The sequence below is a fragment of the Mercurialis annua genome, linkage group LG2 (genome assembly GCF_937616625.2).
Source record: "Mercurialis annua linkage group LG2, ddMerAnnu1.2, whole genome shotgun sequence".
Taxonomy (NCBI): Eukaryota; Viridiplantae; Streptophyta; class Magnoliopsida; order Malpighiales; family Euphorbiaceae; genus Mercurialis; species Mercurialis annua.
In genome coordinates this window covers 10,229,695-10,290,642 of record NC_065571.1, presented here as the reverse complement: position 1 = coordinate 10,290,642, position 60,948 = coordinate 10,229,695, and the positions used below count along the sequence as shown (strand labels likewise).

The 60,948-nt window shown below is 32.5% G+C and overlaps 6 protein-coding genes and 1 pseudogene across 7 annotated transcripts in view; 3 read left to right on the top strand and 4 right to left on the bottom strand.

Moving 5' to 3' along the window:
* The first annotated feature begins 5,457 nt into the window (after positions 1–5,457).
* Positions 5,458–13,933, top strand: LOC126668796 (autophagy-related protein 18f). 2 transcript variants are annotated; one of them, XM_050361973.2, is made up of 8 exons: positions 5,458–6,207; positions 8,778–9,242; positions 9,321–9,749; positions 9,936–10,163; positions 10,331–11,158; positions 11,245–11,396; positions 12,984–13,349; positions 13,662–13,933. In XM_050361973.2, the coding sequence occupies exons 1-7, from the start codon at positions 6,037–6,039 to the stop codon at positions 13,345–13,347; spliced, it is 2,637 nt and encodes an 878-aa protein (XP_050217930.1). In that variant the 5' UTR covers positions 5,458–6,036; the 3' UTR covers positions 13,348–13,349; positions 13,662–13,933. The 2 variants fall into 2 exon arrangements, with proteins under 2 accessions (XP_050217930.1, XP_050217931.1); XM_050361974.2 differs by having other exon boundaries at positions 13,542–13,668.
* Positions 13,934–14,462: 529 nt separating this feature from the next.
* On the bottom strand, positions 14,463–16,163 carry LOC126667677 (uncharacterized). The gene is made up of 2 exons (XM_050360720.2): positions 15,888–16,163; positions 14,463–15,194 (listed from the first exon to the last, which is right to left on the bottom strand). The coding sequence occupies exons 1-2, from the start codon at positions 16,035–16,037 to the stop codon at positions 14,568–14,570; spliced, it is 777 nt and encodes a 258-aa protein (XP_050216677.1). The 5' UTR covers positions 16,038–16,163; the 3' UTR covers positions 14,463–14,567.
* A 794-nt stretch (positions 16,164–16,957) lies between these two features.
* Positions 16,958–20,362, bottom strand: LOC126667678 (MDIS1-interacting receptor like kinase 2-like). Its single transcript, XM_050360721.2, has 2 exons — positions 17,575–20,362; positions 16,958–17,479 (listed from the first exon to the last, which is right to left on the bottom strand). Exons 1-2 carry the CDS (start codon positions 20,360–20,362, stop codon positions 17,100–17,102), a joined length of 3,168 nt encoding a protein of 1,055 aa, XP_050216678.2. The 3' UTR covers positions 16,958–17,099.
* A 1,597-nt stretch (positions 20,363–21,959) lies between these two features.
* Positions 21,960–35,066, bottom strand: LOC126667675 (probable leucine-rich repeat receptor-like protein kinase At1g35710; annotated as a pseudogene).
* LOC126667676 (probable leucine-rich repeat receptor-like protein kinase At1g35710) lies at positions 31,148–34,765 on the bottom strand. The gene is made up of 2 exons (XM_050360719.2): positions 31,901–34,765; positions 31,148–31,805 (listed from the first exon to the last, which is right to left on the bottom strand). Exons 1-2 carry the CDS (start codon positions 34,599–34,601, stop codon positions 31,426–31,428), a joined length of 3,081 nt encoding a protein of 1,026 aa, XP_050216676.2. The 5' UTR covers positions 34,602–34,765; the 3' UTR covers positions 31,148–31,425.
* A 6,503-nt stretch (positions 35,067–41,569) lies between the features above and the next one.
* On the top strand, positions 41,570–45,953 carry LOC126666653 (probable galacturonosyltransferase 12). The gene is made up of 6 exons (XM_050359488.2): positions 41,570–41,942; positions 43,761–43,816; positions 43,914–44,069; positions 44,289–44,879; positions 44,989–45,291; positions 45,390–45,953. The coding sequence occupies exons 1-6, from the start codon at positions 41,732–41,734 to the stop codon at positions 45,672–45,674; spliced, it is 1,602 nt and encodes a 533-aa protein (XP_050215445.1). The 5' UTR covers positions 41,570–41,731; the 3' UTR covers positions 45,675–45,953.
* Positions 45,954–54,166: 8,213 nt separating this feature from the next.
* LOC126667701 (uncharacterized) overlaps positions 54,167–60,948 on the top strand; it is a 9,773-nt gene continuing 2,991 nt past the window's right edge. The window contains exons 1-17 of the mRNA XM_050360751.2: positions 54,167–54,581; positions 54,668–54,756; positions 55,018–55,127; positions 55,223–55,277; positions 55,814–55,902; positions 56,259–56,325; positions 56,399–56,461; positions 56,621–56,791; positions 56,912–57,005; positions 57,109–57,188; positions 57,320–57,395; positions 57,762–57,805; positions 58,279–58,346; positions 58,999–59,081; positions 59,171–59,328; positions 59,451–60,756; positions 60,867–60,948. The exon at positions 60,867–60,948 is cut by the window's right edge and continues 205 nt beyond it. Coding sequence (XP_050216708.1) covers positions 54,470–54,581; positions 54,668–54,756; positions 55,018–55,127; positions 55,223–55,277; positions 55,814–55,902; positions 56,259–56,325; positions 56,399–56,461; positions 56,621–56,791; positions 56,912–57,005; positions 57,109–57,188; positions 57,320–57,395; positions 57,762–57,805; positions 58,279–58,346; positions 58,999–59,081; positions 59,171–59,328; positions 59,451–60,756; positions 60,867–60,948 — 2,747 coding nt within the window. The 5' untranslated portion in view covers positions 54,167–54,469. The remainder of the gene's footprint in view (positions 54,582–54,667; positions 54,757–55,017; positions 55,128–55,222; positions 55,278–55,813; positions 55,903–56,258; positions 56,326–56,398; positions 56,462–56,620; positions 56,792–56,911; positions 57,006–57,108; positions 57,189–57,319; positions 57,396–57,761; positions 57,806–58,278; positions 58,347–58,998; positions 59,082–59,170; positions 59,329–59,450; positions 60,757–60,866) is intronic.

The following is a 60,948-nucleotide window of genomic DNA, read 5'->3' as shown; positions in this document are numbered from 1 at the left end:
GTGGGAGGAATTAAACCCACGACCTAACAGTTTTCTGCTTAGCGCTTATACCATTTGAGTTGGCAATTATTTGTTTGTTCTTTGAGGAACAACATTTCATGTCTGTTTTGTATACGGGTGAATTTTTTTTAAGTTTTCTAGTGAAAATTTCTATAAACTCTTCCCAGGGCTCTTTATGGACCATCTATGTAGAAATAGGATTTTTTAATTTAGATCATTTAATCTTTCATCTATAGAAACTTTTTAATATTTGTCTTCCTTTCCTCTTCTTTTTTTGTTGAACTCTCAATTGGTTTTTTTTATTTCTCTATTTCATTTGCTCTTTAGTGTGTGATTTTTTCTTCCTGCTTTCCTTTTTACAATCTTGATAGTATGGCTCAAGAGCTAGAAGGCATATGAAAAAAAATCATTGACAGAGGATGAACAATGTAAATTGGATCTGGCCGTCAGGTGACGATACAATGGTGGCAGATACCAAATCAAAAGAAATGTCGTGGAGTTTATTCTAATGACAAAAGCTTTTAACATTAAAGCATTTAATAGTGTCATGTCTGCAATTTAGAAATTAAATAAGGATTTTGTGATGACTGACGTGAGAAAGGGTGTGTTTTTCGGCAAATTCTCATCAAAAAAAGATACGTTAAAAATCTTTTGAGACAATTTGCGGCATTTCAAAAGACACTTGATATCCTCGAGAACATCAAAAGGGAAGAACAATTACAGATGTTCAATCTAAACCAAGAGAAATAAGAAAAGCGCGATTAAAATTTAAAAACGAATTGGTGAGGTGTTATAGGCGAACATTGATGACTTGGATACTTAGGGAAAATGTGTTTGGTTGAGGGTTAATATGGATATAACAAAATCTTTTGGACGTGGTGTGATAATAAAGAACAACATAGAGGAAAACATATGGGTTAATTTTTGATTTGATAGACTATCGAACTTTTGTTACTGGTGTGGAGTGGTGAGAGATATCCATGATGATTGTGAGCCAATGTTGAAAGATGTAGAACTAAATAAATGACTTTATAATCCGACATTACACGCATCGCCATATAAATAAACGGTAGTCTCAAGTAGAGCAGAAAAAATGCCAAGGACTCATATAGTCCTCAAATGGAAATGTGGTGCAATTTGCCAATTGTAAGACAAAATTTAGACATGGAAGAATGTGAATCGGGCAATACAAGCGCTTCCATAGACATCTTTTTTTTTTAATTATCAAAAATAAAATAATAATAATTTTTTCAATAAATTCATTTTAAAGTTAAGAATTTATCATTGTAAAATGAAACAAAAATTATTGCTTTGGTGGAAAAGAGACAACAATTCAGAATTTTTGGTGAAAATATCCCTAAGTTGGTCAACTATCAACAAGATCGCAAGTCATAAAGACTTGTGTTTAATCGTGCAAGCAAAATACTTCTGGCCAATACTAATCTATTTTAGTAGATGGAAATCTTTTTATTCAAGAATTTATTAATAGCTATTCAATTTATTAGTATGTTGTCAATACCGGAATTATTCTCAGATTAGTGCAGACTTCAAATAAAATATATAATTTTTAGATTTAAATGCTTCAAAAATCACCAACTTTCGCGTGTTTTTAGTATTTGACACAAATTTTTAATTTTGGCATATAAATACATATCAATTTTTTGCATATATAACACGGGCACCGTTTTTGACATAAAACGATACCGTTTTTGATCTAAAACGGCAACAATTTTTTTTACCTAAAACAGCACCGTTTTTGACCTAAAATAAAAATTTGGTCATATATGCAAAAAATAGTTCGTGTATTTATATACCAAAATTAAAAGTTCGTGTCAAATACCAAGAACACGCGAAAGTTGGTGATTTTTCGGACATTTAAGCCTAGTTTTTATAAATAAAGATAAAATTTTAAAAGGTAAATAAATTTATTGGAATTTTTTTATTGCATCTCTAATATAAAGCATTACAATCCAAACATTTAGCTTATTGCGAATACATTTACATACAAATAAATAATCAATAGCTGCAATCTTCTTTATACGAATGAATGAGATAAGAATTTCCGATGATAGTATTATAAATCAAAAATACAGTTTGTTGATCAAGTATCACAATATCTTTTACAAGTGACTAATATGGATTTTGTCAATTCGACATTAAATTAAAAGTACACTTTATCAAGAGAACAATAATCAGCAGTGGCAGCTTCATTGAATTGCTCAGCTGGACTATGAAAAATTGTATTGTTATTTTCAGCTGTTTTAACGAAGTTCTTTGTTGAATTTTTTTATTTTTTTAATATTTTTATTGTTTTACAATATTAATTTTAATTACAATTATAAAATTTATAGATAGTTTATTATTTGTTCATGTAATTTAATTTTCATAAATATATTTTTATATCTTTATTTTTTACACGATTTTTCTCATTTGTGTCCTTTATTTAAAAAACAATTAGATTTTCGTATCCGTTTAATATCCTTTATGTTTTCCGAATCAGTTTCCTTGCTACCTAATAAATAAATTAAACATAAAAAACCGTTAAAAACCATCTCAACTAATAAATATCAAATTAATTTTTTTTCCTCATGAGCTATTTAAATAATTGTATCGATCCTTTTTATATTAAAATTCACAATTTCTAGTTTTTATTCTATTATTTCTTTAAAATCTTTACTCTATATGATTTTAGTCATTCAAGTTAAAACACGTAAACAATAAATACAATTTATCTTCATTTTTACTTATTTTTTCAAAAACAAAAACAATAATATTTTTTGTTAAATTAGACCTATATTTTTTGCTCCATATAATTTGTTTATAATAATTAATTAGAAAATTAATAGAATGTAATATAATTTATGTTTAAAATTTCCTAAAATATATTTTTGTAGTTAACATAACGCATATATATTATTTTTAATAATTTTTCAGTAATTATTATTAATTATGTATATTTATTGTATATTAATCCTTAAAATTGGAAATTGTGGGCTTAATAATTAATCCTTAAAAATAAAAGAGTTTTAAATTGAATTAAAAAATTACTAGAACTTTTATGAATTTAGTTAAAATTATCTTCTTTAGTATTTTATAAATTTATTATTCTCTTTTGATATTTTAATTTTAAAATTTAAATTATTTCAATATATAATTTAATTTTAAATTATTTAAGAATATTTTTTGTATAACTTTATATGATGTGTAAGAAAGATGAACAGAAAAGAGGTGAAAAAAAATTGGTTTTCTTTCAAAGAAACAAAACAAAATTCATGACAAAATCTAAAAACTCCTAAAATAATAATTATTAATATTTAACTCTTTTATATTTATCAATTCAATATTTAAATTCTTTTTTCAAAATAAATTATTTATTAAATTTTCAAAAATTATACAATTTTGTCACTTTGACTAATTTAACTTGCCATTAAATACCGATTATATTAAAGGATTTTTTCCAAATACCTGTTTTGAGTAAAGTATATACACAATTTTGGCCAATCTTTTCCTCGTATCCTACGTTACCTAATAAGCTAACTTATTTACCAAAAAATCCACTATATAAAGAAGCCTTATTTCATTTTGGGTTAAACTTTTACATAACCACTTTTTTCTCTCTCTCTTCTCTCTGTTCTTCTCTCTTCTTTTCTTCATCTTTTTTTTTTATTTTTCATTTGATTTTCAGTTTATCTCCTCCGACTACTTTTCCGTTCGTCTTTTCGGTCGCGCTTCCGTTCGTCTACTTCCGATGGATTTCTCGTCGTTTCCGGTTGTTTTTCCGTTCGTCTTTCCGTTCGCGCTAGTCCGTTCGTCTCTTCCGTTCGCGCTATGGATTTCTCGACTCGTTTTTAGATTTGTATATTTTTTTTAGATTTTTTGTAATGATTTAAATATTTTGGAAATAAATTAGTGTAGATCTATAATTTTTTTGCTTACAAAATTGTTATATTATTCATATAATTATTTATTTTGTCTTCTCTTATTCATAGATTTGTTTATTGCTACTGATTTTGTAAAGAAAAAATTGATTTATGGTGCATTTGTAGTAATTTTATAATATATTTACGTTTTAGTGTATTTATAGTGTATTTCTGCCGTTTTTACTATATTTATGGTACATTTACAGTGTTTATGGTGTATTTGCAGTGTTTATGGTGTATTTGCAGTGTTTCATGGTGTAAACTAGGGGTGAGCATGGTTCGGTTCGGTTCGGTTTGGTTTAGTAAACTCCAAAACCAAACCATATTTTAAGAGAAAATATAAAAACCAAACCACGCCAAATATTTATGTAAAATTTCGTTCGGTTAACCAAACTTTAGCATCGGTTTCGGTTCGGTTTGATTCGGTTTGGTTAATATAGATTAAGATAAAAATTATATATAATTATACGTAATAATTAAAATTATGCATAATAATTTTTACTTATATGTGTGTATTAGTTTATATGTTTTATTTTCATATATGTATCTATACACACATATTATTTTTTTATATAAATATTTCAATAAATAAATTTTATATTTATTTAAACATATATAAATATTAAAAAAAATAACATTATTATAAATTTCGGTTTTTCGGTCGGTTCGGTTAACCACTAGTTAAAACCAAACCAAAACCAAAAACCATACTTTTTTATAATTTGAAACCAAACAAATCCATTTTAACCATTTTAACCAAACCAAAATTAATTTCGGATTGGTTTGGATCGGATTAATGGTTTGGTTCGGTTTTTGCTCACCCCTAGTGTAAACCACAAAAAACACCATAAAAAACACTACAAAATACACTACTTATACACTATATATACACTACTTATACACTAATCTTACACTATCTAAACACCATAAAAACACTATATATACACTACTGTTACACTATAAAAAATAAAATAAAAATTTCAGAAAAAAAAATCTATAAAAAATAAAATTAACACTATATATACACTAATCTTACACTATATAAAAAAACTGTCGGTCGGTTCGGTCGACCGAACCGAAAAAACCGAAAACCAAAATTGGAAATCGAAAAAAGGTATTTTTGAAATTAAAAAAACAAAAAGGTATTTTTCGTAAATAAAAAAAGATAAAAAAAAAATCAAAACTTAACAGGTAAAGGTGTAAATAAGTTACTAAAACATTTATTTCAAGAAATTACCACTTATATTAATCTGCATCACCAAATAATATAATTAATTTTTCTTGCATGCAAAATTAAATCTTTCATAAATTAAATTTGAAATCAACTTAATATAATTAATATTTCGATTAACCGCTTTAAAATTTATTATTGTACAGTAATATAAACCAATTCAAAATACTAATATAATTTTGTAGATTTAATAATTATTCAATCAAAATAAATTAAACATTAAATTAATAGTTTAAATTTTTTGTGAGCTAGTAATGAAAAAACTGAGCCTAACTACTAAAACTACATATAAACTCTTGAAAAACAGATGTAGAGAGACGTAAACGAAGAGACTCTTTTTTTCCCTTCCTCATCAATTCTTACCTACAAAAACTAAATCCCAAAAACAAAACAAATAAAATACAAAGTTTCAATCTTTTTTCTATCTCATCATTATCCAATTCCTTCTTTTTTTTTTTTTTTTTGCTAAATCCAAATTCAATCTTGTACCATATTTAATTTTGTATAAATATATGTTCATTTGTAAAAATACCCAATTTTTTTGTAATTCTTTAAATTTTTCGTATTCTATTTTTGAAAAGGAAATCCCTATTTTATCTGGGTTTGTTTTTGGAAAGTTTTAAACTTTACTGTGTTTTTGTCTTAGATTTCAACTGGGTGTGTGTTTTTTTGTATCAAATCCCATAATAAATACTTCAAATTTATAAAATTTAATCTGGTGGGTAGTTGTAGTTTGTTTTCAATTAGGACTTGGTGTTAGAGTTCTTGGTTTCTTTTAGAAATTTGAAGAGTTTGATGGATATGTTTGTGACTTAAAAATTTGTATTATTTTTATATGATTTGGGTATTGTTTGGGTTTGTATTTGGTGGGGGATTGGGAGTATTATGAGGAATAGTAGTGATGGACAGCAACATAAGAATTTGCAGGGGAGAGCTTTTAGGGCAATTTCTAGCTATTTGAGGATTGTTTCTTCTGGGGCATCTACTGTTGCTAGGTCTGCTGCCTCTGTTGCTCAATCCATTGTTGATAGAGATGATGATGGTGGCAGTGATCAGGTATATTTTTCAACTTCGTTCTCTTTGTAATTTGGTTATGAAGTTGGAGCATTTTATTATGTATAATCAGTTTTTTCTTGTGTTTGGATAGCTATGAATGATAGCTTTGTATCTCATTCTAGTTTTTATTCTTGTTCCTTTTGGTTCATTTGATAGGCTGTGTTGAATTTTTGAGTTGTAATGCTAAATATTGCTCGATGAAGTTGTACGTACTGTGTTTGTCAAATTCTTGATAACTTGAACTCGTGAGGAGTTCCGAAGAGGTTATTAGCTCATATTTTGAGTTAATGGGTGGCTACAAACATGAGAAATTACACGCAAGCTATGGACAGTACTACATCGATACAACTTCTTTAAGTGCTTTGGAATATTAGATTAAGTGAAGCCCTAATTTTTGGAGGAGCTTAGGTTCATTAGTTTTACGCTTTACACTTAGATTGTCCAGGGCTATCCTTTGTTCTTGTTCTGATACTCGTTAAGTAGGTTATTGTCGAGCTTTATAAATTTTAAATGTGAGTGGTTTCCTGAATCCTGATGTGGATGCACATACGCTGGCTTATGTGGTAATACAGTAGAGAAATGTGAGTTTTTGAATGATTTCTCATTTGGAATCATTTACATATAGATATTTTTTGTGGAAATTGGTTAAATGTTCCATAATTGTGGGAAGTAGATTTTTGGATTTTGTATGACTGATAATTTGGTGCTATCTCAAGGTCTGTTTGTGACTGTTTTTCAAATTGAAAACTTTTGGTTTTCTTTTATACTCTAGAGTAGAACAGGCATGATTAGCTTCGTTGCTAATCCAAAAGTTTGGGTTTTGTTTGCTGCCTTCATGACTTATCTAAGTAAATCAAGAGAGTGCATTAAGAAATGATAGATAAATCTGGATGTGTGGAGGATGATATATTAGGGTTCAAAGTCTAATTTCCACAATGGGAATAAAAGCATTGTTGAATATAGATATTGTGTGACAAGGAGTGGTGTATGCTTTTTTTTATGCGTAGATTTTCCACTCTCTTTAAAGTCTTAAACGAACTATAATATCATACGACTCTTGCATTTCATGCCTTCTTGTTTAATTCCGGACTTGTACTTTGGAGTTGAACCTCAATATAATCTTAGTGAAATGTAATTTGGAGCTAAAGTATTTTACCTCTGAATTTGTATTATTCCCAGTCAATGGTTGAGAAAAGCTGTTCTTGGAATGCATCTATTTTATCAATAGAATGTACAGAGAGAAGGCTAAATTGAGTACAAGAAGGATCTGATGGATTTCTGCTAGATTTGTTTAATCGAAAACCTGTGTACTACGCCATGAAGAAGGATGAAAGTTATTAAGTTAATCTAAAACTGATTGTCACTTCATAGGCTCATAGTGATCCTTGATTTTTTCTAAGTAAATTGTTAAAGCATTTATTAATAACTAAGTTCCTATTTCGTGGTATTAGTAAGGATTAATGTATGTAGAAATTGAGGAATAAGCCTTACCAACTCCACACCTATCCACTCGAAACTATTAAAAAGTTAATGAAATAGTTACATGCTAATGTGTGATAATTCATTTTGATTTCAGTTTGGCTATGCCAAATTTCGGATCGTCACATGTGCATGTCTCTATGGTTATCAATGAGTTATGTACTTGTCTACCTATTTTTTTGTGTACGAGTATATTACTGTTGCCAAGTTGAAGTAATTCATGCGAGGTTATAAAGCGATCAACTTAATTTTAGAATCGAAGTATATACAATCATTTGGGTGGAAATATGCCAAGCAAAATCAATAATTACAAGCATTCAACAGTTACAAGTGTTTTAATGGCTTGAAGTTCTTTTGAGCTATTGAATTTTGTTAAGAACTGAACAGATTTATTTATTTAACATTTTTATATATGCTGTACTTTCTTGTGTCTGCTATTCTTCTGCGAATAGGTGCACATAAATTGAAGTTATTATTCATTGTGTTCTCTACAGTTTTATTTATTTAACATTTTTATGTATGCTGTACTTCTTGTGTCTGCCATTCTTCTGCGAATTGGTTCATTCTCTACAATTGCATTTTGGTATAGAGTTTTGAATGGGCATTAATGATATCTAATATTCATTGAATTAGAACTTAAGGAGGGTCTTAATGTCACATCCTTTGTGAATTATAAACCGAACTGGAGCCTGGGTGGTTAATCAGACTGGAATGAATTGGAATGTCAGAAAGGATGGTTTGTCTCTTATGTGGGTTAAAACACATGGAAAAAATGATGAGGTGGTTGGAAAAATGTGGACAGATAAAACACTAAATTTTAGAGCTTCATGCCCATTAAGAGGTTAATGGGCATGCAAGGTTAACTTTCATCAATTTCTCTACACACGTTAGTCACTTTATTTTCCTCTAATCCACTCCTATGCTCAGTGTCATGTTTTATCTGCTCTTTAGTTGTCGATTTCATTTGATTTATCTCCCTTCTGCTGCCTAGAATAAGATTATGCCTACAGTTCATCGTTTATCCGGAGCTTGTTAATTTCTGTTCTGTTAGTGCACATATAGCTCTCCCTCATTTTTCCTACGGTATGTAGGTACACTGGGCTGGTTTTGACAAGTTAGAAGATGATGGTGGTGTCTTTCGGCGAGTTCTGTTGTTAGGTTATCGGTCTGGTTTCCAGGTTTGGGATGTTGAAGAAGCAGATAATGTCCGTGATCTAGTTTCCAGACATGATGGCCCTGCTTCGTTCATGCAATTGTTGCCAAAGCCTATAGCATCAAAGAGGTCAGAGGACAACTTTGCAGAAAGCCGACCTCTTCTGGTAGTTTGCACTAATGGGGCTGTCACTGGAGTCAATGATTTTCCAGATAGGTTACTTAGTCAATGCAACGGGAGCACTCCTAACGTCCATGAGTCTGGTAATGGAAACTTTGTGCCAACTGTAGTGCGGTTTTATTCACTCAGATCACAATCTTATGTACATATGGTTAAGTTTAGATCAGTTGTTTATTCTGTGAGGTGCAGTTCTCGTATAGTTGCCATTTCTCAAGCAGCTCAGGTTGGTGGTTTGTGCAATGTGATTTCAAGCTTGTTGATACTTGCTTTATCAGGAACAATAATTTAGTTTGTGTTGCAGATACACTGTTTTGATGCTGCAACATTGGAGAGAGAGTACACCATTCTTACAAATCCTATAGTTACAAATCCTGGTTCCGGAGGGATGGGCTATGGTCCTCTTGCCGTTGGTCCCAGGTGGCTGGCTTACAGTGGAAGTCCAGTTGCAATCTCTAATTCTGGACGTGTTAGCCCTCAACATTTAACTCCTTCATCAAGTTTTCCTGGTTTCAATTCAAATGGGAGTTTGGTCGCCCATTATGCAAAAGAATCGAGCAAACAACTTGCTGCTGGAATTGTGACTCTTGGGGACATGGGATATAAGAAATTGTCCAGGTATTGCTCAGAGCTCCTACCTGATCCCCACAGTTCCTTACAATCAGGGAGTCCTGGCTGGAAAGGAAATGGTACTCTTAATGGCCATTTACCAGATGCAGATAACATAGGCATGGTAAATTTACTAGTTCTTCGTTGTTTCTTTTCACATTAAACTCATTTTCTTTTTGTCACTTCTCTCGGGAACGACAAAATTATTTTTAAATTCACTCTCTTTCTGAAATTAAATGGTACTACTATGCGAGCATGAGTTTTTTGTGCATTATTCTTACTTTTCTCTTTCTTTTGTCTTGTTGGTCAGGTTGTTGTGAGGGATATTGTTGGTAAAGTTGTTATTGCCCAGTTTAAAGCGCACAGGAGTCCCATTTCAGCATTATGCTTTGATCCTAGTGGCACCCTTTTAGTTACTGCCTCGGTTCACGGTCATAACATAAATGTGTTTAAAATAATGCCTGGAAGCTCTTCCTCAGGTGACGCTGGAGCATCCTACACACATCTTTACCGGCTGCAACGTGGGTTTACCAATGCAGTAAGAGGAGCATAATCATTTCTACTTTTTCATCATGTAATTTTTTAAATCATGGGGAAGTGGAAGTGAAGACTTGATCTGGAGTCTCGCTTTTTCATCATATTTCATTAGTATGTTTTGATGTCTTAATTTTTTTTCTAATTATATCTTTTGGACTCTTTTCTCAGGTTATACAGGATATAAGTTTCAGTGATGACAGCAACTGGATTATGATAAGTTCTTCAAGGGGAACAAGTCATTTATTTGCTATTAATCCCATTGGAGGGTCAGTTAACTTGCAGACTTCGGATGCTTGTTATTCTGCTAAAAATTGTGGATCTGGTGTAACGACTAAGTCAGCTGTTCGTTGGCCGCCTAGTTTAGGTGCACAAATGCATAATCAGCAGAGCTTTTGTGCATCTGGTCCTCCAGTGACGCTCTCTGTTGTCAGCAGAATAAGAAATGGAAACAATGGTTGGAAAGGTACTGTAACTGGTGCTGCCGCAGCTGCAACAGGCAAGTTGATTTCCCTCTCGGGGGCTATTGCTTCATCTTTCCATAACTGTAAAGGGAACAATGACTTATATGCGGATGGCGCCATTTCGAAAACTAAGTACCACCTTCTTGTTTTCTCTCCGTCTGGTTGTATGATACAATACATGTTGCGTGCGTCAGCTGACATTGATTCAAAAGCTTTCGTGCCTGGGTTAGGCGTGTCTTTTGAATCAGTTCCTGAAAGTGATGGGAGGTTAGTTGTTGAGGCAATTCAGAAGTGGAATTTCTGTCATAAATTAAGCCGAAGAGAGCGAGAGGATAATGTTGACATATACGGTGACAATGGAAATTCAGATAGTAAGAGATATCCTGAAGGCAGGAAAAAGGGAAATAGTGTTCACCCTGAAGACATGGCTACAGCTACAAAAGCAAAGAACCTTGATGAAAAGCATCATTTGTACATTTCAGAAGCTGAACTACAAATGCATCAACCTTGTAATGCATTATGGTCAAAGCCTGAGGTATATTGATCATCTCCGTTTCACCTGATATTAGTCCATCAATAGAATCATACTTTTCTTATTTGCCCTTTGTCATTTGCTTTCAGGTATGTTTCCAACCAATGATGACTGAGGGGACAAAATTGGATGGAGAAAATGCAATGTTGGGGGAAATTGAGATAGAAAGGATTTTAACTCGCACAATTGAAGCAAGGTCAGCGAATTTAGTTCCTGTTTTTGACCGTCGCCGATATGCGAGGTTTGTTGAAGTCATCTGATTCCATTTTCCCATTTTGGTTATTTGACATTAACTCTTATCTTCCTTCATATGTAGTTTCTTTTGAATTTATATTGTTACTTGATGTTAGAAATATTTGCTAATCATAATTCATAAGACAAAAATGATGCTACATTATGATATACTGCGCTCTATTCTGCGGCAATGATATAATTTCTTAAGATAGTTTAGTTGATTGATTTTAGAATAAAGAACACATTACATATGGGCTGTGGGTGGATTGATGATGCGCCGAAGGGTGTTTACGTATTCATTTTTGGCTAATCCTCTGAAAAGCCCCCCACCTTTCAATCCCCCTTCGTTTGCACCCCCACCTTTCAAAATCCCCAATTTTACCCAAATTATCACCTTTCATTTTCAATTGCACCCTAGAAGTATTAAATTAGCCTTTTTTCACTGGAAAAAAGTTCAAATCGATACTTTATATTTTAATTCATATTCTAAATAGTCCTTAATGTTTAAATTTCAACAATAAAACTATATTTCCTAAAATGTTAAAAGTTAATTTTTTTAACATTAAATATAAATCAATTAAAAATATCATTAAATAATTATACAACCAAAAACCGCCACTCACATTTTTCGATCACCGCCATCCATCCATCGTCGAAAATTAAATAGATATTTAACATATCTTTTTATATATATATTATATAATTAATTTTTTTTTCCAAAAAAATATATATATTCTTTTAAATGGAGAAGACGACCGTTCGGTCGTCTTCTCCGACCCGTACAACAGACCCACCACCGTCGGTCGGTCTGTTGTTCAACAGATCCACCAACGGCGGTGGGTCTGTTGTTCACAGACCCACCACGGTGGGTCTGTTGTTCCCAGACCCACCCACGGTGGTGGATCTGAGAACAACAGATCCACCAACGGCGGTGGATCTGTTGAACAACAGACCCACGACGGTGGGTCTGTTGTTCACAGACCCACCACCGTCGGTGGGTCTGAAACAATAGACCCACCACGGTGGTGGGTCTATCCGCCGGAAAAGACGACCGAACGGTCGTCTTCTCCGGTTAATTTTTTTTAAAAAAAATAAAAAATTATTTAAAATATGAAATATTTTTTAGGAAATATGATTTTATTGTTGAAATTTAAACATTGAGGACTATTTAGAATATGAATTAAAATATAAAGTATCGATTTTAACTTTTTCCAATGAAAAAAGGCCAATTTAATACTCATAGGGTGCAATTGAAAATGAAAGGTGATAATTTGGGTAAAATTGGGGATTTTGAAAGGTGAGCGTGCAAACGAAGGGGGTTGAAAGGTGGGGGGCTTTTCAGGGGTTAAGCCTTCATTTTTAGCTGAAGATGCTTTTTCAATTGTACAGAAAACCATTTTGGATGCTTGAGCTGCTTCAGACCTAGAACTATGCTTTTTATTGGTAGAGGCTGCGAAATAATCGCTACTATGGAGATTATTCCTTAGTGTTAAAATTCATTAGAAGTAGAAAATAAATTGCTCCTTTTGCTTTTATGCAAGTGCTTGCTTTGATTTTGCGACGTTTATAATCTCAATTTTTATCTTGCATGCAGGACTCCGTCCTTAGATTGCAACACGAATGGGTGGCTTCCACATCAAAGACCCGTGCTTTCGAAAAATGGCAGGAATTCATGTAGGAGCAGCTCTTGCTCTCTCGACTACATAACTGATTATGGCGCTGTAGCTGCTGAAACTCAGAATGGAGTTGAAGAAAGAGGATGGAATAGTTGTAGGATGCCCTTGGAAGAAGATACGGGTTATGTAAATAGTAGCGATGGCTCCAAAACAGATACTAGACTTGAGAATGTAAATAATAGAAGCTTAAATACAGAAGCTCAACTCAAGCTTGTAAATAGCAAAAGTGGAGGCTCAACAGTGGAAAACCATTTTGAAGACGAGGGCGATGAGTTTGATTAGAGGTAATCTTTCTATCTTCTTCATCATAGTCTTTTTGGTTTTGTTTTAAGGTACCTTGAGTTTGATGTTACTGATAACTTTCAGTAGGGGTGTGCAAACAAACTGATATAACTGAACTGAACCGAAAAACCAACCAAACCATTTGGTGTGAATTGAAATATATTAAATTCTTAAAATTTGGTTTAATTTGATAGGGTTTTAACGGAATGCACACCCCTAGCTTTGGGAGCTATTTTTGCGGAGCTGAGCAAAACATGTATGATTACATTCGGATGCTAAGTCAATTTTCCGTCCTGTTTTTTCCTTTGATTCAGGTGTGCAGTAATTCTTTTATTCAGGTAGAACTCGAAAGTTCATTAACCATGTTAATATTTATGGGTGGAATTGTAAACAAGAGTGACAAGCTTGACGAAGAGGAAAAATGTTTATACTATGTTTGTTGGGTTCTTGAATTAACATTGTAAATAACAGACAAATATTTGCCAATAATCAGTTGTATTATTATTTAAATAAAATATACCATACTATATAACCTTTTTAATAACTCTTCCTTACTGTTCTATTCTATTAATTCTACATTTGTTGAGACTAGTTTGTGAAACAATGTTCAAGTTTAAGAACTTTTATATACATTTGCAATTTTTTTGCAACTACAGATTTGTCTTTATCTTGAGTTCTTAAAATTTCAATAACAAATCTGTTGTAAAGTTTTCCGACCTGGACGAAAGGTGTAACGATTTAGGCAATGTCTCGTAGAGAGGCTCCGTGACAAATACCTAACCAACTTATCAAATCTCCCGGATTTTATCGAGCCAGTTCATGGGAAGTAAGGAATATAAAAGCAGGCATAATTTCATTGGTGGATTCTGATGGTGGTGTACTTTTTGTTTGTGCGAAGTTGAATTTATATAGTTAAGCTTTAGAATCAATTTTACACGTTACATTGGAATCAATAAAGATATTTTAAAATTCAATTTTGTACAATATATTTTATGAGGCTAAATTAGTCAGCAATATTATTTTGATACAACTTTTTAAATTTCAGCTGGCTAAGAAGATATTTTATTGAAAGAGTTCAAACACCATTAATGTCATTATTATACGCTCTCAAACAATTAAGAAAATCTCATCCATTTTAATTGATGACCCACTTATAATTTAAGGACATAAATACTCTTTGGACAAAAGTTGGAGGGCATATTAATACATTTTATCCGACTTTAAACTTTTCCTGCTATCATGTAAGTCTTGTATATAACTGTCCTGACCACATCAGAACCGCCCCAAGCTTTCTCAAACTCCTTAACAACATCTTCAGACAGCAATTCCACACCTTGATCCTTAGCAATACTAACACCTGACCATGATCTTAACAGCCCCAACATTCCCTCAAACGACATCTCCTTCGGCATGTCCAATATCATCGGCTGCCCTTCGCAGCCAACGCCCACGCTTTTAAAAGGAAACGGAAGTGTCCTGTAACAATCCATTGCGATTTTGGCCTTGGGATTCGCGAACGGAAGCGCACTTTCGTAGAATTGCCACATGACAGGATCAAATTCTGAGTTAACTTGGATGAGATTGTATGTCCAAACTGCAATGATGCCTCCTGGATTTCGCAGCAGACGTTTAACCTGAGAGTAGAATCTTTCAAGATCAAAATAATGTATGGCTACTGATACTGTCACTAGATCAACTGAATTTTCAGCTCCGACTAAAGATACTATTTCATCGTCGGTCATTGATGATGGAGTGTGGATGTATCGAATTCGAGGATTGGGGATGGCATGCTTTAGCTGTTCCTCACTTATGTCAGTTGCAATTACCTGGTCATAATGTTGTGCAATCTGCAGAAAGCAACATATAGATATAAAAAATGAATCGTTTTTAATCAAATGCTATGTTGCACGAGAAACTTATCGATTCATTTTCATTATTAAAAATGCTTACGGAACTCCAAAACTTCATATTATAATCATTTTTTATAAAAACAAAAACCGTTTTGTCATTTCAGTGTTTCCCATTTCAACATTTTCATTTCCGTGCAGTAATACGGATCAAAAACAATCACTATTGTTCTAATAATCATTACTGTTCTCACTTAATAGCAATCAATTAATCATAATTTTTAACAATCTGCAAACGATTAATTAAATCAAACACAAATCAACTGATCCATGAACTACCATTTATCTATTTTGTATTTCAGCTGTTTCCGCATATATCGGTTATCGTCCAACATAGATCAAAAGCAAACCCTAACTCTCACTTAATTGCAATCACACTTGAACACAATTTTTAACAATCTGCAAAATATCTATTGAATCAAAGGCAAAATCAACTGATCCATGAAGTATCATAACTACTTTTTACTTAAATCATATGCAATCACTTGATCATAACATGACAGATCTTCAAAGAACCTAATTCAATTTAACAATAAATAAACTTAACTCCCAATTCAAGACCAAATTCATTCACTTCAAATTAAGAAAACAAAATCAATCCATATGGGAAGTGAAAGTTAAGAGAAAACAAACATTGATGGCAGCTTGGCCGTTACCGGTGCCGGCATCCCAAGCTAAAGAATGGTGAGATGTAAGAGCAGAGAGCATTGAGAACCATTCCTTTGGAAAAGTTGGCCTTGCCTCTGCATAGATTGCTGCCTGCTTATCAAACAAACCTGCCATTTTTTTGTAGTTTATCTATTTTTTTGGTCTTTTTTAGGTTTACTTTTGATCCTTCATTATATAGACTATAGAGTGGCCCTGTTTCCCCACCATTAATATGAATCTATTACTCACTCTTTCTTTCCTTTTTCAAAAAAAAAGGGTGAACACGACCTTCAAACTCGTGTCTCGAATTATAAAAGTCTAGTTTAATTCTTTTTGGATCAATTAAATTCTTGAATTTGTGTTTCGGGTCCAGTAAGCCATCTTTCCTCAAACTCTCTTAATTTAGATCAAGTAACTCCTTCAAAGACGTGATTTATTTAACCCTTGAGATATAAGTTTAGAAATCTAATTTATTAAAAAAATAAAACTAATTCATTTGACTCTATCACATAAGTTTAAGGGTCGCGTTAATTCTTTATTCCTTATTTATAATATGTATGTTCCTTTTTCTAGTTAAAGATGTGTTGGTTCTGAGAAAATGCAGTTGCTTAACACTAATTTAATTGCTTACACATCAACTCTAGATCAACAAAGAGGAAGAAAAGATGCAGATAATATCAAGTAAATCAACTTGAAATAGTTGTTCTATAAGGGATAAATAGTGGATTATATGCTAGAGCTACTCTCTTAATAGCTTCAGCTTTCTTTATCTGAAGTTAAACTTTTCCTCGAGTTAAAGTTTAGGGACATAATTTTATTATTTTAAGAGTCGGGTTTCACTCGAGTTAGAGTTTAGGGACAAAAATACTCTTTGGGCAAAAGTTGGAGGGCATATCAGTACATTTTGCCTATACTATATACTGTAGCTACTTTATTCCCAAGTTAAGCTTTCTCAAACTCCTTAACAACATGTAAGTCCTGAATACTGTTCTGACAAATTTCCCTTTCAATTCAAAATTTAAAACCTCACTAAATCAACCCATTATAAATATGTATATATCAAACAAAAGTATAGATACTGATTTCTTAAATTTCAGCTGTGTTCATGAGCTGCAATAATAGCATTTTACAAGGCAAATAAAGCAAGTAAAGAAATGAAGTTACAAACATAATAATACAACAAAATTTTGGGAAGGCTTAGCAATTGGGAGATTCATGGATCAGAATTTCTCCCAATGTCACTGATAAAAACGGCTTTGTCAGCGGATGCCATTTACGGACTAATTGAGACGAAACTCGACTCATGGTAGGCCGACATTGAGGATTGGGATTCAGGCATGCAAATGCAAGTATTGCAACATGGATCACTCCTTGAGCATTTTCTTTTTTAGGAATCGGCAGGCGTTGATCAATCAAATCCTTCACTAGAATTTGATGCTCGATTGATGGACACAATGTCGACGATGAAAGAGATGAGAGGAGGTCACCCGGATGCATTCCCATTAATATTTCTAGTATCACCACTCCAAAGCTGTAAACGTCGCATTTTTCATTTACAATCATCGTGTACGCTAGCTCTACAAAAACATGTTGAAATAATACTAATTAATATAAACAGTAATGAGTTTGTGATAATAATTAATATATGCATGACTCAGATAAATAAGTTCACCTGGAGCTGCATATCCGAATGTGCCAGCAAATGAAGTCCAATTCGACGAGTCCGGCATCAACAGCCTAGCAGTTCCAAAATCAGAGACACGAGCTTCAAATTCCAAGTCCAGCAGAATATTATTGCTGGAAACGTCTCGATGAACGATTGGAGGCGAGCAGTCGTTATGCATATACGACACTGCATCAGCAATTCCTTTCGCTGCATTTAGCCTCTTATTCCAACCAAACTCCATTGCTTCCTCCCTGTCGCTCAGTACCTTTTTCAGACTTCCTCTTTCGATGAACTCATAAATCAGAAAGGAGCATTTTGCGTGGGAACAAAAGCCATGTAACTTGACAATGTTCCGATGACGAATCTCTGTTAACACACGAATTTCACTGGTAAATGCTTTCAGATCTGCCATTTGCTCCCCATTATGTGATTGGTGAAGTTTCTTCACGACGACTACTCGACCTGTCGGAAACACTGCTTTGTAGACAGTCCCATATCCCCCTACGCCAATGCAGTACTTGGAGTGGAAATCCTCTGTTGCCTGTACAATGTTTTCATATTCCATATCTCTATCATAAGGAGTCCACATTACTTCACAACGTGGCTCTCTTTGTTGAGCTTTTCTGATTTTAGATCTTTTGCGGAGAACAAAAAAACTACCGACGGAGACAAACAATAGAAGGAGAACGCCCAAAAGAGGCAGAATAACAAGAAGGACTACCTTGCTGTCACTTTTGACTTTGAATTCTTCTGTTGGAGGAAAAACACAGGCCTTTAAGTATGTGTTATTACCGCAAAGGCCTCTGTTATTTCTGAGTTCTTCGAAAGAAGCATCTTGAAAAGCTTTAATCTTTGGAATTTGACCCTCTAGTTCATTGAAAGATAGATTCACCAGGGTCAAGCTCAACAAGTTATCAAAAGTAGCTGGAATCAAACCTGATAGCAAATTCTGAGAGAGGTTCAACATCTCGAGTCTTTGTAAGTCTCCAATTCGTTGCGGTATCTCTTTCATCAACAAATTTTGACTCAGATCAAGGTCTTGTAGAGTGTGCAAGGTTCCAATTTCTGAAGGAATCGGTCCTGTAAATTTGTTGTTGCTGAGGTTCAAAAACCATAGTTTTGAGCATTCTCCAATTTGCTTGGGAATCGATCCACTTAAATTGTTGGCTGCCATGTTGAGAATTTCAAGATCAGACAACATTCCTATTTCTGGAGGAAGGTTTCCTGAAATCTGGTTATTGTTGAGAATGAGTTCCAACAACTTTAACTTCCCTAATTCTATGGGAATCGACCCGACAAGCTGATTCGAAGAGAGGTCAAGTAACTGCAGCTGAGGTGCAGTCCAAATATCAGATGGAATTTGGCCAGAGATTTTGTTATTTGAGACTTTAAATGCTGACAAATTCTTAAGATCTTTCCATTGCCATGAAAGTTCACCAGAGAATTTATTATCACTCAAATCTATATAATTCAAGTGCGGGAGTGCGCCGATAGATAAACTTCCAGTGAGTTGGTTTCTATCAAGCCTCAACCTTGACAATTTGCTACAGTTTTTCAAACTTCTTGGAATTGGACCCGTCAAAAAATTGTCAACCGCAGCAAATTGTACTAGTTCACCACCAATGAATGCATTTTGGGGTAATTGGCCAGTGAGATTATTGAAAGATAAATCAAGTGTAGTGAGTGATGTCAACATTCCAACTTGATGAGGTATGGGACCAGAAAGCTGGTTATTTCGCAAGAAGAGATTATTTAACTTGGTAAGGTTTCCTATGGAAGGAGGGATTGCACCATTGAGATTATTGGAAGATAAATCAAGTGTAGTGAGTGATGTCAACATTCCAACTTGATGAAGTATGGGACCAGAAAGCTGGTTATTTTGCAATAAGAGACTATTTAAGTTGGTAAGGTTTCCAATGGAAGAAGGGATTGCACCAACAAGATTGTTGTCTAAAAGCTGAAGTGTAGTAAGCCTACGCAGGTTGCCTATTTCCATGGGAATGGAACCAGACAGTTGATTTCCATAGAGGTAAAAATAAACCAGAGAGTTGCTTAAGTTTCCAATGGATTTAGGGATCGGACCAGTAAGGGTATTGTTTGAAACATCAAAATCAGCAAGAGATGTCATCCTTCCAACTTCTAGTGGTATGGAACCTGAAAGTAGATTGTCACCTAGGTAAAGATCGATTAAGTTGAATAAATTTCCCATGGAAGCAGGGATTGAGCCTGTCAGATGATTTCCAAACAATAAGAGCCTAACAAGTGAAATAAGCTTGCCAATCTCTTGAGGGATGTTGCCATGCATACGGTTCTCAGCTATTGAAAAGCCAACAAGACTTCTAAGCAAACCTATTTCAGATGGAAGGTTTCCGGAGAAAGTATTGTAAGACAATTCAAGAATATTGAGCTTGGAAAGGTTACCGACATTTGAAGGAATGGAACCATAAAGTGAGTTGTTACGGAGATTAAGCTCGATAAGATTGGGAAAGGATGATAAATTCAGGTTATGAAGCGTACCTTTCAAACTAGAATCTGTAATGGTTATGTTAATAACGTTTCCACCATTATTGCAATAGATTCCAGACCAATTGGTGCAAGGTGTACCTCCTCTCCAGGACAACAGGACATCCTGGCTATGCATATCCAGAGTGGCTTTCCATTTTAGAAGAGCCTCTGCTTCATTATTAACAGGCACATTCGCAATTGCAGCGAAAGCAAGCAAATGGAACGTGGTAGCAAAGCAGAAGAAAGCTTGGAAAAAAAGAGAAAACAATTTCTTGAGAGAAGACTCCATGAATGGAATGGGATTTACTTGTGAGTCAAGTATATATGGACACTTGAGTATATATGAACACTTGCATTGTCTCATATTTCTCACAATTACACATCACTTGGCCGGTATTTCATTTATGCATGTTTCTCATGGAATTGTTCCATATTTCTCACAATTCACACATCACTTCTACTTTCTATGGCCCCCTTGCAGGACTTTCTATGGCCCCCTTGCAGGACTTTTTATGAAAACATCATGCAAATCATGCAATAACCACTTGACTAAATAGACTTGAGATATTCCCTTCAGTCAAATTGTTTTAAGTGTCCCTATTTTCATGTTATTTTGTTACTCGTGTATTCATCGGTATTATAAAATTACCAATTAATGTGTTATTTAAATTGTAAAATTATAAAATGACCAATAGATGTGTTATCAGGTTCACCACTTCATGCATTCTATAAACAATTATAATCTTGTATCATTTTGGAATATTAAAGCATCTCCAATAAAATACTAAAATGTAATGTCAATTCTAAAATTTAGCATTTAATTTTTAAATTTCACTCCAAATTAATTAACAACATGTCAACAAATGAATTAACAAATTTATGAAAGACATACTCAATAAATTGCATCCACAAATATTTTCTAATGACGCTGACCATGTTATACACATGTGTGTCATTTTTAATTTTAAAAATACTAAATCGTATATAATTCTAATTAGTCATCATTGATATTCTGAACAAAATCTTAGTTATCATGCTGATCTCACTCTATCTTAATGCTTCTTTAATGTGATTCACTAATAATACAACCCTCACGATGTTTCGAAGTGTAAATTTTATCATTATTAAAAGATTATTTTAACTAAAGAATAATTAATAAATAGACAAATAATATTACTTAATGATAATCTAAATTAAGTATAAATATGTTGATACAAATTGATATGTAAATTTCATTACCGTAAATATTTCTTTCAGTCATAATAAGAGATAGAACTCAATTATTTCGACAATATTTTTCCGAAATTGTATTAATCTGCAAACAAACAATAACAAAACAGGAATTTCATTTAAAATATACATACAAAAATGGTTTGTATATGATTTTTAAAGCTATAATACATTAGCTAGATTATTTTCAAATCATTGATGATTTAAATATTTAATCATGACACTTTTGGAACATATTAGATTTTATCATCTAAATTTGAGTTAAGCCATTCTTTTCTCCTTTTAAACCACCACTTACTCTTTACCAATGATATCAAAACCGGACCGGACCGGCCGCGTTCCGACCGGGTTAACCGGGAACCAGTTTCCTGTCCGGTCCTGTTAGATACAAAAGTCAACTTTTTCAAAAATCAGTCAAAACCGGATTGAATCGGAAAAATTCGGTTTTTGACCAAAACCAAAACCGGACAAAGCCGGTTTTCAAAGAAAATAGGTTAAAAAGTCTCTTTCTTGTCCAAAAAATATCTATGTGGTCCCTTTTACACATGTCTACAATTAGGTCTTTTCATTACAATTAGGTCACATTTACAAAAATATTACGTCACGTTTATAAACAAACATATAAATTACTAAATTCAAGGTGGCTGCGAGAAATGTTGAATACAGAATTCGGATATTGATTACTAAATTCGGTTAAATCATGCTGCATTACATTTCCTAGAAATATGGCAAAACAGGCTTTTTCAGTTTCTCATCATCACAGATACAAACATACTTATAAACTAGCTTACTGATCCTAATTTAACTGTTTCACAAGAATTGATTTATTCATGCTCTATTAGAACTTGAAGCTATTTACAGAAACCACACATATATAAATCATATATAAAATGCATCGTCTACCCGCATAATAGCAGAGAGGCATTTGGGATGATTTATGCTTTCTGCAAAGGTGACAACATTACCACTCCTGCATTAAAATTGATTGATCATCTGCCTGTAGCTCTCTCAGCATTAGGTATTCATCATCTGCTCGCATTGCAAGTTGATTGATATGTTCCTGAGATATTATTTGAACTCATGGATTATGACAATCTAAAGAGAATTCTAAGTTAAGAAGAAACCAAAAAATACCAAAGTATTTTGATAAATCCAACATATTGCATTTCCATCTGAATGATTCTGTAAAAATAGGAGAAAAACAATCCATTGTAGAAACTTGGATACGATTTTCAAGTATATCCTGACAAATTTATTTGTAGTTTCACTATAGTCAACCATCATATGTTTATATCAAACATAAGTAGAGCAAGAAAATATTTGAAACCATAAAATGAGTTGTTACGGGGAGCAAGCCGGATAAGATTGGGAAAGGGTGAAGAATAATGGTTATGTTAATAATGTTTCCACCATTATTGCAATAGATTCCAGACCAATGGTCTACCTCCACTCCAGGACGACAGGACATCCTGGCTATGCATATCCAGATTGGCTTTCCATTTTAGAAGAGCGTCTGCTTCATTATTAACAGATACATCCACAATCGCAGCGAAAGCAAGCAAATGGAACATAGTACCAAAGCAGAACAAAGCTTTTAATAACAGAAAGAACAATTTCTTTAGAGAAGACTTCATGAGAGTTGCAAGAATGGAATCGAATTTACTTGAGTACCGTGCTTAGCCGGTTATTCATTTATGCATGAATGGAAAAAATTTCTCATGGAATTGATTCATATCTCTCACAATTCACAAATCACTTCTACTTTCAATGGCCCCCTTTCAAGACGATAGCAATCAGTACAGCAGACTTTAGACATTTTAGATAACGTGTATATATAGGACCCCAGACCCCTGTTATTGCTCAGTCAAAGTGTTTGAAGTTGTCCCTATTTTCATGCTATTTTGTCTCTCATGGTTAGTAAGTAATGTAATTTCAAAAAAAGGAAAAGTAATGTTTTTCAATGCTTTAAATTGTAATATTGTAGCTCTAAGATATAATGTACCAGCAACTTTCAAAGTTTTTGTTTGCACTGAAATATCTCGGTTCTTTAACTATCTTGATTGTTTCATCATGAAAGTGTGTTTTGGACCGGATTCTGACCAGAAATGTGACTAAAAAGGACTAAGCTAAATTAATAATGAAAATTAAGAAATTCAAGCAAAAGAAAGCTTGGAAAAGAAGAGAGAATTGTTTCGTTAGAATAGACTCCATGAGAGAATGGAGTCGGATTTACTTGTTCAGTCAAGAATGGATTTAATTTTTATCGATCTCACAAGTCACACATCATTCTTACTTTCAATTGCATTAGTCTTGCACCTCTCCAGATGGTTCAACCATAACTAATGTTAGAGGACGTGTATATGACTCTATGTTTAGTGATCATTAGGGGTATCCATAGGTCGTTTTGGCTACCGAACCCACCTAAAAACAAATCGATATTTTACATAAAAACACAAAAAACAAAGAAACATTAAAGACCAGGATACTTGTGGGAAAATGTATCTCCATTTCTTGTTTGTTTTCCCTTCCTCTACAACAGATCACAATTATGGACGCGCTTGAAACAGCCGGATTCATCGATGAATCCTGTTGCTGCATGAGATCCACTTCATTCATCATATTTCAAGCGAATTTTAACTTGAGCTGTTGCTCATTTCCCATCTGATTTTGTAATAGTAGTAGTTATAGAAAAGACAGACACAAAAATTAGCTTCAAATTTACCTCGCAGTTCAATTTTATAACTTCACTAAATCAAACCATCATAAATATGTATATCAATAAAAAGTAAAGATATTGGTATATTACACCAGCAAGAATCTCCTAGACGGAGATTTCAGCTGTATTCAAAAGCTACACACAATAGCATTCTACAAGACAATGCATGGTTTAACAGTCTAAAAAGGCTCTCAAGCATTAGCAAACAAATAAAGCAAGTAAAGAAATGAAGTTCCAAACTTAATAATACAGTTACAGCATATTTGAAAGGCTTAGAACCTGAGATCTTGATGGATCAGAATTTCTCCCAACGTCGTTGCTGCAAACGGTTTTGTCAGCGGATGCCATTTACACACTAATTGAGAAGAAAGTTGACTCATGGTAGGCCGAGACTGAGGATTGAGATTCAGGCATGCAAATGCGAGTTTTGCAATATGGATCACTCCTTGAGCACTTTCATTTTTAGGAATCAGCAGCCGTTGATCAATCAAATCCTTCACTAGAATTTGATGCTCGATTGATGAAGACAATGACGATGATGAAAGAGATGAGAGGAGATCACCCGGATGTATTCCCATTAATATTTCTAGTATCACCACTCCAAAGCTGTAAACGTCGCATTTTTCATTTACAACCATCGTGTATGCTAGCTCTACAAGAACATGTTGAATTAATACTAATTCATATAAATAGTAATGTCTTCATGATAATAATAAATGTATGCACGACTCAGATAAAAATGTGCACCTGGAGCTGCATATCCGAATGTGCCTGCAAATGAAGTCCAATTCGACAAGTCAGGCATCAACAGCCTAGCTCTTCCAAAATCAGAGACACGGGCCTCAAATTCTGAATCCAGCAGAACATTATTGCTGGAAATGTCTCGATGCACAATTAGAGGCGAACAGTCGTTGTGCATATAAGACACTGCATTAGCTATTCCTTTCACAACATTTAGCCTCTTATTCCAATCAAACTCCATTGCTTCCTCCCTGTCACTCTCAATACCTTTCTCAGACTTCCTCTTTCTATGAACTCATAAATCAGAAAGGTGCATTTTGCGTGTGAACAAAAGCCATGTAACTTGACAATGTTGCGATGACGAATCTCTGTCAACACACGAACCTCACTGGTAAATGATTTTAGATCTTCCATTTGCACCCCATCATGTGATTGGTGAAGCTTCTTCACGACGACTGCTCGACCTGTTGGAAACACTGCTTTGTAGACAGTTCCATATCCCCCTACGCCAATGCAGTACTTGGAGTGGAACTCCTCTGTTGCTTGAACAATGTTCTCATATCCCATATCTCTATCATAAGGAGTCCACATTACTTCAACATGTGGCTCTCTTAGTTTAGCTTTTCGGATTTCAGATCTTTTGCGGAGAACAAATAAACTACCAATAGAGAAAAACAATAGAAGGAGACCACCCACAAGAGGAAGAAGAACAACAAGGACTACCTTACTGTCATTTTTGGCCTCTGTTGTTCCTTCAGTTGCAGGAGAAAGACAGACCTTTAAGAATGTGTTATTACCACAAAGGCCTCTGTTATTTCTGAGTGCTCCAAAAGAAGCATCTCGAAAAGCTTTAATCTTCGGAATTTGACCCTCTATTCCATTAAAAGATAGATTCACCAGGGTCAAGCTCAACAAGTTATCAAAAGTAGCTGGAATTGAACCTGACAGCAAATTCTGAGAGAGGTTCAACATCTTAAGTCTTTGCAAGTCTCCAATTCGTTGCGGTGTCTCTTTCATCAACAAATTTTGACTCAGATCAAGGTCTTGCAGAGTATGCAAGGTTCCAATTTCTGAAGGAATCCCACCTGCAAATTTGTTGTTGCTGAGGTTCAAAAACCATAGTTTTGAGCATTCTCCAATTTGCTTGGGAATTGATCCACTTAAATTGTTGGTTGCCATGTTGAGAATTTCAAGATCAGACAACATTCTTATTTCTCGAGGAATGTTGCCTGAAATCTGGTTATTGTTGAGAATGAGTTCCAACAACTTTAACTTCCCCAATTCTATTGGAATCGACCCGACAAGCTGATTCGAAGAGAGGTCGAGTAACCTGAGCTCAGGTGCATTCCAAATATCAGATGGAATTTGGCCAGAGATTTTGTTATTTGAGAGTTTAAGTGCTGACAAATTTTTAAACCCTTTCCATTGCCATGATAGTTCACCAGAGAATTTATTATCACTCAAATCTACATAATTCAAGAGCGGGAGTCTGCCAATAGATAAACTTCCAGTGAGTTGGTTTCTATCAAGCCTCAGCCTTAACAATTTGCTACAGTTTTTGAAGCTTCTTGGAATAGGACCGGTCAAAAAATTGTCCCTAGCAGCTAAATAAACAAGTTCACCACCAACGAATGCATTTTGCGATAATTGGCCGGTAAATCTGTTAGAGCTAATTTGCAACGTATTAAGCCTACTCAAGTTTCCAATTGAAATGGGGATTGCACCAGTGAGATTATTAGAAATTAATGAAAGTGTATTGAGAGATGTCAACATTCCAATTGAAACGGGGATTGCACCAGTGAGACTATTAAAAGATAAATAAAGTGAAGTGAGTGATGTCAACATTCCAATTGAAATGGGGATTGCACCAGTGAGACTATTAAAAGATAAATAAAGTGAAGTGAGTGATGTCAACATTCCAATTGAAATGGGAATTGCACCAGTGAGATTATTGAAAGATAATGAAAGTGAAGTGAGTGATGTTAACATTCCAAGTTGATGAGGTACGGGACCAGAAAGCTGGTTATTTTTCAATAAGAGACTATTTAACTTGGTAAGGTTTCTTATGGAAGAAGGGATTGCACCAGTGAGATTATTGGAAAATAATACAAGTGAAGTGAGTGATGTCAACATTCCAAATTGATGAGGTATGGGACCAGAAAGCTGGTTGTTTTGCAATAAGAGACTATTTAGCTTGGTAAGGTTTCCTATTGAAGAAGGGATTGCACCAACAAGATTATTGTTTAAAAGCTGAAGTGTATTAAGATTACGCAAGTTTCCTATTTCCATGGGAATGGAACCAGAGAGTTGATTTACATAGAAGTATAAGAAAATCAAATTGCTTAAGTTTCCAATGGATTTAGGAATCGGACCACTAAGGTTGTTGTTTGAAACATCAAAAATAGCCAGAGATGCCATCCTTCCAAGTTCAGGTGGTATAGAACCTGACAGTTGATTGTTATCAAGGTAAAGATAGGTTAAGTTTACCAAATTTCCTATGGAAGCAGGGATTGAACCTGTTAATTGATTTCCATACAAAATGAGCCTATTAAGTGAGCTAAGCATACCAATTTGTTGAGGAATGATTCCATCGATACTGTTCCTAAATAGTTGCATGGTAACAAGACTTCTAAGCGAGCCTATTTCAGAGGGAAGGTTTCCGGATATATTATTGAGAACCACTTCAAAGATGGTGAGCTTGGAGAGGTGACCGATACTTGAAGGAATCGAACCATAAAGTGAGTTGTTATTTAGAGTAAGCTTGATAAGATAGGGAAAGGATGAGAAATTCAGGTTTGGAAGAAGCATACCTTATGAGATAAATTGACCAAAAAATGAAGAATTTTGGGGTTAGTTGCCCATAGCCATAAATGTACAAATTAATCATTACAAGATCATATATAAAATGCATTCCCGTCTACCCGAGAAATTTTTAGGTGAACCTAGTTCGCCACGTAGGATTATGAACAATCCATTTATCGTGTGATATGTGCAACAATAAATGTATTAACCAATCAATGAATATCACATTTTCACATTAAAATATAAGCAATTAATGTGATAATTATTGATTGGTTAATATATTTATTATTGCCACGTGTCGTACGATAAATAGATGGTTCATAATCCTACGTGGCGAATTAGGTTCATACAAGTATTTCTCTGTGTACCCCCGCATAATAGCAGAGAGGGGCATCCGTGATGATTTATGTTTTTTGCAAAGGTGACAACATTACCTTATACTCGACCTAATAAAAGAACTGGAGATGCTTCCAGGCTCCTGGCTAACAATGTCAACTTCGCCACCCGAAGAAGCTAAAGCAATGGCATTAGCAGCGAAAACCTGAAACAATATTAAGTAAATGGCTGTTGAAATCCATGAAATGCAGGGGACATATACAATCAATTATGTATGTCATCAGTCATCTGCTTGTAGCTCTCTCAGCATTATGTCTTCATCATCTGTTCGCATTGCAAGTTGATTGATATGTTCCTGAGATATCATTTGATCTTGGGGATTATGACAATCTAAAGAGCAAACATATCTAAAAAGATATTTAATTAAATTTATAAGTTGACAATTCACTTATTCAAGATTCCTGCAAGTTTTCTAGACCGTTTACTATTTATACTTTAAACTTAAAATCTTTTCCTGTCGAACTATTTTTTGTCAAGAGAACTTGAACACGCATCTTTCGCACTAACTGCAGATTGAGCAAGCAAGCATAAAAATATAAACTAACCTTCAGATGTGTCTTAAACCAACATTTTTATCAGTGCTCTGCTCATATGGACAAACAATTCATCATCTCCTGCAATTTTTACTGTCAAATTCATCAAGTAAAACAAACCAAAATATATTGGAAATATTTGGAGGTAGGCCAGTTAGCTTACGTCCATGTTCATAAATATTATAATCACAAACCACATGTAATTATTTGTTCAAATATTAACATTCATACAAAACAATAATTATGTCATTTCATAAACACTCTAATTCTCCTTTATTTTGTTTCTCTGCTGATTACATAAATATGCAGATTTGATTCTGTATAATATATATGTTATTACATGCTAAAGTGAAAAATATACTTATATTATTTTCAGACACATTGGAACATAATAACTTTCTCCAACAGATTGCATTTCCATCTGATTAATACTTAAAAATCCATTGCAGAAACTTAGATACTATTCAGTCAAATCCTGACAAATTTACATGAAATTTCAGTTCAAATTTGTAATTTCACTATACCAAACCATCATAACTATGTATATCAAACAAAAGTAGAGCAACACACACTCAGAATAGCATTTTACAAGACAATGCATAGTTCTACAGTCTAAAGGCTTTCAAGCATAAGCAAACAAATAAAGCAAGTAGAGAAATGCATCTACAAACATAATAATACAACTACATATTGGAAATGCTTAGCAAGTGAGATGTTGATGGATCAGAATTTCTCCCAATGTCGTTGCTGCAAACGGCTTTGTCAGCGGATGCCATTTACAGACTAATTGAGAAGAAATCCGACTCACGGTAGGCCGAGATGGCTCAACCATAACAAACTACTGTTAGATGACCAGGTGTATAGGACCCCTGTTATTGCTCAGTCAAAGAGTTTTAAGTTGGTCCTATTTCATGTTCTTTTGTTACTCATCTTTATTAATGACCGGAAGCTCTTCCTCAGGTGACGCTGGAGCATCGTACACACACCTTTACCGGCTGCAACGTGGATTTACCAATGCAGTAAGAGGAGCGTAATCATCTGGCTAAGAAAATAGTTTATTAAAAGAGTTCAAACACCTTTAATGTCATTATTGTACATTCTAGACACATATTAGAAAATCTCATCCATTTTACAATTCATCAGATATGAGAAAGACCCACTTATAATTTAGGGACATAAATACTCTTTGGACAAAAGTTGGAGGACAAAGCACTACATTTTGCCTACACCTTAACTATATGCTGTGGCTACTATCTTCATAACTTCAGCTTTTCTTTATCTGACCTTAAACTTTTCCTGCTATCATGTAAGTCTTGTATATGACTGTCCTGACAATATCAGAACCGCCCCAAGCTTTCTCAAACTCCTTAACAACATTTTCAGACAGCAAATCCACGCCTTGATCCTTAGCAATACTAACACCTGACCCTGATCTTAACAGCCCCAACATGCCCTCAAACGACATCTCCTTCGGCATGTCTAATATCATCGGCTGTCCTTCGCAGCCTACGCCCACGCTTTCAAAAGGGAATGGAAGTGTCCTGTAACAATCCATTGCGATCTTGGCCTTGGGATTCGCGAACGGAACCGCACTTTCGTAGAATCGCCACATGACAGGATCAAATTCTGAGTTTACTTGAATGATATTGTATGTCCAAACTGCAATGATGCCTCCTGGATTTCGCAGCAGAAGTTTAACGTAAGAGTATAATCTTTCCAGATCAAAATAATTTATGGCTACTGTTCTAATAATCATTACTGTTCTCACTTAATAGCAATCAGTTAATCATAATTTTTAACAATCTGCAAACGATTAATTGAATAAAAAACAAATCAACTGATCCATGAACTACTATTTCTCTCAATTTTTTCCGCATATATCCATTTTCGTGCAGCATAGATCAAAAGCAAACCCTAACTCTCACTTAATTGCAATCACTTGAACATAATTTTAAACAATCTGCAAAAGATTTATTCAATATCAACTAATCCATGAACTATCATTTTTTCTTTTCACTCAAATCAGATGCAATCACTTGATCATAAGATGACAGATCTTCAACGAACATAATTCAATTTAACAATAAATAAACCTAACTCTCAATTCAAGACTAAGTATGTTGTTTTAGGGTTCTTTTTTCATATGGCAAATGAAAGTTAAGAGAAAACAAACATTGATGGCAGCTTGGCCGTTGCCGGTGCCGGCATCCCAAGCCAAAGAATGGTGAGCTGTAAGAGCAGAGAGCATTGAGAACCATTCTTTTGGGAAAGTTGGCTTTGCCTCTGCATAAATTGCTGCCTGCTTATCAAACAAACCTGCCATTTTTTTTGTAGTTCATCTGTTTTTTGGTCTCTTTTAGTATAATTTTGATACTTAATACTAATAGTAGGCCTAATTACCAAAAAAGAATCACCAATTATAGGGTGGCCCTATATCCCCACCAATAATTCATTGGGACGAACAAAAGATTTCTTTTATATATACTTTTTTCTAATTATTTTTGTATCAAAACATTTGTCAGTTGAGCACTTGTAGAAGAAATTGAACCCACAACATAACAGTTTGTTGTCTAGCGTACAGACCATTTGAATTACAGCTCAATTAAATTCTAAAGCCAACTTAAAAAGAAAAATAAATTATTGTCCTTTTACTTTAATTAGTAGTAGAGTAGAGAAAAAATTTATATATGCAGACAATATCAGAACCACCCCAAGCTTTCTCAAACTCCTTAACAAAATGTACGTCCTGAATACTGTTCTGACAAATTTACTTTCCAGTTCAAATTTATAATACAGATAATTCAAACATAATAAAGATAGTGGAGACAATGAAGTTCAAGACAATGATGCATAGTACAAACGTAAAGCAAACATAATTAAGAAAGTAGAGAAATGAAGTTACAAACATAATAATACACCACACTTTGGGAAGGCTTAGCAAGTGAGATCTTGATGGATCATAATTTCCTCCAATGTCGTCGCTAAAAACGGCTTTGTCAGCGGATGCCATTTACGGACTAATTGAGACGAAACTCGACTCATGGTAGGCCGACATTGAGGATTGGGATTCAGGCATGCAAATGCAAGTTTTGCAACATGGATCACTCCTTGAGCATTTTCTTTTTTAGGAATCGGCAGCCGTTGATCAATCAAATCCTTCACTAGAATTTGATGCTCGATTGATGGAGACAATGACGACGATGAAAGAGATGAGAGGAGGTCACCCGGATGCATTCCCATTAATATTTCTAGTATCACCACTCCAAAGCTGTAAACGTCGCATTTTTCATTTGCAATTATCGTGTATGCTAGCTCTACAAAAACATGTCGAAATAATACTAATTAATATAAGCAGTAATGAATTTGTGATAATGATAAATGTATGCATGACTCAAATAAATAAGTTCACCTGGAGCTGCATATCCGATTGTGCCAGCAAATGAAGTCCAATTCGACGAGTCCGGCATCAACAGCCTAGCAGTTCCAAAATCAGAGACACGAGCCTCAAATTCCAAGTCCAGCAGAATATTATTGCTGGAAATGTCTCGATGAATGATTGGAGGCGAGCAGTCGTTATGCATATACGACACTGCATTGGCTATTCCTTTCACAGCATTAAGCCTCTTATTCCAATCAAACTCCATCGCTTCCTCCCTGTCGCTCAATACCTTTCTCAGACTTCCTCTTTCTATGAACTCATAAATCAGAAAGGAGCATTTTGCGTGCGAACAAAAGCCATGTAACTTGACAATGTTGCGATGACGAATTTCTGTCAACACACGAACCTCACTGGTAAATGATTTTAGATCTGCCATTTGCACCTCTTCATGTGATTGGTGAAGCTTCTTCACAGCGAATGCTCGACCTGTTGGAAACATTGCTTTGTAGACAGTTCCATATCCCCCTACGCCAATGCAGTACTTGGAGTTGAAATCCTCTGTTGCCTGTACAATGTTTTCATATTCCATATCTCTATCATAAGGAGTCCACATTACTTCACAATGTGGCTCTCTTAGTTTAGCTTTTCTGATTTTAGATCTTTTCCGGAGGACGAAAAAACTACCGACAGAGACAAACAATAGAAGGAGACCGCCAAAAAGAGGCAGAACAACAAGAAGGACTACCTTGCTGTCACTTTTGGCTTTGAATTCTTCTGTTGGAGGAGAAACACAGGCCTTTAAGTATGTGTTATTACCGCAAAGGCCTCTGTTATTTCTGAGTGCTTCGAAAGAAGCATCTTGAAAAGCTTTAATCTTCGGAATTTGACCCTCTAATTCATTGCAAGATAGATTCACCAGGGTCAAGCTCAACAAGTTATTAAAAGTAGCTGGAATTGAACCTGATAGCAAATTCTGAGAGAGGTTCAACATCTCGAGTCTTTGCAAGTCTCCAATTCGTTGCGGTATCTCTTTCATCAACAAATTTCGACTCAGATCAAGGTCTTGTAGTGTGTGCAAGGTTCCAATTTCTGAAGGAATTTGTCCTGTAAATTTGTTGTTGCTGAGGTTCAAAAACCATAGTTTTGAGCATTCTCCAATTTGCTTGGGAATCGATCCACTTAAATTGTTGGATGCCATGTTGAGACTTTCAAGATCAGACAACATTCCTATTTCTTGAGGAATCAACCCGACAAGCTGATTATTGTTGAGAATGAGTTGTAACAACTTTAACTTCCCTAATTCTATAGGAATCGACCCGACAAGCTGATTCGAAGAGAGGTCGAGTAACTGCAGCTGAGGTGCAGTCCAAATATCAGATGGAATTTGGCCAGAGATTTTGTTATTTGAGACTTTAAGTGCTGACAGATTCTTAAGATCTTTCCATTGCCATGAAAGTTCACCAGAGAATTTATTATCACTCAAATCTATATAATTCAAGTGCGGGAGTGTGCCGATAGATAAACTTCCAGTGAGTTGGTTTCTATCAAGCCTCAACCTTAACAGTTTGCTACAGTTTTTCAAGCTTCTTGGAATTGGACCCGTCAAAAAATTATCCATAGCACTAAAATAAATAAGTTGGCCACCAATGAATGCATTTTGTGGTAATTGGCCAGTAAACCTGTTAGAGTGAATTTGCAAATCAGAGAGCCTACTCAAGTTTCCAATTGAAATGGGGATTGCACCAGTGAGATTATTGAAAGATAAATAAAGTGAAGTGAGTGATGTCAACATTCCAATTGAAATGGGGATTGCACCAGTGAGATTATTGGAACTTAATGAAAGTGTATTGAGAGATGTCAACATTCCAATTGAAATGGGAATTGCACCAGTGAGATTATTGGAACGTAATGAAAGTACATTGAGAGATATCAACATTCCAACTGAAATGGGGATTGCACCAGTGAGATTATTGGAACTTAATGAAAGTGTATTGAGAGATGTCAACATTCCAACTTGATGAGGTATGGGACCAGAAAGCTGGTTATTTTGCAATAAGAGATTATTTAACTTGGTAAGGTTTCCTATGGAAGAAGGGATTGCACCAGTGAGATTATTGAAAGCTAATGAAAGTGAAATGAGTGATGTTAACATTCCAAGTTGATGAGGTATGGGACCAGAAAGCTGGTTTATATGCAAGAAGAGACTATTTAACTTGGTAAGGTTTCCTATGGAAGGAGGGATTGCACCAGAAAGCTTGTTATCTAGCAAGAAGAGACTAAATAAGTTGGTTAAGTTTCCTATAGAAGAAGGGATAGCACCAACAAGATTATTCCCTGAAAACTGAAGTGTAGTAAGCCTACGCAGGTTGCCTATTTCCATGGGAATGGAACCAGACAGTTGATTTCGATAGAGGTAAAAATAAACCAGAGAGTTGCTTAAGTTTCCAATGGATTTAGGGATCGGACCAGTAAGGTTATTGTTTGAAACATCAAAATTACCAAGAGATGTCATCCTTCCAACTTCAGGTGGTATGGAACCTGACAGTTGATTGTCATTGAGGTAAAGATAGGTTAAGTTTACCAAATTGCCTATGGAAGCAGGGATTGAACCTGTCAGTTGATTGTCACTCAAATAGATCCCTTTAAGTGAACTAAGCATACCAATCTCGTGAGGGATGTTTCCATCCATACGGTTCACCATTACTGAAAAGCTAACAAGACTTGCCAGCATGCCTATTTCAGAAGGAAGGTGGCCGGAGATATCATTGAAAGACAATTCGCAGTTAGTGAGCTTGGAAAGGTGACCGATATTTGAAGGAATCGAACCAAAAAGTGAGTTATTTCGGAAATTAAGCCGAATAAGATTGGGAAAGGATGAGAAATTCAGGTTCTGAAGTGTACCTTTCAAACTAGAATCTGCAATGGTTATGTTAATAACGTTTCCACCATTATCGCAATAGATTCCAGACCAATTGTTGCAAGGTTGGCCTCCAGTCCAGGACGACAGGACATGCTGGCTATTTTTCTCCAGAGAGGCTTTCCATTTTAGAAGAGCCTCTGCTTCAAGATTAACAGACAACACATTCGCAATCGCAGCGAAAGCAAGCAGATGTAACATAGTACCAAAGCAGAACAAAGCTCGGAGAAAGAGAGAGAAGGATTTCTTTAGAGAAGAATTCATGAGGGTTGCAAGGATTTACTTGTGAGTCAAGCAAGTATATATGCACACTTGAGTGGCGTGCTTAGCCGGTGATTCATTTATGCATGCATGGAAAAGTCTGTCATGGAATTGAGACTAACTAATTCAGCATAGACTTTAAAGACTTGAGACATTATAGTCTTGCCCCTTCAGATGGTTCAAACTAATGTGTATAGGACCCCTGTTCATGCTATTGTGTCACTGGGCAGTGCTATTTGGCCCCATGATTGTAGACACAAATGTCCCGAATTGCAAATAAATACCTCATTTGATTTGTTTTATAATTGCTCTTTGCATACATAACCTTCCTATTTCTACTTAAATTTCTATTTGTTATAGTAAATAACTCACACATTCACTATATATATGCATTTATTTTTATTAATTTGCTCTTGCCGATGACCTTTTTGACCAGTGATAGTTTAAAAATGATAATTCTACTAGTAATTGTTTTTTGCTTTTATTTCTTTTTTTTATGAAACAATGTTAATTAATATTTTTATAATAATTAAGACCGATAAAAATTTATTGATGTTTTAAATCTTGCATTTTTGTCTGATAAAATATTTTATCAGTTTTACATAAAATCAAAATTAATCTCTAAACCTTTTGACAACGCGTACTTAACTTTCATCTAACTTTAGATTCACGATAAATTTTACCTCATTTTTAAAAGATAATTAAGACGACAGTCGGACCAAAACCTATCCGGGATCTTTAGTGGTTTTGCCGCTGCTTGCATTAATTTAAACTCAGTTGAATTATCTCGGGACCCGTATCTAGTGGGTTGAACTCGGTTGAACTATCACTACAAGAAATTTGATTTTTGGAAACGTGAGTTGTCGTTGTGAAAACCTAAAATATGGCTGTTAAAAGTTTTTAACAACGACAAACGTGGTTGTGCGTGTTGGCGTAATGTCATGTTTTTTATAATGACTTTTTTAAATAATGGTCGTTGCTATAGGTTTTACAAAATCTATAAGATTGGTTGTTAAAAGTTATTAGCAACTATAAAAAGTCGTTGTCAAAACAATATAATATTAATTATTATTTTCATATGTTATATAATTTTATAATTTTTTTATTTTTATAATTTAAAACATAATTATTATTAAAATTTAATATTTTTTACTTGTTGATTGGTATATTACAACAAAAGAAAAAATTATTTTTATAGTGAAGGGTGGATTTCTTTTTATAGTGAGAATGCATCATTCTCATTTCACTTATTTTCAATGTGGGATTTTAACTATTCCTTCTTCTTTTTTAGCAACGAAACTATTTGTCGTTGTGAAATGATAATATTTAAAACCGACACATATTTAATCGTTGGTAAAGCTAATAATTTACAATGACATGATTAGTCGTTGTAAAATAATTATTTTTAAAAACGATATAAATTAAGTCGTTGCTAAAAGTATAACTTTTAATAACGATTTTATTAGGCGTTGTAAAATACTTATTTTAAAAACGACATTAAAATAATCGTTATAAAAAGTATATGTATTATAACAATTTTAATGATCATTGTAATAGACCGTTACTAAAACTCACTTTTCTTGTAGTGTATCTCGGGACCCACAAATTAGGATTAAGAGACTGGCAGCAGTTGAACTCGATTGAACTATCCCGTGACCGGACCAAAGGTTTAAATGATCAGTTGAATTCCGATTTACTTAGGTTGTGTTAAATTTCAGACTTTAAGTTTCGGTCGGATCAAATGCTTGATTTATATGTATTTTCATATTAATGTTTTATTTGAAATGCGATGTTATTTTATAATACCGTTAGTAAATTGCAAACTCATTCGACATAGTCTGACCCTGTTACTGTTTAACATTTCAGGTGCTTAGTGTCTGGACCTAGCTAGAATCCATTTTGGGATCTGGAAGTCTGCAGTGCATGTATAGTTCTTGACTTTCGTAGCGCTGCAGTAGTGGTAGTCTTCTGTTGACAGAGTCGTGGCAGCAACAATTGTATTATGCTTGCTGTTTATATGACTGTTGTTGTTTATATCTTTTTGTGGACCACGTCAGCTATTTTGTCTCATGAGACCAGATGCCCGTAATGTGACAGACACACCAGTTGTATAAAGTACAGTTGGGCTAGTACGTACGCGGTACGGAAGTGATATGCCCGTGTGATTATGTTGTCTTTTTCAGATATGTTTGTGAATACATATGCTATGTATGTTTACGTATGTGATGTCATCATTTGGTTATTATGAAAAAGTTTGTAGTTATTTTAGGCTTGCTACAGAATTTGGAGCTACCACTCCATTCTCTAGCGCCGGTCGCGGCTCAATAATCAACAGTGGGGCGATAGTATTATGTATAATCAACATTATTTAACTCTCCGGCAAAAAAACAATATTTAATTCATTGGAGAGGTAAATATCGGTATAAGAATATTATTTTAAAACAATTCATTACTAAGATTGTTAGAATTTAGTTTAATTTTCTTTGTTTAATTAGTTCATAAATTATAAAATTTATTTTTTATGAGTTATTTATATTACTATTTTATAAAATTAATCATATTTTAAATTATATATAAATTTGATTCCGTACAAATGCGCGGAAATACGACTAGTATATATTTGTTCAAACATTAATTTGTCATTTTTCAAACACTAAATTAGTACTTAACTTTTATATATAATACATTTTGACATTAATAATCTTGCTTTACTCATAAGAACAAATTCGTTGAAAACTATGGCATGGCAAAATTATTTTTTCACTTATTTCCATTGTAACAAAATTATTGTGAGCCCCTCTTTATATATGTCATAATTTATAGTTTAGTAATATTTATTTAAAATCAAATGATTTATTATCTCACTTTCAGTTTCGTTAACAATTAGGGGCTTCTGTTAGTTCTGTTAATAATTTAATCAATTTCAATTATGTTAACAATTTTATACTTCACTTTCAAACGATTTGGTATTTCATTTTAATTTTGTTAACAATTTGTTAGCAAAATTTAATAATTGTTGGCATAATTAAAAATAAGGTACCAAATCGTATTATGTTCAAACAGAAAATACCAGACTATAAATTATGACATATGTTGGCCCTTACAGTAATTTGCAATAATAAAAATAGAAATTACAAATGTATTTATTTTTAATTTTTTTCTTCGACCAAAATAATTGTGAAAGATAAATTAATTATTAAAACGTGTGAAGAAAATGTTAACTGTGTTTTCACTCCAAAGACCAAAAGTCCAAAACCAACCCCCATTGTAGTGAGAAGAAGAAGAGTCATTTTCCATTTAGAAGTGCTGTTCTGTCAATCTCCAAATTCCTTTCTATTCCACAAATTACATAAAAAAAAAAAAAAAACTTCATGTGTAGGCAAAGCTATGTAACACCAAACTTAAAAAATTTAAATGTACTCAGAGTTTTCTATAGTAAATTAATTTGATCTTACACTTATTGTCATACAAATGTAATTCAAACTCCAAATCTAGTGCATAATTATCATTTCTAAGAATAAGGAAAAATAAATAATTAAATTCAATTATCCTTCCAATTTGTTTTGAAATATTGACAAAACAAATTCTAAAGTTTTAATTTTATAGCGATTTAATTTCATTGTTTAAAACGTTATAAAACAAATTCTAATCTTTTCCGTTTTTGTATTTTGTAGCCCAAATCCGTTTTTCGGCAATTTTGTTCCTTTTTTAAGCTACAAAATGTAAAAACGCGAAAGGTGAGATTAATGTGCTATAATGCTAAAATGTTAACATTTGTTTTGCAAATATTTTTTTATTTTTTTTCCTTTGAAAGAATTAATAGGAGTTATTTGTGTTTTAGTTGAAAAAAAAAAGTACATGATCATGTAAATATGATTTTTCATGCAGGATCACCCACTCATATTTTCTTATCAAAGAGTATTCTCTATACTATATATATAAAAGCACGGATGGGAGGAACATGCAAATTTACTGAATAATCCTTTTCAGTTTACTACTAAATAAAGATTTTATAGTCATTAACTGATTAATTATTTAATTAATCACTATTGTTATTAAAGTCCTAATTTGAATAGGAAGCTAAATTATCTCCAATTTAGAGTTTAGCATGTAAAAAATAACTAAATTGTCTCCAAATTAGTAGGAATACCAATCTTTTAATTTGATTGAATTACAAAATTAAAATACTGTATTTGGTTAATATAATATTATTTAAATTTCTATCTTATTATTTTTAAAGATATTATTAATAAAATTAAATTAATTATTTAATTATGGTTATTATAAAACCAAAATAAGAATAAATTCAGTATGGAATTTATTTTTATAACTGAATATATTATATTTATTTTTACAAAAATTCTTAACTAATTTAACATTAATTATATATAAAAAAATTAATATAATTATAATAAATTTACTAATATGTTCATTGAAGAGTTACATTACGAGCCACGTGCATAGCATGTAATGCGAAACTAGTAAAAATAAATTATGAAATGAGTGATATAATCGAAATTAATTTGTGATCGATATAAAAAAATTGCATTCCTTTTTCCGATTTTACTGCTATTCGCTCATATCTCCACATTGAAATGACTTTTTTTTTTTTCTTCTATTCATATTTCTAATTTCTTTCTCAAACTACATAAAATTAATCAGTTTATTTATATATTTTCTCATTTCCATTATGAGTCCTAATATTCAAATAAACAAACTTTTACTATAACTAGTTTCGCATTACGTGCTATGCACGTGTCTCGTAACGTAACTCGTCAATGTACATATTAGTAAATTTATTATAATTATATAAATTTTTTATTTATAATTAATATTAAATTAGTTTAGAATTTTTATAAAAATAAATATAATATATTCGGTTATTAAATTTTTTCCATACTAAATTTATTGTTCTTTTGGTTTTATACCATAATTAAATAATTAACTTAATTTTATTAATAATATCTTTAAAAATAATAAGATAATAAATTTAAATAATAATATATTGACCAAACACACTATTTTAATTTTGTAGTTAAATCAAACTAAAAGATAGGCATTCCTACTAATTTGGAGACAATTTAGTTATTTTTTACATATTAAAGACTAAAATTGAGATAATTTAGCTACCTATTCTAATTAGGACTTTAATTACAATAGTGATTAATTAAATAACTAATTAGATAATGACTATAAAACCTTTATTTAGTGTTAAACTGAAAAAGGATTATTCGGTAAATTTGCCTGTCCCCCCCCCCCCTCCGTGCTTTTATATATAGTATAGATGTAAAAGAATGATGTAACATATGCCTTAAATCTTTAGCTGGTGTATATTTCGGTATTACTTCAAAGGTAGATAAAAAACACTAAAATAAGATTTTTTTTTCTGACAGAAAAATTAAACGAGTAAAGGATTATTCCGGTTTTTGAATTTGTGACTTGGAATCAAACTGCTCACTTTCACCTGTTTTGTCCAGTTAAAGATGATACTCTCTATTTTTAAGTCATACTCTCTATCATTTAAGGATAAAATTGGATCATCATGGTTTATGAATTTGTTTATATTGTAAAACATTGTCCTGAGCTAAATTTAAAAATAAGTTATTTAACACCGAATCATAATTTCAAGAATCGAATTGACCCTTTAATCAAAATCAAATTAAGAACAAATTATTATCAAACCTCCCACAAATATCATAATTTGCATTTTAATCTCTCTAGTATGAAGTTTAAACTATATGGTATTTTATTTTGTTTCCATCAACAATTTAATCTCTCTGTCCATTTTTAGTATTAGTCAACTGAGTTAAAAGATTTAACTAAAAAAACTCAAATTTCAATTTAGTCCTTAAACTTATTTTTGACACAAAAATAAATAAAAATTATAAAATTCAATGGCTTAATAAATTTAATTGAATTGATCTTTATCTCTCTTACTTTTAATTTTTATAAAATTATTTTTAATTATGTTTTTACTTATTTTTAATTATTTTACTTCATTTTCATTTTAAACTAGTAAATTTTAAAAATAAAAAATATTTTTTTCAAAAAATAAAATATTAATAATTAAATTGAAGCCATTAAATCGTATAATAATATAATTTTTATTTAAACATATCAAAAATATAAACTTTAGGTCTAAAGTGAAATTTAATTTAATTTTAATTTAGTTGACTATCACCATAAATATGAGAAATTTTTATGTCAACCAAGATCGCTACATAGGATTAAATCCTTGACGGAAATAAAAGTCGAAGCCATATCATTTGATTTTTAAATAGAAAAAATAAAAATAAAAATGTAAATAAGAATTTCAGAGTAATGTACTCTTAAATTAATAGGGATTTGTGATCTGAAGCTGTGTTCTTGAACAGGAAGCCAAAGCCGAAACCTTAAAAACCAAAACACAGCATTGTCTAGTTTAAGTCCCATGTCTCTTTCTTCTTAACAACCCCTTATTATGTTCTATATATTATTATTATTATTATTATTATCATCAACAATATTATAAATTTGAACGAACAAAATTCATCAAAAAAATAAAACGTATAGCCCAATTGCTAAGCAAGTTTAGGTAAGTGACAGCTACCTTAAACTCCAAATCATACCCTTCCTTTTACAGCCATTTCTCACTTCTTCTTCCTCCTCACCAGTAATGACATAACCTAAAACAACAACAAAACATGCAGCTTCACATATCTCCCAGTCTTAGGCATGTCACGGTGCTACCCGGAAAAGGTTTTCGCGAGTTCGTAAAAGTGAAAGTTGGCAGTAAAAGGGTTTCGTATCGAATGCTCTTTTATTCGCTTCTCTTCTTTACGTTCCTTCTTCGGTTTGTTTTCGTCTTGTCGACTGTTGACACCATTGATGGAGAAACAAGGTGCTCTACACTAGGTATGTACATTTTTTTTCGTTCTTTTTTATAGATTGATTGATGAATGATGATGAACTAAATGTAGATTAGTTTACAATTAGCATTGATACATATGGTGTTAGAGGCTATATTATAAGAGTTGTTGTCGAACGTTGGAGTTCATCAAAGAGTTCCATTAACTCGCAACGACGTACAATAGCTAAATCAATAGTAAATATTTAATATTTAGTATTATGTATAAAATACAACAAGTCTTTTAACATGAGTAGTCAGAGAAAGTGTAACTTATGAAATTTTTTTAGGTAAACCAATAGTACACTACGTAAACTTAAGAACCATCTATTTATAACGTGACATATGGCGTACTTATTTAAAATAACCAATTAATGAAAGGAGGACTAATTCTAAATAAAACATAGTATTAATTAAATATTGATTAATATGTTGTTTATTAATTGGTCGTTATAAATAATTACGTCATGTGTCACATTATAAATGGATGTTCATAGTTCATCTTCATAGTATATAATCAATAATGGCTATTAGAAGTTTCAGATATATGGTTATTTTGTTTCTAAAATATTGAGTGCATTTCAATTAATTTGATATTTTATTTTCAAAATTATAGGGTCACAAATATAAGTTCCAATACAAGTGGATTTTTTTTTTTATATATTTACTATATTAAAGATGAAGAATTTATGCATTAGATTGTAACTGGGATTTAAATTATGTTGCTTAATTAGTCTGCAAAAAGGAATAAGACTTGACTGGCATATCCCACCAACTTACATCTAATTTTGGTACTCTGTTAATTAGTACTTTTTAGGATATTAAACTCCCTAGATCACTAGGGTTACCTCAAATTACAAAATGATCACTAAACTTCATTTTGTTACAAAATGGTCACTAAACTATACCTTTTGTTACAAAGAGGTGTCACTTATATAAAACGCACTTTTTTCAAGCTAATATTGTTACAAAAAGAACACTAAACTTTTCATGAATTACAAAAAAGTCATTAAATTATACTTTTTATTACAAAAAGGTCACTGAACTATGTCCCTTTTTGTAATTTTTGTTTGCCACGTAAGCAAAAATATTGCGTTTTATATGAGTGACACCCATTTGTAACAAAAGGTATAGTTCAGTGACTGTTTTGTAACAAAATGAAGTTTAGTGATTATTTTGTAATTCAAGGTAACTTTAGTGACCCAGTATTTTTTATATTACAACTCTAAAACATATTTTGAATCACTTTGGTCGGTGCATTTCCACTTTATGTTGATGCCAACTAACGCTGATATGGCCACCATAACCACAATATAATTGTTGTATTCCAATTAATTATGTTCCACTCATTTTACATTCATTAATTAAGTAAAGGGTCGACCTTGAATTTATGGCAAGAGTCATACTAATCCAACAATTTTTATATCTGCTATTTCCATAATTATTTTTCACGCACTCTAAAAATATAAGAATGAGTATAATTAGATTTATTTGAAAGAATTATGAATGTTTTTTATGAATACAAATTATGAATTAAATTATCGAAACGGGTTAAGTATGATTTATCTGAGCCCACTTCACAAGTTGAAGAACCGGAATAGTCATTTGTTCTTCGTTATATTTAACGAATTCACTTGACTTTAAAATTAGAAAATTTATTTTATATTGAAGTGTACGTTACTTACAATTGCTACTCATTTAACAATAAATAATTATTTTCAGTGCTAAGGTAATATCATGAATTTGTTTTTTTTGTGAGCTACTTTGTATAAATAATTAATAATCAATAGATTAATGATGTAGTGTTCTTTTATTTTTGATGATAGGCTGCTTGGGGAAAAAATTAGGACCAAGGATATTGGGAAGAAGACTTGATTCAGCTGTAAATTTCCAAGCCTGATTTTTTTCATCAAAGTTTAAGTACATAATTGACTAAATAATTGGACTCCTTAATCATTTTTGTATGCAATTAATTACAGGTTCCAGAAGTGATATACCAAGTACTAAAAGAACCCCTAAATCAAGATGAACTGAAAGGAAGAAGTGATATTCCTCAAACATTGGAGGAGTTCATGGCTGATGTTAAGGACATGAAATTAGATGCAAAAACATTTGCACTCAAGCTTAGGGATATGGTATCATTTCTGTCTTTATTCTGATTTTTCTTTTCATTTTTTATTAAGTATATATTATTAATCTATTAAATGAAATTGAAGTAAACTCAGTGGCAAATAGATGACTTTTAGCTTTAAATTATGGACTTAAATAGCAATTTATGCTGAACTTGTACATAGTACTTAATTAACATTATGATATGATTTTAACTTTACAACTATGCATAATTATAATTTCAGGTGACTCTACTAGAACAGAGGACTAGAACAGCCAAAATTCAAGAATACCTATACAGGCATGTAGCATCAAGCAGCATACCAAAACAGCTACATTGTCTCGCCTTACGACTAGCCGATGAGCATTCCACCAATGCAGCCGCCCGCCTTCAGCTACCATCACCAGAACTCGTCCCTGCGCTCGTCGACAACTCTTACTTCCACTTCGTCCTCGCCTCGGACAATGTGCTAGCCGCGGCTGTTGTAGCCAACTCGTTGGTTAAAAATGCGTTACGCCCCCAAAAATTTGTACTACACATCATTACTGATAGAAAAACTTTTTCACCTATGCAAGCGTGGTTTTCGCTGCATAATTTATCTCCGGCGATCATCGAGGTTAAGGCATTGCATCATTTTGATTGGTTTGCGAAGGGGAAAGTGCCCGTATTGGAAGCGATGGAGAAAGATGAGAAAGTACGCTCGCAATTTCGTGGCGGATCAGCGGCAATTGTGGCGAATAATACAGAGAAGCCTGTTGTTATAGCAGCAAAATTACAAGCACTTAGTCCCAAGTATAATTCTATGATGAATCATATTAGAATTCATCTTCCTGAGGTTAGAAACAATAAGATGATACTTATATACCTCATTTAAACAGTTTAAATTTTTAGATGAATTAACTATTTGACGGTCTACTTTTTTGACGATTTTATTTAATTTGCAGTTGTTTCCGAGTCTTGAAAAACTAGTGTTCCTAGACGATGACATAGTGGTGCAGACGGATCTTTCGCCGCTTTGGGACATAGACATGAACGGAAAAGTAAACGGAGCAGTCGAAACATGCAGAGGAGATGATCAGTTTGTAATGTCAAAGAGATTCAAGAGCTATTTGAACTTCTCTCATCCTTTGATAGCTAACAATTTCGATCCGAACGAATGCGCATGGGCTTACGGTATGAACATTTTCGATTTAGAGGCGTGGAGGAAGACTAATGTGAGCCTCACATATCATTATTGGCTTGATCAGGTACACAAAACCATGATTTTTTTTCTTCTTAAAAAGTAAATGTGTGATTGATTATTTAATTTTCTAACGGTCATATTTTGGAATTGTTTGACTTGCAGAATTTGAAATCGGACTTGAGTTTGTGGCAGCTAGGAACACTACCACCAGGACTAATAGCATTCCATGGACATGTTCATGCAATTGATCCATTTTGGCATATGTTGGGATTAGGTTATCAAGACAATACAACTTTAGCCGATGCTCAAACGGCCGGGGTCATCCATTTTAATGGCAGAGCTAAGCCATGGCTAGATATAGCATTTCCTCATCTCCGGCCATTATGGGCTAAATACATTAATTTCTCTGATAAATTCATTAAAAATTGTCATATTAGGGCTTCTTAATTAACTTCAATTTTGATATGAAAAGAATTATATACTGTATATGTGGAGTTGAATGAAACAAAAAGAAGATGAGGGGGGGAAAGAGTTCTTCGTGAAAATTTAAAGGGTTTATTTACATGATGTAAAAATTATAACACAGCCTCGGGAAACTTGGTGTTTTTCTTCTAAATTCTTTGGTTATCTGTGAGGCATAAGTAGTGGTAGGGACTTTGTAATTCGACTTGAGAATTCTTTATTTGGATTCTCCTTCTCTGTTGAAAATAATGAACAAATTACTCATCTTGATTTGTTGTTCTTTCAATGTGAGATCAATATATAATACATGGTCAATACAATTCATGAACTTGTGACTGGGTTTCAAATTACTTATTCTCGGCCATTTTGATCGATTAGGGATAATATTTTCTATTTTTAGATGAATTAAGGATGAAATTGTATAATATAAATAAAATTTAAGACCGGGATAGTTCAATTTTGGTTTAATGTTTTAAAAAAATTTGACCTTTTAGCCTCTTTTTAATTATACCATTACGTTGAAAACTGGTCAATTTATTTTCTTATTTCAATTGTTCCCCAATTTTTCAATTTTTGACAATTTTTTACTTGAAAAGGTGAAATCATTCAATTAACCAAGTTTAAAGATAAAATTATATACTTTTTTTTAAAAGAATACAAATAGATCCTTCATCTTTAAAAACTAACAAAAAATCATAATCTAATTAAACCTAATTTTAATTTTTAATTAGTTTAACTAAAATTAAATTAATTTAATAGATACATAATTCATTTTTTAAATTAAAAAAAACGTCAAACTCTTCTCGACCACCTCGAAACCAGGAACCACCTTTGCGACTTCCGGACAAAAAAAATCCGATAAAAAATTAAATATAAATTTTTAAAAAAATACAAGAAATTTTAATTTTTTTTTCATTTGAGAAGACAAACGGACAACCCAGAGTACGTTCGTTGATGAACAGACCTCCTAAGAAGACGAACGGAATTCCGTTCGTCTTCTCAAATAAAAATATTAAAAAAATTATTTTGATTATTTCTTTAATTGTTGGTCGGAATTTTTTTTTCCGACAATGAAGACGGCGATGGATAGGTGGCGGGGCCGAAAAAAGGTGGTTTAGTGATGTTATTTTTATTTTAAAAATAACTGTGGCATTACATTATATTGAATTAAAAACTTATCACCAAATATAAAGGCACAAAATGTGTACAAAATGTCGTTATTTTGTACACAATTACGTCAAAACACAGGGTCATAGTCTACAAAATGTCAAAAATTTGAAAGATTGGGTGTGTGATGTAAATTTTAAAGAATATGATTAAATCACTAAAATAGTAAAATATTGAGATTTAAGATATTAAAACCCCTAAAAATTACCTAAAATTGCTGAAAGTGAATTATTTGACTCTGAATTATAGATTTAGGGACCGAATTGACCTTTTACTCTTATATACAATATAAGTAAAAAAGATTATTTATTTTAAATTAAATCTTCAACAACAATTTTGAAGTTAACCATTAAAGAAAGGGACTTTTACAAAAATATCTAAAACTTTAAAAATATTTATAAAAATCGGTGTGGATTTTTTATTTATAAAAATATTGAGTTGACTTAAACATATTTACAAAAATATCAAAAATAAAAATTATTTATAAAAATATGGTATAATGTCGGTACAATTTCAGTATATATAAAACTTATGAACTAGAAAATTTGGAAACATCATTTTGTTTAATATAGGTATAATTTCAGTACATCTGTGGTATATTGATAATAAATTTTTTATATATTTTCATTATATATATGTTTGTTGGTAATTACTATTTTTTAATTTTCTAGTTGATAACATATACAACTTTATTTATATATTTTTATTATAGTTGGCAATGAACCAAAAAATTTGTATACTGTTAATATAATTTTAGTATATTATTAGTTTATAAATAAAAAAATCAACACCTATTTTTATAATTATTTTCATCTTGTTAATAAATGGTGTAATTCTCTTAAAGAAATAGCATTTAATTAAACGTTTCTATAATTCTTTAAAGAAAAAGAAAGTTAACCGTTTCTATATTAAATAAGAAAATTAAATCATATACTCCATTAGTTTTCAAACCTAAAAGAAAAGCAAATCTGGTTATCTTTCTAAAATACAACTTGTGTATTGATCATCATGAATTTGTGCCATTCTCATTTTCAAAGCCATTAATTAAAGGCTTAATGGCAAAAAAAATCCAAACCTTTACGACTTGTTGCAATTATATCCAAACCTTTTAATTTTTACAATAATATCCAAATTGCATTATTTTGTTGCAATAATATCCAAATTGCACTTTTTATGTGAATTTTTTTGAGTATTTTGCCATTTTTTGGAACTTTTACTATATTATTATACATCAAAACATAATAATAGCCTAATATCTTAATTGAAAACAACAAATTTAGCCGTCAATTTGACTATTATTGCTACAAAAAAATGCAATTTGGATATTATTGCAACAAAAAAATGCAATTTGGATATTATTGCAAAAATTAAAAGGTTTGGATATAATTGCAACAAGTCGTAAAGGTTTGGGTTTTTTTTTACCATTAGGCCTTAATTAAAATCCAGCCTGATATAACTCTTAGTTATGCCTTTCTTTTTCAGGTTTGCAAATTGAGATATGTTTAAACCAAATCCGGTAATTAATCTATTAGAAAATTACGGATAGAATGCGTTATATAAAATGAATTAAAAATGAAGATATTATTACTATGCATGTCCTCCAAATTAATGTCCCTACTAAATTCAAATATAATCATCCTAAAATAATAAGATCCCTTCTCCTATAAATTGGCTTCATCAAATGCACAATTTTATATTAAAAAAAATACAGAACTCTAATATATACATTTCTCACTCAGTCAATAACACTTTATATAACTCTCATCCTTGCACATAAAATGGAGAAATCTTCTATCAAATTGTACTTCTTGGTTGCCTTACTCGTCATGGGATGTAAGTAATTTCTTTTATCGACTCGATCAAATATCATCTATTTTTAGGGGTGTATTTGAATCAAATTACCTACAAAACTTGATCCTATTTCACCTCGTAAAATAAAATTCAATTATGCTATCAAATTTTAATTTTTAAAATGAAACTCTATCGAATGCATACCGGATTCTAAATTAGAGTTTGAATTGCGAATACCTAAAATATAATAAAATTATTATTATTATTATATGTTTAATTTGTAGGTTGAAATTATAATAATGTCGGGGAGTGGGGCTAAAATGTAAATTTTGTAAAATGCAGGTGTGTGTCATGAGAGTAATGCAAGGGAAGTGATGCCAGAACAAACGAGACAATGCGAAAAGGCTAGTGATTGCATCGAAAGATGCCGCGGATGCACCGTCACCCAGTGCACAGCCGGACTATGTGTTTGTGGCTGTGCAGAGTCAAATATTTTTACCTAAATTGTAACTAATTAAATCCAGTTAAATCAATAAAATAATAACACAGTTCTTATCTAATTCAAGATATATATTCTTCTATGATTATTTCAGATTGGTTTTTATAAATCATTTTTCTAATGAATGATGTTCTTTTTTGTTATTACATGATAGCATTTTTCAAATGATACCCAATTTCAGTTTAAATCGCAATCCAACAATCATTTTTATTATTATATTCAATAAACCAACGAGCTGTAACTTAAATGATATAAGTACTGAATAAAAAAATATTAAGAGTGTGGATTTAATTTCTCCCACACACGCTTCTCCTCTTTAATTATAAAAAGAATTCAATAATTACCTTCAAAGACGAATAATACCTTTCACAAGAAGACTCCAATTTAGTATTTTGATTTTTTTTGGTGCATATCATCTGATCACACTAAGAGATTGATATATTAGGGTGCAAATTATAGGGACTAAAGCAATTTGGTCCTTACATAATAACCATGGACTACTAATTTACTTAATTTATCCTTAATTTTATATTATAATTAAAGACGATGTTATTTTTTTGTCGAAACTCATAAATTACAACTAGAAAATTTTATCAGCATGTTAATCTCCAAAACAAATGTCGGAAACATCTTGTTACATCACCAGTTTCCTAACCATTATTATTCTTGGCGTCGGATTAAAGACGATGTTACCGAAGACGATGTTACCGTGGTTGTTCATTGGAAAAACTACAGTAAAAAAAATTAAGGTATAATCCGTTAAAAAGAAAAGACAAATTCATAAAAATAAAAAAATAAGAATAAACAAATTTGTTTCTGTCACTCTCTCGTTTTCTCAAACAAAAATATCTTTCTATTCTCTGAAAAATTAGGCTTAATTACTTACAAAACCTTCACCTTTAATTTTTATTTCGTTTATACCCTGACCTAGAAAAAATGTCACATATACCCATAACGTTGTCTTTGTATTTCACCTCTACCCTAAATTTCAAAAAAAAGATATTTTATTGAAAACAACTAAATATAAGGGTTATTTTATACTTTTTTCTATTAAAAAATGTACAAACAAATACTTTATTTTTAAAAACGTTCAAATAAATTCTAAAACCAATTAATTTTTTTTAATTTAAATGAAATAAAATAAATAAATGAAATAAAATATTTTTATTAATTTCTATTTATAACCATATAATTTTATTTAAAAAACCGCTAATGTTATTTTTTTTATAATTTTTTTAGGATTTTTAATCTCCTCTTCCATGGGAGGAGGAGCTCCTTCCTCCATGGAGGAGGAGCTCGCTGATGGGAGGAAGGAGCAGCGACCTGCTCGAGCAGACCAGGAGGAAGAAAGCTCCTCCTCCGAGGAGGAGCTTTTTTTTTTAATTTTTTTTAAAAAAATTGAAAGCGGATTTTAAAATTAAAATACGATGTTAGATTGGAATTAATTAGTCCGAATATTTTATTTGTTTTATGTAAAAAAAATTACGATTTTTAATTTTTAAAAAATTATTGATAATTAATATAAATTAAATTATTATTATTAGTTGAATTTTTTTAAAGAAGGTGTTTTTGTATAATTAATAACATTGATGTGTAATTAGAATATATGCTAAAAATGAAGGACTATTTTAAACTCTATTTCAAATGAATAGAGTTCAATTTAATACCTCGAGGATAGAGGCAAAACATAATGATAACGTCAAGGGTATTTGTTACAGTTTTTCTAAGTCAGGGTATAAACGAAATAAAAGTTAAAGGTGGGGTTTTAAGTAATTAAACCAAAAAATTATTGCACGCAAACATAACGTCACACCATTCGTGCAACAAATCAATGATGCATTAGTCATGTAAAAAAATTAATAATTAAAAAATTAAATGATAACTAAAAAATTTCTTATCGCAAATGCTCATTGACTTATTATTAATATGACATGGTACAACCAATCCATGAAATAAACACTCATATTCTCTCACTTATTTATTTGGAGTGTTTCTCTCATGCAACCGCTGCGCTGCATCATTTTTGCATCAACTTAATGAGCATTTGCGATAGGAAATATTTTAATTATTATTTATTTTTTTAGGGTTAATGTCAAAAAAATCTCGAACTTTACTCGTTTTTTCATTTTAATCACGCAGTTTAAATTTTTTCCATTTTCATACACGAACTACCACTTTTTCTCAAATTCATGCACGGTACTGAGATGGCACTCATTCATTAGTGTAAAATGATATCCACTTCAGCAAATTACACCAATGGAGTCGTGACACCTCAACTTCGTGCATGGATTTGAGAAAAAGTGGTAATTCGTGCATGAAAATGAGAAAATTTTAACTGCATTATTAAAATGAGAAAACGTGTAAAGTTTGTAATTTTTTATAACATTAACTCTTTTTTATTATTCAATTTTCCACATGGCTAACGCACAATTGGTTTATTGCACGAATGGCATGACGCAACGATTATGGTGTATAACTATCCATTTATTTGTCTGTTTTATTTATTATTTCTCTTCACTTAGATATATTTTGAAGGATGCTGTTATTTTACAAAAATATGTCTAGGGTGAGCAATGGTCGGTTCAAGCATCGAACCGCCTAAAAATTTATAATCGTTCGAATTTTAGAAATTTTGGTCCCCGAACCGTATTGAAAAAATAATGTCAAAACTAAATTAACCAAAACGATATATTTTGATTCGGTTCGGTCGAAAACATATAAATTATTGGATGATTTTTAGAAAGAAAATGAAGAAATTTAACCTAAAGGGTACATGTACTTTAAGTTAAATCTATGTTTATCGTTTTTTTTAATTCTAAAACTATAAAACCAAATAATTTTAATATATAAATGTGTGTATATAAAAATTTAAAATGACGTAGTTTTGAAATACGGTCGGTTTGATTATTGCGGTTATTTTTTTGTCAAAACTGAAAATCAAACTTAATAGCCAAAATTTTAAAAATTCTTACCGTAACCGGACCGTATTTTCAAACTATATTTCAATTTGATTAATTTAGTTCGGTTTGATTTGGTTATTTAATTTTAACCGTTTGATGCTCATTAATTCGATTCAGTTTGATTGATTTGATTATTCTGTTTTAATGCTCACCCCTAAATATATATGCTCTCAAGTTATGGATCCATTATTCTAATTAATGGCAAAGTAATTTTATTTTTATTTTCATTTTCATTTAATCTGATTATATGTGATCATTGATTTGATGATGTGAATCTTAAATAAATTATTTGAAAATTTTGATTTATTAGCATTTTTTGTGATTATTTAAAGTAATATCTTTCTTAACATTTTTATATTTTTTATTTTTTTACGTGATTTTTAAACATTTTAATTTTTTCTTACTTGATTCCTTTACTTTTAAAAATAATCCTTATCAACTCCTTATGTTTATTTTATTTGGTTCCTGTACTTTCAGAAACAGTTTTATTTGATTCTTGTACTAATGGAGACTGCAGCACAATTTCACACTTTTATTCACGAAAGGATATCATAAATATATTTTTAAAAATATAAGAATTAAATAAAAAATGAAAAAGTCTTCACAATCAATAAAGTTAGGTTTTGGGCAATTTGGCCCGTTAACTTTAAAAAAAATCGCCCATAAATTTTTATAGCATTATAATTAGTCCAATTTTTTAGATTTATAGCATAATCTTCAGTAGACACCGTTTAAATTGAAAAATTTGATAAAATCAATAAATTTTAAAAAGATGAAATATGAAATTGATGAATTTAAAAATTTCATCGTTTGCATAGAACTAAAACCAATTGATTTATATGGATAATTTTAAAATAATAAATATTATAACAATCCATCATGTACAAAAAATGGTGGATTGCAATTTTCACACTTCCTAAATGGGAAAACAAATGAAGGATTTTTAGAGGATGATAGATTCTGACAATTTATGAATTCTCATCACATTTTACTGTATCAAGTGGATTTTGTTGAAGTCCATAAATTGTGTAAAATTCATAGATCTCGATCATTCGAATTTTCTTAATCCAAACGATACATTAGATTTTTATAACAAATACGCTTCAATTCTTTAAGTTTGTCATTATACATTATGTTTAGTGCACTTGAATTCTAATAAACGGACCCCTAGCTCGTTATCCGAACATATATTTTTGAAAATTATCACCGAATGCTTTAATCACTTATCACTTTTCTATTTATCAAAAAAAGTGTCTACAAATATAAACAAATTTATTATATATTAATACAATTATTCAATTTTAATGTTAATTGATCTAATAAAAGAAAATATTGTCCTTCGATTGACTTTTGATCAAAATAGTTTAAATTTTCAAATCACAAGCTCAAGAAACTGACAAATCCTTTGCTCTTTTAGATTTTTTTTTATCTTTTCTAAATTAAACTTTAATTTTAAAATATTATTTTATTTATTTTAATTATTAAACTAATTTATACAATTTACTTAACAGTGATAATATATAAAATTATTTTATATGAAAAATAAAATATCTATAAAAGATAATTAACTTATCATTATTTAGAGAAAAAAAGATCAAACAAATTTCTAATATTTAGATTAAGTAGGTTCTCAACGTTTAAAAATAACTAAATAAACTCCTAACATTTTAAGATTATATCATTTAAACCCTCTTTAGTAGTTATCGAGGACCCTAACGCTTGTTAATGAATTTTTTTAAATGTTGAAAGCCTATTTGATCCATAGATTAAATAGGAAAATGCTATTTAACCCACCATTTTGTACCACCTTTATTGTCCTTCCTTACGTGGCAACATTTAATTCGTCAAATCCACCTCCAAAAGTGTATATTTTAAATTCCAATTTTTAATTCATCCACTTTTTTGATGCCATATAAGATGGGTTAAAGAAGGTGGGTTAAAAAAGAGGGTTATATAGCATTACTCGATTAAATATTAGGGGCTTATTTGATTCTTTCCTCCAATTTAGAAAACATTTTCAAATTCCGTCAAAATAAAAAAATTGTCCAAAAGTTCTCTCTCTCTCTCTCTGTCTTCAGACACTTTTCTTAAAGAACAAAAGATGACCGAACCGACAAACCCACCTCCCTGACACTCCCCGCGATCCAACGCGCTTCCCGCTACAAAAAATTATAAAAAACCGTTCCCACGTGCCAATACACTCGCACGTGCCCCACACTAAACCTCGCTATTCCCAGATTCCAAAATCTGAAGAACACAGAAGCTCAATCAAAATCATAATTCCCCAATTCACATCTCTCGATTCGATTCAATTCGATTCGATTTTTTAAAATCAAAATCGAATTGAAAAAAATTGAGAGCAAATGGAGGCAATACTAGCGCGCGCATTGGAGTATACACTAAAGTACTGGCTTAAATCTTTCTCTAGAGACCAGTTTAAGCTTCAAGGCCGTACTGTTCAGCTTTCTAATTTAGGTATTTTTCGCTTTAATTGTGGATTTTAACTGTTTATTTTAGTTAATTTAGATTTAACTATTTATGCTGTTTTTGGTTTGGTTTAGATATAAATGGAGATGCTCTTCATGCCAGCATGGGATTGCCGCCTGCTTTGAGTGTTACCAAGGCTAAAGTTGGCAAATTTGAAATTATTGTTAGTTTAAATTCCTTTTCTTTACTTATTTTAGTATTTTATTAGTGTGTTTATTTGAATTATGTGAGCTTAGTTTGCTTAGTTTAATTTTTTTGTCGGAGCTTAGTTTAATTCATTTAACGAAATTTAGCTATTATGTTAGAATGAAATAGTGCCATTAAGAAATATGTATCGAAATTGATTATGTTTTGTGAAATTACTTTCTATTGTCGATAATTATTACTTAGTTTACTTATTTGTTATGCCTTTTTTTTGAATCAGCTTCCATATGTAAGTAATGTACAAGTAGAGCCGATTGTTGTGCAAATTGATAAGCTTGACTTGGTTTTAGAGGAGAACAGTGAGTTTGATGCGAGTAGTAGTTCCAGCAGGTACTGAAAAAGTGAAAATTCATTTTCTGTTTGTTTTGTAATGATGCCTTCAGGCTCTATAACAATCTTTTTCTTATTTTCTTCATTTATTGCAGTACCCAGTCGGGAACTGCCTCCAGTAAGGCCAGCGGCTATGGATTCGCTGATAAGGTTAGGCACTATCTTAGCTACTCAATGCTGTTGCATTTATCGTTTGGTGTTTAGAATTTTATGGCTGCAGTCAACCTCTTGGAAACATGTTTTATTTTCTGAAATCAGAATGTCTCAATCATGATAATAAACAAATTCTTCTTTTTTTTTTGGTGTATAAGCTCTTTTTTTTCTTGTAATCATTCCATTTGCTCTAAAGCTGGACTTTTTCTTTGGAGATTTTATTCACGATGAAGCTCTGTAAGACTGTAAGGCTACTAACAGACAACACATTTTGACACTAAACATGGGTGTGCTGATAAGTAATAATAAGATGGCTCGGATCACTTCATATGTTTATTATTTTGTATGTTCTTTTTTCCTTGGTGATTTATCAGCAAATAGTGATCCTTCGTTATAATAAGACATCTCAGGTCTTATATGTATTGTTAATTCAGTTTGACAACTCGACTCAACTTTTCCTTCATTATCTCATGCGTTATGGAATGCAAATGGATTAGTATTGGATATAAAATTTGCCTTTCATGATTTCCCAGATTGCAGATGGAATGACAATTCAGGTTACCACCGTCAATCTTTTACTTGAAACACGTGGGGGTGCTCGACATGAAGGTGGTGCTGCTTGGTAATTTTTTATTTTCTAGTTTTCACTTGCTTGTTGTTATCTGCTTTTATTATTTGGAAACTACATTTATATCCTGTTGGGTTGGCATGTTTCAACAGCTTGGTATGCACTTCTTCTTTTGCATCATATTTATATTTCTGTTCATGTATGGTGGTTTCCTATTCTGCACTAAGTAATGCATTTATTCAATGAAAACTTGGAATAAGTGTGTTTTCAAGGAGTAGAATTACATTTTGGAGGTCAGATGGCCTTAAAGTTCTCTTGATAGTTTGTGTTCGGTGTAATTTTGAATGCAATATTGGTTACAAAAATTCATCCATCTTATACATTATATCATCATATTTCTTGTACTACAGGGCATCGCCTCTAGCAGCCATTACCATACGCAATCTTCAGTTGTATACCACAAATGAAAATTGGCAGGTAAGTTTGCTAATGCTCAATCTTGATTGGTTTCTTTAGTTCATGTATTTATTTGGATAGTTTTATGGTGCAGGTTGTAAATCTTAAGGAGGCGCGTGACTTCTCCTATAACAAAGGGTTTATATACGTGTTTAAGGTAATGTACATGCTCTTGATTAGATACATGTGATTTTTGTCTGGTTTGGCCGGTTGGTTTTCTGTTGAATTTATTGCTCTTTTGGGAATGAGAAGACTCTCGAGTCCTTTAGCTGTTGTCAATATAATATACAGTGATGCTAAATTTTCTCTTCTACAGAAACTTGAATGGGAATCATTATCTATTGATCTCTTGCCTCATCCTGATATGTTCACTGATGCCAGTATAGCACGAACTCAAGAGGGTTCAACTCAGAGAGATGATGATGGTGCAAAGCGTGTTTTCTTTGGTGGAGAACGTTTCTTGGAAGGAATATCAGGAGAAGCTCATGTAATGATATTATTAAATTGCTGATGAACACTTTTTATTCTAGACAAAGGATCAATACTTAGAGTCTTGTTTTGGTTAATCAGTGTCTTTCGTAGATTCTAATATCATAGTTTGTCTCAGATAACAATGCAGAGGACTGAGCAGAACAGTCCTCTTGGGCTTGAGGTTCAATTACATATCACAGAAGCTTTATGCCCAGCATTAAGTGAACCAGGTATTAATGAAATGATTTCCAGCAATCAGTTTATTTATCAGATATTTTAATACATGGAAGTGGAACTAATGTTGTAACTGATCAAGTAACATCTGATGAGCAGGACTTCGAGCTCTTCTTCGCTTCTTGACGGGATTATATGTGTGTCTTAATAGAGGAGATGTAGGTCTGAAGGCTCAACAGGTTTCATTCTGCTAGTATTATTATATTTTCTTTGTAGTGTTTCTTGTTTAACTTTTGCAAATGAATCTTATCTGAGCTTTACTTTTTTTTCTCTGTTGTTGTTTATCTCTCTCTTAATTGTTTCTTGGCAGGGATCTACTGAAGCAGCTGGACGTTCACTAGTCTCTATTCTTGTGGACCACATATTTTTTTGCATTAAAGATGCTGGTTTGTTTTTGTTATTGTTTTTCCATTTCTCATATATTTTAATGTTATTTTAGTGCACCATCAATATTAATGTCTGCTATCTTTGAATTTTGAAGAACATTTATTTTATAGGAATTTTATTTTGATTTGCTATCTATCACAGTTTGTCTGTGAACTATGCTTAGAAGAGTTTTTGGAAAAATTATTCTTTGATATATAATTAGCCTTCCACATCTGTTGTGTATGGTTTACATGGCTGAGGCAACATGTTTCCTGTTTCCTGTGAACTTAAGATGCTTGTATGGAGGTGGGCATACTTAGTGCCCAAGAGCTAGATGAAGCGTTTCTTGTACTGGTTGTGTGCTTACTTTTTGAAGTTACTTGCAGATTTTCAGCTTGACCTTTTGATGCAGTCTCTTCTCTTTTCTCGGGTATTATTCTATATCTCTTAAGTAACGAGAGAAGATAATATTACTTCACTGCTTCAACTTTATTGTCTCAAATCTATTATGCCATAGCTATTACTAGATATTTTGTTTTGTTGTGGTGTAGTATCTATCCAATTGAAATTAGTTCAGTAAGATGCCATGTCATGTTAAATGAACAAAGTGTATGCATTTTGGTGGTTAAAATGTCTTATATTCTTAGATTTCTAACTAATAAGTTTGATGACAGAATGAAAAATGAATTTGCATTTAGATTGGATTCTTCTATCTCAAGGAGTTCTGATGATTCCTTTTAGGTTTTGTTGTCAATACATTTAAATGCATAGTATCTCTTGGATTTCGGAGACCAGATGTGTATGCAATTTTTAGACCATTAAGCTGTGTGCATCCCTGCAATTGGGTTAAAGGTGTTTGTTGACATGCTTTGTGATAATGCAAGATTTTACGTTTTCTTCTAGGCAACAGTTTCTAATGGAGAAGTTGTCAATAACTTGACTACAGTGATGATTGGTGGATTTTTCTTAAGGTAATTTATTGCTATTCTTTTATTTTGTTATGGTATTTGGGTAAAGGGCTGATACAGATGTTGTTTGGTGGTGTTGGAAGTAATAGCTTTTATGCATGAGGCATCCATAGATTACGTTTGATACAACAATCTGATGTTACAAACAAAAAGTATAGAAAAGAAATAACTACGTTGTTGGTGAAAGATTTTGTTACATTAATGATGGCCAGCTGAAATGTCTGTTTATATTCTGAAAGCACAATAAAATGGTAGTAATTTAGTGGGCTAGAATGAGGAGTAATATGATCTACCCGCAATCGAGATGGTCAGAATAGCTTTTTAATATGTGCGATGAATTCTTAGCAACATAGATTATAATTTAAAGCTCAACTTTGTCGTCAATTAGTTGTGAATGAATGAACCATTCCTGGCATATTATGGTACTCAAACTCCATACAGACCATCGACTCTTATGGTCCCATTCAGTTTCTTGGTTGGCTTTTTGGCCTACTGTTAAAAGATTCATTAATTTGTGATGTGTTTCCTCTATATTTCTAGAGTAACAATGTTAGATGTCTGATATTTTAGGTGTGAGGAAAGGATGGGGGTGGAGAAAATTAATTTTATATTTCTGAATAACTTGAGTTGTAAGTACATCATTGCTAAAATGCAGGGATACGTTCTCTCGCCCTCCATGTACATTAGTGCAACCAGCTATGGATAGTGTCACGGAACATGTGGAAATTCCTGCCTTTGGTATTTTATATCTATTGATTTTGGACAAGTTCTAATTTGATAAATTTAGATACGATTAAAAATTTTCTATTTACTAATTTGGTTCACAGCTAAAAATTTCTGCCCTCCAATATATCCTTTGGGAGATCAGCAGTTGCAGTTAGGCACAGGTGTTCCTTTAATGTGCCTTCATTCACTTCAGGTGAAGCCATCTCCAGTTCCTCCGTCTTTTGCTTCAGAAACAGTTATCGCCTGCCAGCCACTTATGGTATGACTTTTGAATCGCTTGCTGTCATTCTTCAGTTTTCTGCTTGACATCTCAATATTTTAATTCTGTTCCACACTTCTACTTATATTTGGTTCTGCTTATCACGCTTATTGTTTGTTCAGATTCACCTCCAGGAAGAATCATATTTAAGGATAACCTCCTTCTTAGCTGATGGCATAGTTCTCAACCCTGGTGATGTCTTACCTGATTCTTCAGTGAATTCCCTGATGTTTATTCTCAAGGAATTAGATGTTACTGTTCCTCTAGACATGAGTAAATTTGATAATCCAGATTACAGAAAAAGTTCTACTGCCCAGAGTTCCTTCACTGGAGCACGGCTTCACATACAAAACTTGTTTTTCTCAGAGTCACCATCCCTGAAACTTAAGTTATTGAAGCTAGATAAAGATCCTGCTTGCTTCTGTTTGTGGAAGGGCCAACCTATTGATGCAAGCCAGAAAAAATGGACTGCTGGAGCATCCCAACTAGGCTTGTCTCTGGAAACGTCCATCAGCTCCCGTGAGTTGACTTCAGGCTTGTGGAGATGCGTTGAACTAAAAGATGTTGCTTTTGAGATAGCTATGGTTACTGCTGACGGAGGTCCATTAACAATTGTTCCTCCTCCTGGTGGAGTTGTCAGAGTAGGTGTTGCTTGTCAACAGTATTTGTCCAACACTTCTGTTGAGCAATTATTTTTCGTCCTGGATCTGTATGCGTACTTTGGAAAAGTAGGTGAAAAGATAGCCTCAGTTGGAAAAAACAAGAGACTAAGGAGCAGGAGTGAATCTTCTGTTGGTAGGCTAATGGATAAAGTTCCCTGTGATACTGCAGTAAGCTTAGCCATCAACGGGCTTCAGCTTAGATTTCTAGAATCATCTACCAGTGATATTGAGGGAATGCCTCTTGTTCAATTTATTGGGAATGATCTTTTTATTAAAGTTGCTCATAGAACCCTTGGCGGTGCGGTTGCTGTTTCATCCAGTGTACTCTGGCAGAGTGTTGAGGTGGACTGTGTAGAGACTGAGGCACGCCTGGCACATGAACAAGGTGCAAGTTCAATTTCTATTGAGAATGGTTGTGTGGCTTTTGCAAATGAATATCCTCAGCTGAGAGCTGTCTTTTGGGTGCATAACCAGCAGAAACATGGCATGACACCAGTTCCATTTTTGGACATAAACATAGTACATGTAATTCCACTCAGTGAACGTGATAAAGAGTGCCACAGTTTAAGTGTGTCAGCCTGTATCTCTGGCATTCGCCTTGGTGGTGGAATGAACTATGCCGAAGCCTTGCTGCATCGATTTGGAATACTTGGGCCGGAGGGTGGTCCTGGAGAAGGGCTGACCAAAGGAATAAATAATTTATCAACAGGGCCACTGTCAAAGCTTTTCAAACCATCACATCTCACAGTTGATGATTTAGAAGAAGGTATTCTACAAGTGAATGGTTTCTCATTATTTTTATGATACACCTCTCTACTTAAGTGCTGTAAGATTTTATATTCGTTGCAGTTATATTAAGTTTTCAGCTGTTTGCAGATAGAAGTTCCGAAACAGGGAAAGATGGTGGAATTTTGCACTTGGAAATGCCGGATGATTTGGATGTGTGTATAGAATTGAA

What these genes read in the sequence shown, in the direction of transcription:
- LOC126668796 (XM_050361973.2), top strand. Translation starts at nt 6,037, where the DNA reads ATGAGGAATAGTAGTGATGGACAGCAACATAAGAATTTGCAGGGGAGA. An exon ending in AACGTGGGTTTACCAATGCA is followed by an intron (nt 10,164 to 10,330) that starts GTAAGAGGAGCA and finishes CTCTTTTCTCAG; the next exon opens with GTTATACAGGATATAAGTTT. An exon ending in GACCGTCGCCGATATGCGAG is followed by an intron (nt 11,397 to 12,983) that starts GTTTGTTGAAGT and finishes TCTTGCATGCAG; the next exon opens with GACTCCGTCCTTAGATTGCA.
- LOC126667677 (XM_050360720.2), bottom strand. Translation starts at nt 16,037, where the DNA reads ATGGCAGGTTTGTTTGATAAGCAGGCAGCAATCTATGCAGAGGCAAGG. An exon ending in ACGGCCAAGCTGCCATCAAT is followed by an intron (nt 15,195 to 15,887) that starts GTTTGTTTTCTC and finishes TGCTTTCTGCAG; the next exon opens with ATTGCACAACATTATGACCA.
- LOC126667678 (XM_050360721.2), bottom strand. Translation starts at nt 20,362, where the DNA reads ATGGAGTCTTCTCTCAAGAAATTGTTTTCTCTTTTTTTCCAAGCTTTC. An exon ending in ATTCGGATATGCAGCTCCAG is followed by an intron (nt 17,480 to 17,574) that starts GTGAACTTATTT and finishes ATGTTTTTGTAG; the next exon opens with AGCTAGCGTACACGATGATT.
- LOC126667676 (XM_050360719.2), bottom strand. Translation starts at nt 34,601, where the DNA reads ATGCTGGCAAGTCTTGTTAGCTTTTCAGTAATGGTGAACCGTATGGAT. An exon ending in AATCGGATATGCAGCTCCAG is followed by an intron (nt 31,806 to 31,900) that starts GTGAACTTATTT and finishes ATGTTTTTGTAG; the next exon opens with AGCTAGCATACACGATAATT.
- LOC126666653 (XM_050359488.2), top strand. Translation starts at nt 41,732, where the DNA reads ATGCAGCTTCACATATCTCCCAGTCTTAGGCATGTCACGGTGCTACCC. An exon ending in AACAAGGTGCTCTACACTAG is followed by an intron (nt 41,943 to 43,760) that starts GTATGTACATTT and finishes TTTTGATGATAG; the next exon opens with GCTGCTTGGGGAAAAAATTA. An exon ending in GAAGAAGACTTGATTCAGCT is followed by an intron (nt 43,817 to 43,913) that starts GTAAATTTCCAA and finishes AATTAATTACAG; the next exon opens with GTTCCAGAAGTGATATACCA.